This window comes from Medicago sativa, chromosome 3 (genome assembly GCF_051527215.1).
Source record: "Medicago sativa cultivar Bolivia chromosome 3, Bolivia_mono, whole genome shotgun sequence".
In the NCBI taxonomy this organism is placed as follows: Eukaryota; Viridiplantae; Streptophyta; class Magnoliopsida; order Fabales; family Fabaceae; genus Medicago; species Medicago sativa.
In genome coordinates this window covers 16,475,564-16,547,652 of record NC_140751.1, presented here as the reverse complement: position 1 = coordinate 16,547,652, position 72,089 = coordinate 16,475,564, and the positions used below count along the sequence as shown (strand labels likewise).

General features: G+C 34.9%; 1 protein-coding gene, 2 long non-coding RNA genes and 1 pseudogene across 3 annotated transcripts; 3 read left to right on the top strand and 1 right to left on the bottom strand.

Annotated features, from left to right (window-relative positions):
- Positions 1–32,161: 32,161 nt before the first annotated feature.
- Positions 32,162–33,124, top strand: LOC146936145 (uncharacterized; annotated as a pseudogene).
- Positions 33,125–33,711: 587 nt separating this feature from the next.
- On the top strand, positions 33,712–34,883 carry LOC146936144 (uncharacterized). The gene is made up of 2 exons (XR_015033133.1): positions 33,712–33,953; positions 34,478–34,883. It is a non-coding gene; the product is annotated as an uncharacterized LOC146936144 (long non-coding RNA).
- An 8,607-nt stretch (positions 34,884–43,490) lies between these two features.
- Positions 43,491–45,047, top strand: LOC146936143 (F-box/kelch-repeat protein At3g23880-like). The gene has a single exon (XM_085751138.1). The coding sequence runs from the start codon at positions 43,595–43,597 to the stop codon at positions 44,879–44,881; it is 1,287 nt and encodes a 428-aa protein (XP_085607264.1). The 5' UTR covers positions 43,491–43,594; the 3' UTR covers positions 44,882–45,047.
- Positions 45,048–50,295: 5,248 nt separating this feature from the next.
- Positions 50,296–67,707, bottom strand: LOC146936142 (uncharacterized). Its single transcript, XR_015030467.1, has 5 exons — positions 67,114–67,707; positions 66,865–66,950; positions 52,323–56,541; positions 52,074–52,159; positions 50,296–50,616 (listed from the first exon to the last, which is right to left on the bottom strand). It is a non-coding gene; the product is annotated as an uncharacterized LOC146936142 (long non-coding RNA).
- Positions 67,708–72,089: the final 4,382 nt, after the last annotated feature.

Sequence of the window (72,089 nt, the reverse complement as noted above, 5' to 3'; positions counted from 1 at the left end):
AGTGCCTAAACGCGACAACTCGCGCCGACAACATCACCCCCAAAATGCCTCAGCTATGTGGGATTGATCGCATAATCCAAAACACGAGGCAACCCCCGGAATGAATTGTCGATTATATCCCTCCTAAATCCTAAGTTCACTCAGCCCGGGTGCAGGACTTTTGATATTCTCACCCCACACGTTTGCAAGAAATTAAACATTTATTCACATAGGAAAGCAAGTAAAAGAAGCAAGTAAAAATACAAGCGCAAACGTGGAAATAAAAACTAGGCGTAACTCTCGAATCTCCCCAGTGAAGTCGCCAGCTGTTTTATCTTGGTTTTCGGGTGTCAAACATTGATTATGTTTGAACCTTTTAAACCGGTGATATCTTATTTTTTCTTGGGAAGGGAAAAAGTAAGCAAAACCCTTGAGAATCGAGGTCCGGGAGTTGTTTTCGCTACGGGAAGGTGTTAGGCACCCATAACGACTATAGTAACCTATAGGAACCGTCTTTAATTTCTACGCGCGCGCTTTTATTTTTAAATGCTATTTGAAAATGTTATTTACACCTAAAATTTGCTAAGTGAAGAATTGGAGGGAGAAGAAAGTGTTTGAATTTTTATTTTAGTTGAATTGAAGGAATTTTGTTCCTTGCCTACGTACCCGTTTAAGGGATCAAATCCACCGTAGTTCTCTCTCAAAAAATGTTTTTGTTTTTGTTGGTTGATTTTAAGTTTGAAAATGGATTTTGAAGAATAGAAAGAGGCCTCAAGGGCATGAGATTAGGAAATAGTGAGGTTGAATTAGTGAATTGCAAAATATGGTCAAAGTTTGATTATTTTCATTGAAATTTGATTAAGAAAATGGAAAAGAAAAATACAATGGGATATTGGATCCCAAGGTTTATTCGGAAAAGGTTTGAGTGAAGTTGTTCACATTTGTTTGGAAAATTGGTTTTTTCTAAGTATAAACCCTAGGCATACATCTAAACATACAATCCTAAACATACATCTAAACATGCATATTCTAGCTATATAGTGATGTGTGTGCATGTGTCAGTGCTTGTGTCGGTGTACATCATTAGAGTCCATTGTCCTTTACATCATACCCTAAATACATTCTATGGCCTCTTTGCCAAGAAATTAAAATTGCATGAAGGTAAAATATTACAAAACCTCTAAGTATTTACATTTTAAACTTGGCATGAAATTGTAACTTAAAATGCAAGAAATTAGATGAAGAAGAAGATGAAGTGGGAATGCTTATGATGAATATGAAACATGAAATGGAAAGGTTAGTAGCATAGAGCAATATCAAAGGAAATAAAGCAAGAGAAGTACTAGGACATAAAGGATAGAAAATAAAGGCAAAAGAGTGCAAATATAGCTAAAATTTATTCATAAAATGCAAGAACCAAGTGACCTATAATTCTCACATTCCAATTACATTTTAAAAGGTTTATAATAAAGTCTTGGAATGGAAATTAAGGCTACATGATTTTCTTGGCATTTTAAAACAAACTTTGAACATACTTGCATTATTTAACTATTCAACTAACTTGCAAGCTAAGTAACTAATCAAAATTCATACTCATGCACTAATATCAAACACAAACAGTATCTAAATCCTATGGAATCAAAAGGTATAGGTCACCAACATTCATCAAGCAATTTGGATTGAAATCAAATGAATTTTCATTTATTTTTTAGCATAAAATGTCACAAAGCATTAGGAAAATTAACCACACCATGCTCACCAATTTTTTTATATAAAATCAACACTAGAAGGTCACATAATTGTCAAAAAACACTCATGAATTTCTTTGGAATTTTTTAAAGAGTTTTGATCACAAGAACATGTAAAATTTTCACAAGATTTAACAAATGTAATAAACTATTGAAAAAAAAATGCTACATATTTTTTTATCCAAATTCAACACATAATAACATCACAAGAAGATCAAGAAACTAGTCAAAACACATGAAAAAATACTTGGAATTTTTAGCAAATTTTTTGAGCATAAAGGTGTGCAAATAGCAAGAAACAGTGGCAAGAATAGCAAAAATAACAAGGAAACACGCAGGAAACTAAGCCCAAACCCAAGCCCAAGGGATGAACGGATCCTGGATCCTCAGGGAGTTCAGGGACCGTTGGATTGATCCAGATGGATCAACCCTAGATCCAACGGTCAGGGGAGCGAACCAGCTGAACCAGACCGGTTCAAAGGCTTATATAAAGGCCAGGTGACCGGTCTAATTCATTTCACACTTCTCATTCTCTCTCTTCACTCGTTCTTCTCTCTTCTCTCTCTAAAACCCTAACCTAGCCGGAAACTGGGGAGGACGGCGGAGAACGGCGGAGGAAGATGAAGATTCATCGGAATCTTCATCTTCTCCGACGACCTGATGCTACTTTTTCAAACTTTTTACACAGAAACGTTCGTCTTCCTCCCCTGTTTACGGATCCACGGTTATTTTTATGAAATTATGATGAAAACGAAGTAGATCGGACTTTGAACTTACGGTTTCTAGGGTTTTCAAACTTTTTCTAATCTTCTTGAAACTAAACCCCTATCTAACCTATTTTCTTCGCTGATGATGATTATAAACTTGGATTCATGAAATAAACGGTGAATCTTGAAGAATTTACATTTTAGGGTTTCGGTTTCAATTCTTTCTTGAATCTTTTCGAAGTTTTTGCTTCGATTCACCGTTTATTTATGCTTACAAGCCTTCGATGATGATTTGACATGAAAAACGAGAAGGTTTTGAGGTTTTACCTGGAGATTCGAATGAGAAGACGAAGAAAATCTTCGTGAATCTTCTTTGAGTTTCTGGTAGGTGATTTGTTGCTACGAACTGAAAAATGTACCGGTAAATTTCCTCTTCTTCTTCTCTGATTCGAATCCTTCTTCAATTCCTCTTCTTCTCCACTGTGATCGTATAAGTTCTTCGAACTTGTGCTTGAATTGCAGTGGTTTGAGTTCAGTGATGATGATTCAGCTTCGAATCTCTGAGAACTCTCACCAATTCATCGGAATTGTGTTGAATTTTGGCTTTGAGAACTTAGGGTTTGTGATTGTTCTTCTGTGTTCTTGATTGATCCTGATTTTGGATCGTAACTGAATAGAGAGAGAATGTGAAATCTGTTTGTGATGTGGCACTGAACTTTGCTGAGTTGTTTCGTTTTCTTTGGGACTGTGATGATTGGGCCTTTATATAGGTGACATGTGTTCATGATAGCCAATGTGTGCTTGCCACCTGTCTGGACTTGTAACTAATTCGGCCTCTGCTGAATTTAGGACTTGAGGGCTTTTCTGCAATTGTTGAAAATTCATGGACCAATCTGCAAATAACTAAAAAAGGACTAAAAATAAACTGGACAAAAGGACTTCATTGCAATTGACCTAAAATGGAAGTTTGACTTAGAAGGACTAAAACCTAAATTCTTAAAAGAAATAAAAAGGTGAAAAGGGACTAAAGTGCAATTTTGAAAGTTTAAAGGACTGAAATGCAATTTTTAGGAATTTAGGACTAAAAAATAAAATAAAATGAATTAAAATTGGTAATTGGAAAATAACGTAAAGTGAAACGATTAAAATTGACAAAACGGACTAAAACGAACCAATGGCCTAAATGAGGTACTTTAAAGTAACCTCTCTTTGCCGAAATTTCGTGTGAAATGACCAAAATGCCCCTGGGGCTAAAACGACTGAAAATGACTCAGATGCAAACTTAAAATGGATTTTTAACAGAGAAATGAAACAAAGGCTTATACAAGCAAAATTAAAAGACTCAGAGACAATTTTTAGGATTTAAACAGTGACTTGACACTTGAGATGACCAAAATGCCCCTAGGGGCAAAACTGACTCAAAATGGCTTCAAATGCAATTTTAAAAATGGATTTTGACATAGAATGATACAGAGACTTATTCACACTACTTGAAAGGACTTCAAACAAAATTTTGAAAGACTGAGAGACACTTGACATAGGAAATGACTAAAATGCCCCTGCATGTGAATTTTGCAAATAAAATTGAAATAAAATGCAGAGAAAGATGCAACTGATCAGAGATAGTTCAAATAGCTTGTAATGCAAGAAAAGAAGAATTGGACTAGTATTTTTAGGTCCAAAATTAGGGTATAACAAGGTGGCGACCTACCAAAAGGAAGGGTGGCACTCATTCTGAAGGACCTCTGAGGATCCTTAGCAGTCAAGCTAGTGACGATAAAGAAGCGCTGAGTGGGAGGCAACCCACTAGATTTACTTTGTTTTCAATTTATTTTCTTTATTTTCTTTTTAATGTCAAAGTCCATTGAACTTATTTCCCTATTGTAATTGCTCCTGCACTTGTTTATTATTAATGAATTTGTTTTGTTTCATGTGACCTATTCCAGTTTAGTAACAGTTGTTTGATGAAACGGTATTCCAAAAGTTCTAAAGGAGGGGTGACTTGATTCAAAGGCGAAGTGTACGGCGTTGCTAGGTAGTCACATACTCCCAGAAATCTCAGCCATAAGGTTCATTGCCAAATTTGTTTTTCAATTTACTTATATTTAGATTAGTTTTCCATGCAACTACATTTCTAGAACTTGCATTGTTTCTCTATTATTGATTGGTCTTTATCAATTACACACTGAGGCAAAAGTGCTTGGTCCTGTGAGCCTTTTTGAAGCCTACCCTGTTTTAATTTGTTGAATTTATCCTTTCTTAACCAATTGTGAGCCGGTAGGATTAGAACTTTTTGTTCGGTGACAAACTACATTACAAGCCTAGAGACTTTTAGGACTTGTCCCTTAATGTATTTTCTGAGTTAAGGCATTGTAGAATGTTGCTAAAGATTAAGTTTGGGGTTGCTATTGGAATTTGCAACCAACTAAGTTTGGGGTGGGGGTACTAGAGAATAAGAGAACAAAAATGAAAGAAATAGGAAATTGTCATGCAAAATACACACAAAAATGGTGCATCAAAAAAAAAATTGAATGATGAAAAAGGGACAAAACATTGAAAATCCGAGTAACTTCAAACTCGATTGTCCCTAAATGTTAAAAATGTTCTCTAGTACCTTTGCATTGATTGTATTTCCACAAGGTGAATGAATGAAGGATTGAATTTTGTGCTTTAACTTCCGTAGGAATGCCTAACTCAAATTTTGTGTAGCCTACTTATCCAAATATATCCCACCTTTCACCTAAGCCCCGTTATAACCCTAAAGACCTCAAAAGTGTGTAATGATATTGACTTTGATTGATGTTTAGAAACTTTTCAAGCGTATGGTAATATGTAGACCTGCATGTCGACTGGTAGAACCCTATTTCAATTTGAATGCGTGGAGTTGTGAACAGGTGGATGCAAACAAGTCAAACTAGCTCATCTTTAGCTAGAAGGAGAATGAACTTTTGGGTACTAGCGTTTTGTCAGGTAACTGTTAATTTACTGTCGTTTGTCACTGTTGCAAGCAAATTCCTTGAGGACAAGGAATGGTTTAAGTTTGGGGTTGTGATGACATCCTGTCATTACGTAATATTAGGGACTTATTGTGACATTTTGATAGAGTTCTCATGCAATTTATACTGTTCTGGAGTGCAAAAAGCTTAAATATTGAAGTCTGTTCGAAGGAAATCGCGCCACGCCAATTTCAAGCCGTGCTGCGATTTTTGAAGCAAAATTACACCCTCCCTGTTTGAGGGAAATCGCGGCACGCCATTATACAAGGCGCGGCGCGATTTTGATGGGTCAGGCCCATGACTTCTATAAATACTGCACTAATCCTGAAGAACAAGGGGTTACGATTTTGGAGAGCAAAGTGCGATTTCGAGACATCGGAGACGGCTAGAAGGGTGATTTCTTCATCCTTTTACCAATTCATGTATGTTTTATTTCAATCATTGATTATGCTATTTGTAAACTCGATTATGAGTAGCTAAATCTCTTAGAGATTAGGTCCGAGATGAATCTTTGTAACCCTAATTGACACATGTTGCTGTGAAACTCTATTTTGTTTATGAATTCAATTCTAGACTATTCAATTCAATTGTTCTTAATGCTTTTTATATCTTGATCACATATAACTTGATTTCGTGAGAATGAATGACCACTGACCATGGCTTTCAACTTAGACCTAATTGAATTGTTCTAATAAACAGGGTTAGTCTAGGAATAGATAATCGTTTGTTAGTGATAATAGGTTAACGTTCGGTAAAACCTTCAAGAATTAATAGACCACCTAAGGAATTAGGGGCTGTAGTTTAAGAAGAGGGTCCTAACTCAAGGGATTGATTAGGGCTATTTTGTTAATCATCGTAAACTAGAAGAGGGTTCATAACAAATAGGTGCAGTAGACCAATTAGGGGAACTTAGAGGATTCGACGGATCTGATCTCATCTCTCTCCATATTTTCTTAACAAATCTTTATTTTCTGTTTCTTGATTTAATTAAACTCAAACCAAATCTACTGCCTAGTGGCAAAACAAAATATATTTTACACATCCTATTTTTATAACGCAATTGAATTATTGAAGTTAAAAACAGTCCTCGTGGGATCGATATTTTTACTACTTCGATAGTATTTGGTGCACTTGCCAAACCTCTATCAGTTACGTTGTGGTATCAGAGCTTTGGATGACTTTTCTTTAGGTCTTTGAGTCGTTTGTCCTAAGTTGATCAATAGTTGGGTTTAGTGGGAGAAATTTGTTTGGAGTCTTGTTGTACTCTGAACTTTTTCCCTTTTGTGAAGCAAGTTTTGCTTCATGTAGTCGATCGTTTCTTAACTCAAACAAGTACTTGTACCATGTATGTGTTAAGGTATCACTAGGTTTTGAGTCTTGTAGGAGCTTAGTGGGTCAGAGAGGCAATTTCTACGAAATATAATTTGATTACCCCTACAGTCTATCGAGATTTATCTCGAAGTGGATTAGATATCATTTCATTAAGTCCGTTGAAGGGAACATGTTTTCTTACCAACAGTTGTCGTGTGTAAAGATGTCAAATACTCTAAGTTGAACAGGGTATGAGATCATCACTTTATGGGTCCTTAAAGAATATTATCTGTGTTAATTTAAGGACGGAGTTAAACACTATAGCGTTTGGATCTAGGATCTAATATGATCTATTAATTGGTGGAAATATTTTCCAAATGAAGCGAATGTTCTTTAGTTAAAGTGTAAAATTGCTTGATAAGCTCATAAATTGAAAGTTTAAGTGTTATGTCTTTGAGTTTTGGAGAATGATACGGTGAGAGGAATAACCCCAATAGATTTTATTAGTAGTACGAAGCATATTTTTATTGTTTATGAATAATTGAAGTATTTGTATCTCCAAGTTTCGAGGACAAAACTCTTTTTAGGGGTGTAGTATTGTAAGACCCATAATTTTAGAAAATAAATAAATGTTAATAATATAATATTATGCTACCTCGTTTATTTTAGTTTATGATCAAATAAAAATAAATAATACCTTCGACGATAAATTTTTATCGCTACTCGAATATTTTGTAGTTTTTGTCGCGATAGCGACTCATGATAAATTTTTCGGAAAATTTCTCGAGAATTTAATTTTCAGTCTCTTCCACAAACTGGAAATTTACCGCGCTTAATTTTTAAAAACAAACTCCGTTTTGTACGAAATTTTTTGTATAGACTAATAAAATTATTTATGATTGATTTATGCAATAAAAATATTTTTTTTCCATCGAAAATTTTCTCATAAGAAAACGTCGTTTAGAATACTTGGATAAAAAGTTATTTTATCGGTAAATATGATTTTGGACATTTTTATCGGTATCACGTATAACTGTCAACCGCGATCGATTGCGTTTAAAATTAAGTGACGTTTATAGAAATGAAAGTGGAAGAATAATCATGATTAGTTTTTAGAAGTAACTAAGTGTTTATGGTTAATGGAAATTGTTAGAACTTATAGTAATTAAGGAACCAATTGTAACTAGTGAAGTCTAATGATGATTTGCTTTGCTAAGAAAGAAAATATCTACCTCTAGTCTTATCCTCTTCTTCTCACACGGTTACACCACACACATGTACATACTCTAATATTTTTACTTATTTATATGCATGTATGTATGCAAATCAAGTTGCTCATTCACACTCATTCATTCACTTCATTTTCTCTTCTCTCTCACGTCTTTCTTCTCTCTTCTCTCTTCCTTCTCTCTTATTTCTTCTCTCTTCATTCTTTCTCTCTTATTTCTTCTCTCTTCTTTATTTTCTTTCACGTGTCTCTCTCTTCTTTCTTCATTCTTCCATTTTCTTTTTTACTTCTTCTTCTCTCATCTTCCTTCTTTCTTTTCTTCTCTCTTCTACAAATTTTCTCAAGCCACTTGAGATAGGTAATCACTCATGAAACCTCTACCCTTTCCTTCATGATGATTTCTATTCTCACAAGGTGTGTAAAGAATCATAAACATAAACTAGTCGAACCCTTTAAATACTTGGAATATGGCAACTAAATTATAGACTTAAGCTTCTCTAACATATAAGGATCTATCCCCAGAATTTCATGAAGAACTAATGATCCTGACTATGCAAACTAGGCCATGCTCGATTATTCATGAATCACATACGCAAGAAAAGGTGAAAAATCCATTTCTCTTGTTTTGCTGTGATTCATGCCGTGTGATTTGGAACTCAAATTTGAATAATCATGAATATAGTTGTGTCTAGAGATTTCTAAAACAAAGCTTTGATAATTTTGATTTAAAAGAGTAATCATATTGAAAACTCATAAACCTTGTAGTATTTGTTCATAAACACAACACTTCTCACCTCTTCTTTCATTAAATGTTTGTGATTTATGGAATTGACTATGAACTTTGGTTTATTTTGACAACTTACGTTCCTGAACTTTTATTTATTGTCTTCAATTTCTCATCTAATCAAACCCTAATAAAATGATAAAAGGAATTACTCTTTTGTTAAAGAATAAAGATCACTAGGTTCTTTTCACTATCATTTTAAGAGAGCAAAAAATCTGCCTTAGTTGTCCTTTTGCCATTGCTATACGACACTGTTTCTTTATTTCTTGAAAAGATGTTAAGAGATGGATTGGTAAATTGAGAGGAAAAGACTTGCCTGAATCCTTTGCTTGTTCCTACAAGAGATTGAATCACATACTTCAACTATGTGTATACTATCCAAAATCAATTAATAAAGAATAGGACAATCCAAAACATTAGAAGCAACTATCAAAAGAAGAAACTCAAATTTAGCAAGAAACTGATTCAAAAAAGAATATATTAAATCATATGTCATCAGAAATCTACTCGGAGTCATTGGTTTTTAGCTCAGACGATGATTCTTTTAAAGTTCAAGAAGAGAAACTTTTAGGGACAAGAAAAAATGGATGTTTCAATGAAAAAAATCATGAGAAGTTTGAAACTTTCTCATTTCCTTCTTTGTACTCCTCCTGATTCAATTGTACTAGCCTTTTGAAAAAGCAATCTTCTATAGCTGCTACCTTTACATTGAATTTAGGCCACAAATAACGCAAAAACTAATTTCCATTATTGCAAGTTTAACGCTTTCATTTTCCTGCTATGACTACAGGAGGAAAACTAATATGCGCTTACTCAAGAATAATATGAGGCCACAAATAAATTATTTTTTTCAATTTGAAGATGGAAATCAATCCCATCATATATTCATATTACATTATCTGGTATTGTTTATGGTTTGATTCTTCATCTTCTTATGATCTTATCATTGTGTGCGCGTGTTCCTCATTGAATATCAAATTGGCAGAATCAAAAATATGATGGGCAGAACTTTAGCTTTGGCATTGATATGGATAAAGTGTTTTAGTACAAAAAAAATCTTAATATGCATGGAACTTGTTCTCTGTCATTAACCTTATGTCTAAATTAAGCAAAAACATTGCATGAAGTATTAATTTTGTTTTTGTGCTATCTACTTTGATTCCATTCATCATGGATTTATATCTAGTCTTTGTTTCTGATGAGCTTTGTCTTCTTTGCTGTTGTGCCTAGAGATAGTAAAATTCATAGTTTGATCCATTGGAGGAAACAGTGTCAAATTTGAAATCTACCATGACATGGACACTATATTGGGCTGCAATTCATGTTGTAATAAGAACTTGAGTGTCTTATAATTGAAATTTACATACCATTTTGAAAACGGAGAGTGAAATGCATATGTATTGCTACTTGAAATTGTGTACTTAATATAGAACTGAAGAAAGAGTATGAGCATTGTGAAAATCGATTTAGGAGAGTTTGAGTAGTTGAGCCAAGGTAGGTACTAAGACTAAACAAATAGTGCATTAGATGCTCAAGTAATGGTTGAGACTTTTCTGCATAAATTTTACTATCCTAGTTGATATGCAATGCTGGAACGTTAATGTTGGTTGCGAGATTTTTGTGCCAATGATTAATAGCAATTCACCCATGTATTTAAGAAATTTCCCATAGTAAAAAGAATTTTTGTTATTAAATTGCAGTCCTAATAAGACCTCCCTCAATAAAATTAAGTCCTATCAAGATAAATAGGAAAGAAACTCCACATAGGAAAGAGGTCAGGTAGTTGTGCTTAATTTTTGATATCATCGTTGAAACTAGACTCCTAAGAATTTCCAATGTTTAAAACACAATGTGAACAACAGATACTATTAAGAATGTTTACTTAACAGAACTGTTGGATACAAAAATGATTACAGCTGCTGAGTTCTAGTAGGAAATGAAGTGCTTATAATATTCAATTGGATCCCTTTTTAGAAATCAACCATGCTATTTAGGATGAATATGGAGAGTTTCTGTGGGATCTCATTGTATTATCAGGGGTATGTTCTCTTGCAGTCTCTGCTCTATTTAGAAAGCTAATATCCCTATTATACAATATATCCAATAATAATGGTAGAGTTGGCTCTTAGTGACTTGGCCTTGGGTGAGCCATAGGTGGAAAATCCAAAATCAACAATATCCTCTAAATTGGTACATGATTGCCGTTACTGGTGCATTTTTTTTTGTACTAGTTTTGAGAGTTGGGACCATTCATCAATCTCAAATACTTAAGCCCTTGGGAGTTTCAATCACTCTCGAATAACATTTCCATGGTATTTTTTAGTTTCTTTAAATTCATCCCCCGTCTCTCCATGTTTTAAATACGGTTATTTTTCTTTATATGACTCTATTAGTTGCTAGTAGCCAAGATTTGAAAACTCGACCTTCATCACAAGTCAGTTAATCATTCAGGTCCTTCATGTGTCCCGGTTCAACCACGTGAATTAATTACACCTTTAGCTACCGTCAATTTTAATTTTTATTGTGAAATTTGTCTCAATTTAACCACTACAAGTCAGTTATTTATTCTGGTATTTTATATTCCTGAATGTGTATGCACACTTGGTAGTAATGTGCAGATGGGCTATGAACGATAGAAATATTGGATTGTGGCTGTTACTAGTTAGGTTCCAACAGATATATGTGACTGTTGCTGCCTCCGGGGCGAGTATGTTTCTCCCCTTTCCTTGTATTTTTTGTATCAGTTTCTTGTTCTGGTGTTGGCTGTCTGGATGGAAAGTTTAGTCCATTGCAAATATACTGCAGCAAGTGGGAAAATGGTAGCTAATATGTTTGTATATTCGATTTGACCCCGTTTAGAAATATCATGTGTTTTACACCTTCTGTCTAGATAGTTTATAAATCTATTTGTCCTGAGTTTGATTAAAATTTTCTTGATTTGAATTACTTATAATTCACCCTGTTTATTTGATTATAGATGTTTTTTTTAGGAATGTCAAGTCATCACAATTCTTTTTTTTTTTTTGAAGAAGCTAAAATGAAATTTATTTAAAACACAAAGAATCTTAGCAAGCACAAGGAATGCTAAGCTAGAAGACTTAAATAGCAACATACAAAGGAAAAGTGTCCGTATATATGCGGAACACTCAAACAAGCACCCATGTATCAAATATAAACTTTTAGAAGCAAACCAAAAACACCCTCCAAACCGTTAAAAAACCTCTCCAAATTAACCAGCAAACCTACCAAAAACCCATGTAACCGCACCTTTAACAAACCACACCAGCTAACATCTGTGTATTTGAAAACCTCATCAACAACGAAACTCGTAGAAGAAAACCCACAAAAAGCATAACCACCACTAGCCACCACATGCACCACCACCAAAAGTACCATTAACCACCAAAAAACCATCAGCATCAGATACCACGAAAACCAATAGACCCCACTGACCCTCTCATCAGCCACCACCACACACCCCTATCCGCCACACAACCACCACGAAAACAACAACGAAAACAGCTAAGACGTTTTCGATGCTCTCTATCACCACTTCATCACCACCACCACATAAATCCACCACCACACCGCAGATCCACCACCACAAGTCAGACTCTTCTCTCCACCGATCCACCAAAACAGCATCGTCGACACCACTGCAAAACCACCACGTCATCACTACCTTCACCTTCTATCATCGCCAAAACCATGCCCTACTCCACCACAACACACCAACAGAAAATAAAACACGCAGCAGGTCAAAACGAAAAAAGTCGCCGCCATTTCGAAGAGGAACAAAAACAACCAAAACACACAAGACCATTGGAGAACAACAAACTTAACGCCGGCGCCGACAAATCCGACGTTTAGAGGTGGTGCGGAGGACCGGTGTCACTCGTCGCACCACCACCTTGAACGGCTACATCTTGCAAATTGAGGGTTTGGATTGGGGTGAAAGAAGGTGTAAGCGGTGGCTGTTTGTTAGAGAGATGCGAGAGCTAGGTTTTTTATTTGATGTTTTCTAACTCATGGAATCAAGAGAGGGTGTGTATTTAAACAGGTCACAAAGATTCATCTTATAGAAATTAAATTGTCACTCTATTGAATGAAGTTAGTGTTTTGATTTTAGTGTTTTTAGAGTGTTTCAAAATTCTCTTGTTCTACAAGTCCCAAGTAGGAAAGTTACGAGGGTTTTTGAGTCTTTATATAGGAGTTTTATGAAGTTGTTGACATATATGAGGGGATGGAGACTTTGTAGCTTTGCCATTGTTGAGAGAACTTACAAAGTATATATCATTCTCTCTTGGATTTTTTTTTTTTTTGTCAAGTAGCCTCGTTGGTGAATAATGTGGGAGATACTGTTAAAGCATAACGGACGTTACATTTAGATTATTCACATGGAAAAGAAACAAAAGAAAGTTAAACTTATGCCAAAAATGTTGTGCAATAGTGGGATCATTGGTGTATAGGAACCGATGCTAATATCCCATAGATGGACCATCCATGGGTGGCGAATGGAGAGTGCATTTCGGCCATCAACATCAGTAATACGCAATTCCGCGGGGTTCATCTTAGTGAGTGGATTGAGAGGCCAAAGAATGACCACTATTCTGTTTGAAGTGCATATCGGGTGTGTACGTATATTATCAAAGCAACTCTCACTTACGGAGAAGATTGGGACAATGAAACTCTTTGAAAACACAAGGTCCCGCACAAGGTGAAAATTCTAATGTGGAGGGTGTGTCGAGGTTGCTTTCCTACTCAGACGCGCCTTGTTAGTAGAGGGGTCGTGTGCCCAACTGATTGTGTCGGATCTATACCTTGCGCAATGTTTATTGATGTATTTTGAGAAATGGTTGAATCTGGAAGGAAAGGGTTGGTAATTAAGAATCATCATGAACTCTTTAAAAGGTCTATTAGTGTTCGATCTCAAACCATTTTGTTGGGGATTTTTTTTCTTCTTTAGGATATTAGAGGGAGAAAATAAGATTAGCTTCGCGGATGAAATTTAGAATATAGATTTAGGGTCTGATTTACAAGAATGTTGATGATAATTGAGTGTTGTTGTTGATGATGATGAATGAAGTCTTTTTTTACTAATTTTTCTCTTTTTTTCTGGATTTATTTGAAGAAAATGATGAAGGTTAATGATGATATTAACAAAGATGTTGTTTTTATCAATTAAGCCTTTTTTTAACATTGTGTTCAATGATTTATTTGAAGGTTGCTTGGATGGTTATGTAAGTGTGCATCAAACACATGATAAGATAAATATTTATCCTTCCACTATCGTATATTATCCTTATCCAACTCATTATCATATCATTTTTCTATTATATCATGTGTATAAAACCGATACAAAATATTTATAACCACTACCAATTTTCCTAGCAGGTTTCTCCTATTCTTTTTTTAATATGATTTTAATGGATTTATAACCACTACCAATTTTCTCAAATTAATATCTTACACTTTATGTTTATGATAATGATGAATATACCAATTTTTTTTTATTATTTTTTTTACCAAAAAAATAATAAGTCATTTTATTTCCTAAAATATCACCCTCTCTTTCGTCAATTTGGTCTGTAAATTATTAAAGTCAACTAAAAGGTCCTTAAACTATACTCACATCCATTGATTTGGTCAGGCCCGGCCCTGAGGGGGTTCAAACAGCTCAACAGAGCTGGGCCTCCCTCAGCCATGGGCCTCAATTTTTTTTTAACATCCACTAGTACTACTGCCCTCCATTTTTTTTTATTACCCCCAGCCATTTTCTGTCCTCTTGTTTTAGCCTTTTAGGCCTATTAGAATTAGGTCATCTTGTTTTTGGTGTTAGGTGGGGGTTCCTCATGTATACGGTAGTCATTTTCACCTTTGGATATACCGCATATATACGACACATTATATTTATCTTTTAAAAAATATAAATAGAACATTGCTGTTTTAAAAAAAAATACGTTTTGATTTTATCATTGGCCTCTTTTCATTCCCAGAGCTGAGCCTCCGAATTCTTAGGGACGACCCTGGATTTGATCCCCAATTTACTTGTTTATGGACAAAATTGATGGACGAGGGTATAGTTTAGGGACATTTAATTGATTTTAATATTATGGAGACCAAATTGGTGAGATAATGATAATTTATTGATTGAATTAATTCTTTATTCTTTAAAAAGAGTGCTATATATATGAACTATTTTGAACACTTCCTATAACACTATTTTTCTTTTTTAAGTTGAATCATACATCTCACATAAGATGGTCAAATACTTATAGATTTTATCCAGCAAAACAATAATTGTAAAAAAGATTGTTGTGTTTACATTAGATATAGTGTGTAGACCTGACCACCACTGTTAGGAACTCAAACCCACCCTATTCTCGAATCTTCACTTAACTATGGAATTCACATAGCCATCGTCTTCTTTTGCTCTTCTTTTTTCCTTTTCTCCGCAACCGTTGTTGTTGTTCTACTGCATTGAATCAAACCATTTCTCTTTCCTCGTACTATTTTAAAAATATACATTGAGACGAATCTAACATCATATAAGCTATCATTTTTCTTTATATATTAATAGAAAATATGGTCAAAATATATTGCGTAAATTTTCAAACTAGATCATTCATTTTTAGATGGAGGGATATGTGTTGAAAAGAGAGTGTTCCGCCTAGGAATGCAACAATGGTAAATCTCTTGTGGGAGGGTTCATTTATCCATTATGATCCTAATTGAGGGATTAGTCTTTGCAATTGTACACAAATGATACCCGATTCACACATAAAAAGAAAGGAAAAAAGTGTCCTAATACCTTTTATTTTGTCAAATAGCCTAGTGGTTAGAATTCACTTTTTAAAGTGAATAAGTGAATTCACATTTTTTTTCAAGTAGCCCATCTAATTTAAATCCATTATCCAATTGCAACAGAAATTTATCCCAAAATAATTAGCATTTTTAATACAAAAATAATTGATTTTCATATATATTTAATTTTCTTTCGTTTGTTTTAGTGATTTCGTCGTCTAGCACGACCTTGTTTATTTTGGTGTTTTTTAATTCCCTTCTTAGTGAGGTGTTTATTTAATTTGATTGAGGTTGAAAGATTAACTTTGATCGAGTGCAAATTTAATCAACGACTTTTGCATTGTCAACGTTGCAGCTCCGGAAACATGAGTATTGTTGTGGCTTGAATATAGTCTTATTTGCAGACATATGTATTTTGTGGTTTTATGTTATTAACATGGTCTTTTTAAATATGAGAAATATTTTATAAAGAAAGTTAGAGTCATATATTCTTCTTATTGTAAAGAAATCATCTCAAAATCATATATCCTCCTTATATTTATGTATAGATAAATAGTTTTATATATCAATTTTTTTTCTTTAACCATCAAATAACTAGACAAATTGTTCAAACTTTCTTGAATCTCACACTTTTTCTTGCTTTATAAAACAAAAAGATAACTTAGCCCATACTGGCAGTCTGAATTGTGCTTGAATAATAGATTTAGCTGCAACCACATGACTGGCGAGTCTAATTTGTTTTCTTCATATATTGCATCTGCAAGTAACCAAAAAATATAAGTAGTAGATGGCTCTTTTTCATCCAATGAAGGTAAAGGTTCAGTTGTGTGAAGATAACACTGTTATCTTCAATGTTAACTCTTAAAGATCCCCTACATGTTCCAAACTTTTCCTTTAGACTAGTATATGTCAGTAAATTATACCTGGGATAAAAATTGTCAAACTAACTTATTTCGTTCTCACTGTATCTTTCAATGTTTGAACTCGCGAAAGATGATTGGCTGTGCTAAGGAAGTTGGAGAACTCTACAACTTTGACATTGGAGCTTCAAAAGCAATAAGTTCTTGCTTTTAACCTTCTTTTGTTCCAAAGAAGTTCTTGTTTCTACGTTTTAGGTTTTACTTCTCAATTTTGCATTTTGGGGATGAAAAACGGAAATTATGCTAAGCTGTATAAAAAAGGTGAAGAGTTGTTGGGCAAAAATCAGATAAATATTTGGGCCAATCTTTGTATTTTTTGCTAAATAAAATCCCTATAAAATAAAATAAAAAGTCATGAAATATAAACCACCCTTATAAAAAAATATATTGAGCCCTCTACGAGTACGGGCCAAGGCTCTTGCACCGCAAGCTTGTGTATCAGGACGGGCCTATGTGTAGGTTGTGTGGTTGGCCTTTATGAATGGAATTTTGCTCTCCATCCAGCAACTTTTACTCGCACCCTGCAGCCATGCCGAAAATGCCCATACGCTAGTTAACTTGCGCAAGTGTAAGTTACTGCGCAAGTTAACTCACGTGGCGCAAGTTAAGTGGCGCAACGATACTTTTTCAAATTATTTTTATTAACTTATTCAAAATTATTTTGTTTATATTAACTTCATTCAAATTATGTTTTTTTCTTAACTTTATTCAAAATGATTTTATTAACTTTATTTTGAAATTATTTTGTTTTCATTAATCTAAATTATTTTCTTAATTTTATTCTAAATTATTAATTCGATATTATTCTTTAAATTAATACAAATATAAATAAAGGTAAATACAATACAAATATAAATAAAGTTAAATACAACAAATATAAAACAAAGGAACAAAATTGAGGCATAAATAATCTCTCATTTTATTAATAATTCATAAATTACATTACAATAATTCATATGGTAAAAAGTAATCTACTTATTCACTAAATCTACTTATTTTCTCCTTGGGGTAAAAAGTAATCAATCTTCGTGGGGTAAAATAGTGAGCAGCCTTCTTGGGGAAAATACATCATCAACCCTTTTGGGCTAAATTTAAAACTGTTTTTTTTTACCACACGAAGTTCTTTCTACCCACGGTAAAAAGTTTCTGCGGTTAAAAAAACAGGTTTAAAATTATCTCAAGGGTCGATCATTTCCCCAAGTAGGCTACTCACTACTTTACCCCAACGAAAATTGATCACATTTTACCCCAAAGAGAATATTGAAAAGGAAAAAAAGAAAGAAGAGAAATAGAGGGAGAGAGTGATGAGGGGGAGAAAGTAGTATGGTGTGAGGAATTAGGGAAGTATGGAGGGGTATTTATAGGTGGGAATGGTAGTATAGGTGGTAAATACCATTAATGTGGTCAAAAAACGTGTAAAATTTGGTAGAAAACGTGTGGATTGAATGTTGAAACATTGACCACAGACCAAAAAAACGTTTGTTCTTCAGTTCTGACCACCGGCCAACGTGCGTGAGTTAACTCGCGCATAGGCCAGTGGTGCGTGACTTAAACCACACATTGCTTACAACTTGCGTGACTTAAGTCGCGCATGGCTTACAACGTGCGTTAGTTAAGTCACGCTGCGTGATTTAACTAACACAAGGGTATATTTGGAAGCAGTGCAGGGTGCGAGTAAAAGTTGCTGGGTGGAGAGCAAAATTCTTATGAATGGAGATGTAGAACTGCTCTTTACCCAAAAGTTTTTGCTCATTCCCAAGTGAAAAGACCAAAATACCCATGCGTGAGTTAACTCACGCTAGTATTAAAATTGCATGAGTAAAAACACACTAAAACCCAGCGCGAGTTAACTCGCGTTGGTTTTGTTTCATCTATATTCCAGCGTTTTCACACATTGTGTGGCTAGGAAAATGTGTGATGGCTATTGATTCCAGTAAAAAGTAGTGGTGGGACATCAGCATGGCATGTCATTGATTGATAAGAGGGTAGCTCAAATAGAGCTTTACACAGTACAATTAATGCGTCATGTACATCTGCCATTGATTAATCATTATCCTCTTCACATGGTCCACATTATTTATGTATAAGTCCAAAAGGTCAAACATCAGTTTTAACATAGTACAATCAATAACCATCACACATTTTTCTAGCCACACTATGTGTGAAAAAGTTGAAATATGGATGAAACAAAACCAGCGTGAGTTAACTCACGATGAGTTTTAGTGTGTGTTTTTTCTGCGTGACTTAACTCACGCTGAGTTTTAGTGTGTGTGTTTTCTGCGTGACTTAAGTCACGCAGCGTGAATTAACTCACGCAAATTTAACATTAGCGGGAGTTAACTTATGCTGCGTGAGTTAACTCGCGTAGGAGTATTTTGGTCTTTTCAATTGGGAATGAGCAAATTTTTTTTTGGTAAACAGCAGTTCTCGTGTAGATGAATGTTAGGAATACTCTCTCGAACATGAAATCTTTGATTGTTTGAAAATGTGCACCTCAAATATGGGCCACACAAAGATTAGTGAGATCCGGGTAAATTTTATTTAATAAGAGAACAAGTGTTAGAGAACGTGTTGTGAAAAAAATAGCATGAATTATTATAGGGTAGTGCTAATGAGTTTCCTAAGAACACTCCTTAAGAATTTCAAATAAGAAATTATTTATTAAAAATGTCACTAATTAACTAGAGCACTACTGTGGTTAGTCACCGTTGTCAACTAACGAGAATTCCCTAAAGACACTCTTGAAGAATTCCAATACGAGAGCACTATTGTAGTTAATCACTGTTTCCAACTTTGGATTTGGTGGAAAGAGAATTCCCTATAGACTTGTGAATTTTGATTTCATTGACAAAATTCAGTTACAATTTTGTTACAACACTATATAGAAGTTGTTTGATTACCTGCTATAGCAGGTTACGCTATGGATAATAAGATTGATCAGTTACATATACAGTTGTCATAACTAACGTCTTTCTAGTGTTAAGGCACTGTTAGTCGGGGTCGGCCTAACGGCTAGGCTGGCAAAGAAATGGCTTTAGGCCCTCCAAAAAATAATTCTATATTTTTTTTTTTTTGGGTTTGAAGAACTTAAAATTGATTATATTAATAGACAAACCTGGTATTCCCAACACAAGGAGTGCTAAGAAACCAGGAAAGAAGGTAGCAAATTACAAAAAAAAAAAGGGAATGAAAACGAGGACAAAGAAACCGCATTACAAAGTGATTCCAAAACAAGGGGTTAAACCACCATAAATGATAGTTAAAAGCAAAATTAACGCGATTCGTTTTCAGCCACCAATTATTTTGTCAAGAAGAGGACTCCTTACACTCGCTTTCAGCCACCAATTATTTTGTCAAGAAGAGGACTCCTTACACGTTACAAAAGTAAGATTGAATCATTTATTGACGCCAAATTATTTTTATCATTTAAAAAGTGTTTGTTTACAAATACGATAAAAAAGTTAAAACTCAAACAAATTTATTTATTTTTATACTAAACAAATTTTAAAATAATATATTCTTAAAATTACTTTATAATAAATTTTTCAAGATATTTTTTTTATTATTTTGTAAAAAAATGTAATATCCCGCTTATCAGTAACGAAATATTACCCATCAGACGCGTCAGAGGACAAATGTTCATGGAAATGTCTATTAATAGCATAAGTCAGGTATGAGCTAGATATAAGAAATTAAGTGTTACAGAACGCCAAGTACGACGGAAGATGTTTTTATGAGATATCAGTCAAGCAGGGGTTTATGTATCAGTGTCAGGTTAAGAGCGACCAAGACGAAGGGCATTTAAGTAAACTCGCACAAGGGAGTATATAAGGGATTTTGGGGGTAGAAACCTCATAATTTCTTCTTCTTTCTCTCTCTAGGTTTTGAGAGAAAGAGTTCTCTCCTCCTTCTCTCTAGCCACGCCTTCCCCTCTCCATCATAATCATCCAAACTTCTTCCAAATCATGATCAAGCATGGATTAAGGCAGCTTAGCAAGCAAGAAACACATAAAGAAAAGGATTAAAGCATGGTTTGGTTTGAAAGCTAAGGATCAAGAATTGGATCAAAACCTAAGGTTTGGGCTTGAAGCTTGAATAGATGCAAGAAACATGATTAGGTGAGTTCCATAGATAGTTTACCTTCCCTTGGTTGTGTAAATTCATGTTAGAAAGTAGTGATTTATATTTATGGGAGGTTTAGAACCTTAATGTACTTTTGATAAATTCTTGTTGATTACTTGTTAGTTTGCCATGAAAGATGTTTATAAATGTATATATATGTTGCTGGATGTTTTGGTGCATTGCAGGAACCATTAGGATGAGTTTTGGGTCAAAAACTGGAAATTTTGTACCTCAGACCCGAAGAACCACGCTATTAGCGAAATCTACGCTAATAGCGAAATTCTTCAGGATGAGTCACGCCCCAGCTGAGCTATTAGCGCAGCTCTCTAGACTTGGCCAACTTGCTTTGGCCTGTTGGCCCAGTTCAGGATCCGTGGTGCGTTCCGATGCTTTTCCTTCTTCGTTTTACAACTTTATAACCCCAAAACAACATCTAGGCAATGCACATAACATCAAATGATTCTTGAAATGAAAATCATGGAAAGCTTAATAAGAATGGAAAGAGTGATTCATGAGAGTTTAAACCGATAATACTCGGGTAGTGATGAATTAAGGAAGAGCATGAACGTAGAGGCTTGACATAGCTTGTCAAGAACTAGAATAGTTAGTAAAGAAGTAGAATTCTATGCATTAGTGATATGATCGAAAAGTCGAGTAATATAGAGTATTATCTTCGCATAGGAGCTAAGTGTCATGCGAGTATGGCAAGACGTGAATCGATTATATATCTATTCACGAAGTAAGTTATACAAGCATATAGTTTACCTCTACTTGGATCGTATAGGAATCCGAGGTAAAAGGGATAGCATGTATATATATTTAATACTCATGCATTTATAGACTCAGACTTTATTAAAGCTGTGAAGCGATTAGATATCTATTCACATAGAAAGCTTTAACAAGATGTAGGTGTCGTGTCTCTTGTGATCCACACTAGGTTGGACATAAGGGGTTTCCACTAGGTGAAACGGGGTTAGCCGTAAGGAACCCGCACGCCACTGAGGGAGTGTCGTTGGTTATACCTTAGATAGGTTTCCATTGGTTAGATAGGGATTGCGCTCGGGGTTACTCCACTCGGGGCTTTCCATAAAATAAACTCAGATAGTATTGGTTGTTACACGCTAACTTAATGAACCTGACTATGCATATTTATTAGACATGTTTATGTTATGTCATAGAGCCTTGACGTAGATCATCAAGAAATAGTAGAGCCTTGGCGTAGATCGTCAAGAATTAGTACGATAGCAAGATAAGATACGTTGTTAGAAACATCGTATTATGCATTAGAGCAAATAGAGAAAGATATGCCGAAGACGATCATAGGTTTCCCCTAATCGTCCGGTTTAGAATCGTGTCATAATTATGTTAGACCTAGGCCTCGATACGTAGAGTGTATCTTGGCATTGCGGTATTAGTTCCCCTTGACCGCCATGACACGTATAGGAAGTGAAGCCTATAACAAGTGAGATAAGCCTATGACGGGTCTAGCATGCACTACCGTCTAGGAAACATGACCACACACGTATAATCAACCGCCAGGTTGTATCGTAGACACATGGTGACCGTAGGTTTTCCCCAGAGGTTACCTATAGCCTAGGATTTAGGGGAACTCACTGAGACATTATGTCTCATCCCAATCCTTATTTGTTTCAGATAAACATGTTGGATTAGCAAGCTAGTAGTCGGATGATATTTCAGCAAGCGTTCGTTCGTACCAGCTGCAACATGATATGGATGTTCAAGGATACATTTGTCATAATTTAGAAAAGTTAAGTTGTATAATTAATGTACGAACGCACTTGGTTGTATAATATATTCATTCAAAGTTTATTTGTTGTAAATTTTTAATGTATCTAGTACTAAACTAATACACGTGCTAGACTTTCTAGATACGTCTAGTATGGGTGTTACATTTGGTATCAGAGCAGGTCGATTCAGACCGTGCCTTGGGTCATTAAATTACAACTAAGGTAGCTGGACCATTGGGTTCCGGGTCGATATTCTATTTGTTGGTGTTAGTTGAGCCTGATCAACTCAGTTTAACATTCGACGATTAGAACGGATGCCTGAGAGCTGAATAGGACCCACGAGGGACGAAGTATATGATGAAGATGCACTGGAAAGTGTGAACTCAGAAGTAAGAACTCGGAATGAGTATTAGTAAGAAGTTGATCGTGCCAATACTTGGTCGGTGAATTAAGCAAGTAGAAGTATGAATCCTCCGGGAATGTAAGGCAATGTCAAGAAGGGACATTCAGACAGCGTTGGGTAAGTTGTTAATGATACTTCACATACCCTTAAGTGAAGAATATGGAAATATCTTAGCAGGACCTGAAGCTTCAGTAAGGGTCGTAGTTGGAACGGAATTGTATTCCGGAAAGTAAGCGTAAGGCTACAAGATAGAGAGCAGTCGACGTATGTTGACGGAATTAGTAGACTCTCAGGATTAGCGTTATGTCATTGAAGTTATGGACTTGAATGTTCAAAGTGAACAAGGTTATAGTGTTCGGAAAGCTACGTTAAGCGGCGATGCAAAGAAGCAAGCTACTCGTAGTAGAAGAGTTAAAGATTCAGTGAAATTTTATGTTATCAAGAATAAGGCATTAATTTCCGACGTGCCGAGAATTGTATCGAAATAGCTTGATGTGTGCCATGCATATGTTATAGAATATTTTACGATGCTAGAAAAGAATGATGTGCATTAGGTTACTTGAGAAATAAGCATTTTCGTGCAAAGAATGTTTTTCTGGAAAATTAAGCTGAAGAAACTCGCCGATAGCGAACCTGGGGCAAAGTTTTGGTTTCCGAAGACTGTCAGTTTACCTCTAGGATTTGCAGTGACTTGGGGAGTTGTTTCCACAAACTTTTATACGACAAAAAACTTTATAATAACAAGTGACGAATGCATATCATATCTTAAAGTTTTCAAAAGGGAAAAAGGCATGGGCAACCATCAACGAAAATCGATTCGGTTTAACGTGACTTTGGAAGTTAATGTGTCAAGAGATAAGAATGAGTTTAGACCAAGAGTTTAGAGGCACCAGTATCTAGAATGGAAGTCACAGATGTGAAGGCATGAAGTAAGAAGTTAAAGCGGTGAAGAGTTTTAGGAAATCACAAGGTTCTTGGATTTTGCGGAGTTATGAGTACCCCTCGAATCTATGTTTTGCTTGATTGATTTTGAAATTCTAGCGCACTTGTTTTAAAGTTCTGTTAGATGTTTTAAACATTTGCAATGTTCCGATCAATGTTTCAACATCGCGCGATAAACAGAAATAAAACAAGAAAAATAAAGTACAGAAAATAAAGAACACAAGAAGTTTGTTGACCCAGTTCAGCATAACACGCTTACATCTGGGGGATACCAAGCCATGAAGGAAATCCACTAGTGTAGTCCTTATTCAATAGCTCTCAGCAAACTCCTCGTTTACACTATATGACCTAGGACCTACCCGTCTAGACTTCAACCTAGGAACTCCTAGATCTGAGATCCCATCTCACTATCCTAATGGTCAGTCACTGCCCCAGTGACCTATCAGACCTCAACCACAATAAAATAGAAGTTACCTTCCAACACAAACAACCAAACCTTGTTTCACAACTTCGGTTTGATGGACAAGAGTATCAATACTCACAAAACTAGTCCTAAACAAGTATCTAAACTCGACACTAGCAAGAACATAGTATAGATCCTAATCCTGCATCACAAACGATACAAGAGTAGAATACATGAAGACTCAAACCCTAAAAATCTAAACTTTTTAGCTTGACGGCTTGAAATGAGCAATTAGGTCTTGAAGTCTTCCTTTTATACTGAAGCAGCTTGGGCTAAATAATACGTTGGGCTTCAGTAAAGTTGCAGATCGGTTCAGCAAACCTGCAAAATAGAATCATATACAAATCTGGAAAGTCCTAATATGTCGGAACCTATATTAAAACATTCCAAATCGTAACAAATATTTCGTAAAATAAAATGTCTATTTTAGTAATATTTCACAGCTGATTCTAATAAGATATGCGCGTTACTTGGTCAGTAAGTAAAAGGAAATACGATTTCCTTAATGGATAAACTACGCGCGTACAGTTAAGGCAGAACCCAGACATACTGAACCATGCCAGGATGTTGGAACATTGTATCCAACATCACACAGAGCTGCCTAACTACATGCTGGAACATTGGTTCCAACTTACAGACCAAGGATATTTGTTTTAGCAATAATGCAGCCAATACAAATACCCAACAATCTCCCCCTTTGGCTAATTTTTGGCTAAAACAAATTAAGTTCAATTCTTATGAAACTGAGGGATACAAAACAATACCATTCCTCCAAGAGCATGAGCAACACACCAATGAAGAAACAGCTAGCACACAGAATCCAAAGAGACACCATAGATACACTTCCTCAAGTCATCACGAACACATATTCAAGAAGAAGAAGTAGCAGATAGTATCACTCTAGAAAAAGAAAAAGTGTGCATACATAGAATACCTCACAGATCTTCAATCACAGCTTGAGCTGGCAGAGGTATTACACTGGATCAGAGCCATGCAGCATCGGATCAGATCAATAGCATGGTCTCAAGAGCTGAGGAATAAATTCCTAAGCTACAACTAGGGAACCTAAGTTCTTGTACAAGTAAAGAAGAGAGAACCAAAATTCTCTCAAGAGCAGTGGAAAGCAAAACTCCACCTAAGTTCTTGTACAAGTAAAGAAGAGAGAACCAAAATTCTCTCAAGAGCAGTGGAAAGCAAAACTCCAATGCTACAGTCAAGGAAGATAACTTCCAACACAAAAGTGGAGAGATGCAAGCTCTCTCTCTAGAGCAATGGAAAACAAGTTCCAATGCTACAGAAATAGGATGTTCCAACATCCTTTAGCACATCAGACAGGAGTACCTGCCACACATAGAGGCAAGGGAAAAAATGAATTTCCCATACCTATAGAGTACTGTCACTCACCAACCATAGAAGCACAGAAACCTAAATTCCTACACTTACATGTGACAGACTAGGATGCCTTCAGATAACTATCACCAACAGCATAAAGAAGTAAGGAAACACAAATTCCCAAACTTACAAGTGATAGACGCAGATGTTTAAACCTCTGACTCAACATCCTTCACCCATCTTGGACTAGGCACAAGCACACATAGAAGTATTACTCCCCCTGAATATAAGATCTTATGAGTGACTACTTACATGAATATTCCAATACTCCCCCTGAATACATGCATATAGAAAATTTGAACCTTTAAAAGCTCCTAATGCATAGACAGAAAAGATTCAGGATCTGGGCATAAGTCATTCTAGGAATATTCACAAACAAGCAAGCTTATCAGCAGATACATGCTAGCAGACCTATCAAAGGTCACACACAGACTGAGACTTCAGAAGTCATCTAGACAAGTTCCATAATATAAGCCAGAGGTAGGAAACCTGTACACTAAGAATTCTAAGACAAACAAATTCTCAGAATTACACCAAGATGTTGCAGCTTAAGTGCCAACATCTGCACAGAGTCTCACAGACATGTTCCAACCTTGGATTGAGCAGTTGCAGGGAACATGTATAGCATCTGAGAAAAATAGAATCTCAGAAGCACAGAGATCACTACTACAAAAATGAGCTTATATAGCGCTTTTTTTTTTGCATTAGATAGCGCTTTTGAAGCGCTACTGTAAATGGCGCTGGTAAAAGTAATATAGCGCTTTTTTTATGTCTAAAGCGCTAGCTAAAGCATGGTTTATATAGCACTTTATGTCAAAAAGCGCTAGCAAAGGGTTTCCTTAGATAGCACTTTAAAAAAAAGCGCCATCTAAGACAGGTTTAAAGACAACGTTTTTGTTTTAAAAGCGCTATGTAACATTATGTTTAGATAACACTTTATAAAGGAAAAAAAGCGCCAGGAGAAGCATTTATTTATTTATTTTTGTCAATTTTTTTTCCTTTGCAGATAGCGTTTTTTATCAATTTAAAGTAAAATATATATAAAGTCAGAAATTTAAAGGGAAATATATATAATTTTGGCACATTATAATTGGGACTATTATTTATCAAATAAAACTTAACCATATCATAAAAAATGTATGTATATAAAGCATAAAAGTCAGAAATGTATAGCCTATAAATGGTAACATAGACATCTCTAGGAGTTACAACTAATTAGTTAACATAAACATCAAAATCTTCTATGGTATCATGCAGTCTTCATCTATCTTCTTGATCTTCTCAACATTTTTTATCCAAAACAAGCGGGCAAATCATCATTCATTTCCAAATTTCGTTCACTCTCCTCCACTTGAATCCTTCACCTGAATCTATACCAGAAAACACCATTAAGCAATAATACTATATTATATTAAAGATAAATTCAAAGTACTACTGATCATGAGTACAAATTAAAGCAAGATCATAAATTAAAATACATCTTTAAAACAAACATTATCAAATAGCACATCATCATATAACACATCTTTAAATCACACAACTTCAAATAACACATCTTTATATAACACATCTTTAAATCACACATCTTCAAATAGAACATCTTTATATAACACATCTTTAAATCACACATCAATTACATCATTAAATAATTCATAATTTAAAATTTATTATTTCAAAGACATTTAAATAATATTAATAAAAAATGATTTCATTAGTAACTAAACTTCTTTCCTATATATTCTTTGAATGAGCTTAACAGTACCGTCACAGTTAGACATGATTGCTATATATTAATTTATATAATAAGGTCAAACTAAACTAGGAGAAACTAAGGTCCATCTTATTCAAAATCTCATAGAGTTCTTAGCCAACCCAATTTTCTTAAATTAACTCTAAATTTAAAATTCTCTTACTTTTATATTTTAATAACTTATTGGATCATTACCTATAAAAATAAGGAAGAATAAATGAATTATGGTAAGGCCTCCAACTCTATAGATGCATCGTACAATAGAGATATACCTAATTAACTAAATAAATTTGAACCAATTTTGGTTATAATTTGGATCAAAAGTTGCGGTGCACATGTATAAACAACTGAATAGCATGACAGAAAGAAAACGATTGAATTTATTATGTAAAACTTTATTTGATTTGTTTTTTTTTTTAAATTTGGAAACCACAACACATAGTCATAAAGACACATATATCAATTTAATCATGATCGATGCTGGACAAAACATATACGCATAAGACAAACAATAGGCAGGTTATAATCAACACCATGTAACGATATTGAACGACAAACATAAAGGAAATCAAATAATTTACCGCGCACTCTAACTAAGATGCATACACTTAACACGAACAAAATTTAAGCACAAATAGCATATTATCCCAAATAAATTAAACATATAATTATAGCGATAAATTAGAATACAAATTAAATATAAATTCATTAAAAATCATGAAAAGTAACGGAAAACAAAACCCTTCACTACCCATATGATTATACAACCCTTATGATGAATAGAGACTCCCCCCTTACCTCTAGTTTGCAAAAGTGATGAATTCCTACGGTGAAATCTCTTTCTAGGTTCTTTTCGTTATTCCTCTTTGCCTCTTCTCTCCATAACCCTAATTTTTCTTTTGCCGCTTTGTTTCTCTCTTCCTCGGTAAATCTTCTTCTCTAATTCTCTTCTCTATTTATAAACTCTAATTGAGTTTGTTACGAATCTTTTTAAATTACTATATGTCCTCTAAGTTTGTTACTAATCTTTTCAAATTACTATCACCTCTCGAATTTGTTACTATTATTTCTGTAATTACACCGTCTTGCTATTCACACTCCCCTCTACTTAACTCATTAAAGCACTACTCATCTCATTAACTACACCTTTTTTCTACCCAATTTTACTAATCCCCCGTTCGCACTCTAATTTCTTATTCTTTCTAAAAAACTCTATTTTCTTTCTAAATATTGACTACTACACTTCCATTCAATTATTAAGAGTGTATGGGGTATTTTAATTTTTTTTTGCAAGGATATGATTTATTTATGGAAAAGTAGGATTTAGTGGGATCTGGAAATTTTGATTTGTTTTTTTAGATTTGTTTTTTTAGTTTGGATTTGTTTTTTGGAAAAAGTTTCGATTTGTTTTTTTGGAAAAGTATGGATAGTTTGTTATATATTTGATTTGTTTTTTGAGTTTGGATTTGTTTTTTGGAAAAAGTTTGAATTTGTTTTTTTGAAAAAGTTTGGATTTAGTTTGTTATATATAATATATATATATATGATAAAAATATTAAAGAAAGGGGTGCTTTTTTTTTATTAAAAAAAAAGGTGTGTTTTGTTACTGCAATCCATTTTTCATAAAAATTCAAAAAAATATAAATAATTGAAATGCTATGCAGGGGATCGAACAGGGGACCTGTTAGTTAATGTACATTAAATCACTTTATAAAATGGCGCTTTTTTTAACTTATAAGCGCTATCTTTCTCAAGCATACAGTAGCGCTTTTTTTAACTTATAAGCGCTATTTAAGCTTGATTTATATATAGTGCTTTTCATAAAAAGCGCCATATACGATTAATCATGTTTTTTATTTAAATATCTATTATTTTTTTTAACCTATACTGACGCTTTAAATACAAAGCGCTATATATACTTAAAAGGATAGATAGTGCTTTTTCAAAAAAGCGCTAGCTAAGACCTCCGTGTTTTAATTTATAGCGCTTTAGTGTTAAAAGCGCTATTTATGAGGCGCTATATTTTCCCAATTTTGTAGTAGTGGATGTTCTAGCACAAGTGCTAACATCTACACCAGTCTTCATAGACATGTTCCAACATATCAGAGTATGTCAGCAAGGAACATGTACAACCGAAAATGACTGAGAACAGATTCTCCGATTATCAAGAAGACCTATCAAACCATTAAGATGTTGCAACATGAGAGCCAACATCTACACACAAGCCTGAAATAGTTGCAATAAATGCAACATCACTAACATGAATAGCAGATAAGCAATTAGACATACAAATATACAGGCATATCATAGATACATGCAGAACACATATACAGAAGGGAGTATAAGCAAAGAAACATCAATTTTTCTCCCCCTTTTTAACCACAAAATATGCCAAATAGTCAGCAGACATCAAGGGTATCCACAACAGTGCATACCATACCAACAGTGCAGGAAATCTTCCAAAGAGCAGAAACAAAAATTAGACAGATAAGATGTTTCAACATCATCTGGCACACCATTAGGCAAGCATCAAAACAATACTTCTGCTAACATACAAACATCTACTCCCTCCGGTCACATTTATAAGCAAAAAAGCACTTTTTAGATTCATTCAATTCTTAATGTATTTGGTCAATATATGGGTCAAATACATTATGTATTCAATGAACCTAAAAAGTGTTTTTTTGCTTATAAATGTGACCGGAGGGAGTACTTTCAATGGAATAACAGACAAACTAATCATGCAACTTCACAGCCATTAAAAGAAAACTTCATAGGCAAGTCAAAAAGGATGTTTCAACATCAGAGACAACATTAGAAACATACCACCATTCTGCCGAAAACAAAATCAAAGTAGCTATCTACTACCCCTTTTTAGCCATAAATTCTGACAAACTAAGGAGAAAACTCCACACACTTGGGTCATTACCAACAGACACATTATTACCATCCTCATGATCAGAAACCTTCTTATTTTGGAATTTTTCATTATCAGAGGCTGACTCAGTCATAAACTTTATTTTATCAGGTTGAACCAGGGATGTTGTAACATCGGATGCAACATCCGGTGCAATAGCAGTTTTAAAAGCAGACATATAAACACCTTTATCAACATCAGCAACATTCAAACTAGACTGAACAAGGTTGCCAGACTTAGTTAAAACAGATGGAACACTAATCGACACAGAGGGAGTCACAGAAGAACTTACATTTGTAGTTTTGGGTCTCCATTCTTTCCTAGCTTGAGCAATCTTACCATTGACCTTTGGTTGAACATGAGACTAAGGATATCCATACAACTTATAACAGTACGGCCTTATGTGACCATATCTACCACAATGGTGACATATCCATGGTGATTTTTTTTTGTTTCTTGGTTGGGGTTCAGATGTCGGACAGGATGTTGTGGCATTTGATCCAACATTACAAACTCAGTCTTCTTTTTAGGAGGAACAAACTTCTTTGTGGGAATTTTGATTTCTTTGTTCACAAATCCATAGTCAAAGCCTATTCCTTTCATATTTCCAGATGACTTCCCAACTTGAAGTATTTCATCTAACACATTAGAACCATTGTTCAACATCCGAACAAATTTGGTCATGTTTTCTAATTTGGATTTTAACAAGATGTTTTCCTCTTGTAGACCAGTGATAATAGACATAAGTTTCTCTTTTTCAAGACAAAAATCATTGCTAGTTTTCTTCTGTTTCTCTAGTTTGGAAGATAGAAGAGTTACCTCATTTTGAAGGTTAGAGTTAGCAGGCAATAGTTTGTTCTTTTCAGCCTGCTGTTGAGCTGTGATTCTCTTATGCTCTTTTTCTGACTTAATCACCTCTGCACTTCTGGTACATAGTTCTTTGTAGGATGCAACAAGTTCTTCATAAGTTAATTCCTCATCAATTGATTCTTCATCAGAGTTATATCTTCCTGTTAAAGCTGTCACATGCACTACAAAAAAACGCGTTAATTCTGGCGGTTTTTTACTGGCGGTCCCTCTTAACCGCCACTATATCCGGCGTATTACGGCAGTTTTTATGACCGCCGCTTTTTACAGTACATTACGGCGGTGTCGACTGCCGGTATCAACAAAATATTATGGCATAATTTACCTTGTATATTATGGCATTTTAGACTGCCGGTATTAACGTTTTTAATTTTTTCAGCCCCACGACATTTGGCGCACTAACTTCCCTCTCCTTTTTTTCCTAAAATTTTAGAAAATCCCTCCATCTTTTCTTAACACATAATATAATATTTTATTTTATAATAACAAAACTTCAGTCTTTTTCCAAATCTTCTCCCATCGAAATTGTTACTCCTATAACCTCATCTCATCTTACTCTCACCGGCGAATCCTTCACCGCATCTCCGGCCACCGCTTTCCCTTCTGTCACTCTCCGTCTCACTTCCTTCTCAGGTTCTCTCTCTCACTCGATCTATTCAAATTTCAATTTTGCAATTCCTCCCAAATTTTTGTTGGTTTATTTACGGTTTTATGATTCTAATTTGTTAAATTTTCGATCAATGCTCCCACCAATTTTTTGTTTACGTTTTGTCTTGATTTTTATTCATGGGTCTGTCAATTTGTGTCATTTGTGATTCATGGATTCATAATAATGTAAATTGAATTGAAACTAATGTTTATTATTGATATATTTTCAATTCAAAACCCAATCTGGAACCTCAAACCCATTGATTCCTCAATCTTTGACTCAAACCCATTTTTTCGTTTTTTATTTTTTTGTTTTTGTTTTGTTTAAATAACCCTCATCTTTGTTTTGTTTCGTTTTTGCTGGTAGAAAAACTGAGGTTTGTGAAAAGAAACAAGCGGATCTACTGTTATTTGAGGAGGTTTGCTGCTAAATCAGGAGGATTTATTCTACAGTTGCGACCCATCACTAGGTAAGGATATGAGTTATTTAAATTTCTTGTTTTGTTTGAGTTTTGTTTCTTAAAAACCAAATTAGGAATAATGAATTTTTTTAATATCTTGTTCAGTCAGTTTTTCACCTCTGATTTTTATAGCGTGACGTTGCTTCGTTTTTGGAACCCAGCCACGAGGAAAATGTCTCCAAATTTAGGGTATTGCATTCAGAATGACCTATGGTTCCATCCTAATTTGACGTTTGGTTATGTTAATTCAACCGACACTTACAAGGTGGCGTATTTAGTTCCAGTTAAAACAAATGTATATGTCTTCAGTTTGGGTGATAATATTTGAAGAACTATTCAAGATTCTCCGGTGGATCATGATTACTGGATCGATGTTGTGAATCTGCATGATTGTATTAGTTGATTGGCAATTCGCAATGATTCCGCTCGTTATGATTTCAAGAATATTACTCTTGACCAATTTGTGATTGTATCTCTTTATTTGGGCACCGAGACACATTCTCAACTTTCGCCTCCTATAGGTTTCAGAGAAGTGCCGATTTTTGTACCATATATAAGTTTGTTAAAGGACAGTCTTTGTTTTCACATGATTACAAACAAACTCATTTGGTAGTATGGCAAATGAAGGAATTTGGAGTTGAAAATTCTTGGATTCAGCTTTTCAACATTAGCTATCACAATCTTCAAATATATGATCACTTTAATGATTTGGACTTTCGTTTGTTACCGTTATGCCTTTCGGAGAAGAGTGATACACTTTTATTGATAAGTACTCTTGAAAGTGAGGCAATTCTTTATAATTGGAGATATAATAGAGTTGAAAGAATCCACAAACCTTGGTTCAATGGCATGGATTATGTTGAAAGTTTGGTTTCTCTTGAAAGTAAGTTTCTCTACAACAATTTATTTATTTAAATTTGATTTAATTGTTTTATAATTAACTCATGATGAATTTGATTTGATTGTATTGTTGAATGATTATGACTGGCTGTTATAAGCAGGTTGACAATCCAGAGTCTATTGAATCTGTTTTGCAGAATATTATTTATAAGTAATTAAAAGATGAATTTTTTTGGGTAATGCTTATAGAAAAAATTCATTATATCTAGAATAATCTTTATTAGGTTGGTCTTTGACAACATTTTAATGAACAAGTGATACATATCAATATATGAGAAATTCAAACTTGTATTATTTTCCTTTTCTTCTAAATATTGTTGCAGAAAGTATGCTCGAATGATCCTATCAATAATTGAAGTATAAGGATATTTTTGCAAATTAATATATATTGGATATTATTGCTCTGATTGTGTTTAGACCTAGTACATACACGTTGATTAGGGAAACAAGATAATGATATTGCTAGATATGATTATGATATTTAGTTTGTAAATCTGTAAAATATTGATTGCCTATAAAGAGACATGGCCATTACAAATGGAGGTGTTTGTTTACTATGCCTTGACGAAGTGGATGTGTTTGACTAACACATGCAATTTGGTTCCCCCTTTTATTTTTCAGGTACAATAGAGCAAATGGAAGCTTTGGAGTCGAGTGCCAATCAGAGAGTTGCGACATAGACTCAATTAGCTATACTTAGCCTGACTTGTATAACCAAGTGAAGGTGTTCAATATCATGGCGAATTGGGGGTGGAGGAAACTTTTATAACCAAGTAGAGATGTTTAATATGGCGCTCTTGGAAAAGTAGAGGTGAAGGTGTTTGATAACGAAGTTTAGGTTCTGTCATGTTGGAGTTGTACTGGTATAGCCAAACTTTTCTTGTTACTTAGCATATTTGTATGGTTCTGTTTTGTTGTTTTGGTCTTGCTCTCTAGCTCTTAAGTTTGTAATGATTTGAGTACTCCTTGTACTCTCTTTTTCTTAAGTTTGATAATTTTTACTATGTGAATGAAATTCTGGAAAATATGTAGTACAAATAGAGTGTTGCTCAAGTGTGGTTGGACCAATAATTATATGTTTATATGTATATGCATGTCAGTGGTGACTAATGCCTTTGTCACCATTGTGTTAGTTGGTTGGTTTGAATGTTCAAGTGTGGTTGGAGTGCTTGTTTGCTTCATTTAAATTTAAATTATGTCTAAAGTTTTCTTCTGCCTTTGTGTAAAGACTTTATGTAGTTTAAAATCCTAAATTTGTTCATTTATGTCCTTTGTTATGCCTTGCTGTTCTAGAGTTTTAATTCGCGAGTACATTATTATTTAGTATATTTATTCTAGAGTGTTAATTCATCTCTTGTTCAATGCCATGTTTTTTATTTGGAATCAGCACTCTCAGAAACCAACTTTGAGACTAACAGAGCACACTGTTATTGTTAAGGCATTGCTGGTCCCCTCACCAGAGCATCCTTCTTGTGTCTGGAGAAGGAAGTGCTGATAAATAGGTGTAAACTTGGTTCAAGTTGCTGTTATAATGCTTCTTTTTTTTTTTATCAAGTTGTTGTTTTATGAATTAGCATTGTGACCTATTTGATCTATATGTATGTGTACATGTATCAGAGAAGTGGAAGGATATCACTACATTAGGGAAATAAGGAGAGGTCCATACATATAATTGAAGAGTTGAGTTTACTTTTTCAACATTCATGATGTTCTTGGACTATTTTACACATTGTAATATTACAATTTATGTAGAAAATAAGTTATATTTGTACTAAATAGTGCCATTTAGGTGATTTGTTCCGATCTTTTTTTTTGTTAAAACAGAGGCCATGGCGGCGGTTAAAAGTGCCATTATGTGCATATTTTTTTCTTAAAAAAAGTGACCAATATGGCGTTTAAAACTGCCACTATGTACTTTTTTTTTTGCTAAACTAATGTCTATTGTGGCGGCTGAAACCGCCGTTTTAATCAAAGAATTAGCCGCCGATATGAACATTGCGTATTATGGCAGTTACCATGGCGGTCCCTTATAAACTGCCGTTTTAAACTTTGTGGCAGACAAAATTTCGGCAGTTATGAAAACGCCAGAAAAGTGCATAGCGGCGGCTAAAACCGTACATACAAATTTTAGCCGCCGGAATAAACGCGTTTTTTTGTAGTGATGATTGGAATTTTCATCAATTTTATCCCGTCTATGAGACTCACTGTTTCTGCTGATGTTGGACGAGATGTTCTGAACATTTGGTTTCAAATTTTTGTCCATCATCTCCAAGACTTTGTTGATTTCTCTACCAAGACGCCTAATTGCATCTAAAATATTTTTATCAGTCTCCATTTCATATTGAACTTCTTCCTCACCAGTGTCGGAAACAAATGCTATGTTTTTCTTTTTCTTCTTTTCAGACCTATCACTGATAGCTAATTCATAGGCTTGAAGTGATCCTATTAGCTCATCAACCTTCATACTGGAGAGGTCTTGTGTTTCTTCAATCGCAGTCACCTTCATATCAAATCTCTTTGGTAGAGATCTGAGAATCTTTCTGACGAGCTTTTCATCAGACATTTTTTCTCCAAGTGAGTCAAAGGAGTTAGCCATGTCAAGGACATTCATGTAAAAGACATGTATGTTCTCATCCTCCATCATTTTTAGATTTTCAAACTTGGTAGTCAGAAGTTGAAGCCTTAACATTTTCATTTTAGATGTACCTTCGTGTGTAGTTTTGAGAATTTCCCAAGCATCCTTAGCCACAATGCATTGCTTGATCATGGAATAAAGCGTTCAAAGCCTTCGAGTTTTCAAGAGCTAATTCATCTTCATTCTTGGACCACTCTTCTTCTGGTTTTAGATCAGCTGTCTTGTTTCCATCATTGTCAAGCACAACAGGATGTTCCCAGCCCTTCAGAACTGCTTTCCATGTCTTGATATATATGGATTTGAGGAAAGCACTCATGCCTGATTTCCAATCATCATAGTTGGAGCCATCCAACAAAGGTGGTCTATTCACAAATCCTCCTTCCTTGTCCATAATGCTAGAAAGTATCTTCTCTGGATCTCACCATAAAACAGGCAGGGTGCCTGCTCTGATGCCAATTGAAATTCTAGCGCACTTGTTTTAAAGTTCTGTTAGATGTTTTAAACGTTTGCAATGTTCCGATCAATGTTTCAACATCGCGCGATAAACAGAAATAAAACAAGAAAAATAAAGAACAGAAAATAAAGAACACATGAAGTTTGTTGACCCAGTTCAGCACAACACGCTTACATCTGGGGGGTACCAAGCCAGGAAGGAAATCCATTAGTGTAGTCCTTATTCAATAGCTCTCAGCAAACTCCTCGTTTACACTATATGACCTAGGACCTACCCGTCTAGACTTCAACCTAGGAACTCCTAGATCTGAGATCCCATCTCACTATCCTAATGGTCAGTTACTGCCCCAGTGACCTATCTGACCTCAACCACAATAAAATAGAAGTTACCTTCCAACACAAACAACCAAACCTTGTTTCACAACTTCGGTTTGATGGACAAGAGTATCAATACTCACAAAACCAGTCCTAAACAAGTATCTAAACTCGACACTAGCAAGAACACAGTATAGATTCTAATCCTGCATCACAAACGATACAAGAGTAGAATACATGAAGACTCAAACCCTAAAAATCTAAACTTTTTAGCTTGACGGCTTGAAATGAGCAATTAGGTCTTGAAGTCTTCCTTTTATATTGAAGCAGCTTGGGCTAAATAATATGTTAGGCTTCAGTAAAGTTGCAGATCGGTTCAGCAAACCTGCAAAACAGAATCAGATACAAATCTGGAAAGTCCTAATATGTCGGAACCTATATTAAAACATTCCAAATCGTAACAAATATTTCCTAAAATAAAATGTCTATTTTAGTAATATTACACAGCTGATTCTAATAAGATATGCGCGTCTTTCAAAAAAAAAATAAGATATGCGCATTACTTGGTCAGTAAGTGAAAGGAAATACGATTTCCTTAATGGATAAACTACGCACGTACAGATAAGGCAGAACCCAGGCATACTGAACCATGCCAGGATGTTGGAACAATGTATCCAACATCACACAGAGCTGCCTAACTACATGTTGGAACATTGGTTCCAACTTACAGACCAAGGATATTTGTTTTAGCAATAATGCAGCCAATACAAATACCCAACAGATTTGCTACGGCTCGTTAGGATGTTGAATCGCAAAGTTTATCAGAGTTTAGAAAGATATACAAATATGGGTGATTGAAGTTGACGTTTTTGGAAGTTCAAATAAAATTTTGTAGGTACCGGTTTGTTACGGCTCGGATAGTTGGGCTAAACTTACTAGAACTAAGATTTGATGGCACATATGTGTTGTCAACTCGTCCTGTGAATTTAGAGTAACAACTGGGGCCTAGGTTCAGTATATATATATATATATATATATATATATATATATATATATATATATATATATAGTGGAAAGTTATCAACGTCAATGACCCGTGTGTTAATTTATGAAGTTTACTTTTTAAGAAAAACTAACGAGAAAGCATAAGAATGTTTAAGCAAAACCTAGTATGCGAGAATGCGAAGATACAATGTTAGATGCATTAGGAAGTATGTCCGAGTGCAAGATGAGTCTACCATGGGATGTTGTAAGAGCGTTTCATGGAATAATAGGTATGTAATAGCAAAGATGTGCTCCTTGAGTTAAGTTGCTCGGGAATAAGAGTAAGTATGACATTGATATGTCCAGAGCTAAGTTTCCTTGAGATTCAATCTTACCAGCAAAGATTAGAGCGAGGTGGCAGAGTAGAATGCAACATAGAAGTATCGAGCAGAGTTCAAGCAGATATTAATGTAATGATAGAAGAAGAATGAAGTTCACTCGTCTCAACGGATCAGAGTATTGGTTAAAGCCAACCGGTGGGAATCAGAGTAGCGCAACGGAAGTTAATCAGTTAAGTTGTGAACAGTAACCATGGAACATGGAATTTTGTAATAAGAATCTTCATGAAGAATGTTCGAGATAGTAATACCATTTCAGTGAGAAGTATTATGAGGCAAACGAGGAGTTCTCGTTATGTTAAGTAAGTATAGATGCTTATACAGTCGGAGAGAATTAAGGTAAAAGCATAAAGGATGTAGACTCTTCACTTCAAAAGACAAGAAAGATTAGAGTTACCACAGATGAAGTAATCGGGTTGCCCAATTGGTGATGTCAAATACGTAGATGAGCTGTGGATTAGTCAGGAAGAGTATGTGTTATGTTAATGGAATATGGTACATGAGATATATACGATGAAGTACATACCCTCATATGCCATACTTGTTAAGTGATAACAGTACTTGCTAGAATGGTGTCACACCATGATTTTATGACTTTTAAAGTAAGATTGGTATTAAGGAACTTGGGAACGATGTTTTAAAATATATGAAATTTCACATTGTTAAAACTAATGAGACGCGTCGTAAGCGAGCAGGCTCACTTAAACGTACATACTTTACGACCAACTTGTTAGAGACAAGTTTGGGGCGAGATGTAAAACCTTTTCAGGATATAGAGACTCGTCCTATGGTTCTGTGGTACCATTCCAGATTTGGTTTCAAAATGATATTTTCTTTTAGTCAAGAAATTGTCTGTTCCAAGAACCTATGTACCAAACTTTAGAGATTTCTAGAAGCAAAATACTAGAACGAGTATCGTTATTAACTAACAAGAAGCGGTATTTGAGAAGTATGCAAATATTATGGAAATAAGGTTTATGTAAAAACGGTTGTGTCCATGTGATATCAATAGCATACGGGATGCATGGAATTTAGTTAAGAATGTTCAAGTGCAAGTGCAAATGGACTCAGTAGAAAGTTTCAAGAGCATGTGAACCGCTAGGCAGGATAATAGATTGTCAGATGAATCAGTGTAGTTAATTTCACTTCTCCATGCCAAGCTAGACAAGTTACCCATGAATTGCAGTACAGGGAGATTATGAAGAGATAGAAAGGTTTCTTAAGACTATGATTAGAGATGAGTAGAATTATCAAGATAAGTAGTATCAGTAAGAAGCATAAATCGCACTGTGCGGTAAGAAAGAGTATGTATGCATGATAAGATGTATACATGGAAGTTGTATAGATGCAAGTAAGCACTGCAGGGCAAACCTGGATTTCAGTTAAACCAGGCAAATCCTAAGTGTTATAGTTAAAGAAGGTTACTTATATGAATGGTTAATACAAAGTGGGTAATTTATGGAACCGAGACAACTAAATTCACATATAGCAGAGGTGTGGTTGTAAACGTGATGTTCTAAGATAGTTCTGTGATTCTGAAAAGATATTAAGAATGAAGAGACTATATTCGTTTATGCGGAGTAAGAAAGAGGATGAGTTACATGTTTGATGAGGAAATTATGCTTTGAACTCTCTGAAGTGAGTAAGAACAGACTTTGCTTAACTGAAAACCAAAGAAGACAAGTTTAGTAACAGAGATTGGTAGATGGTTTCTAAATTTCGAGGACGAAATTTCTTTAAGGGGGGTAGAGTGTAATATCCCGCTTATCAGTAACGGAATATTACCCATCAGACGCGTCAGAGGACAAATGTTCATGGAAATGTCTATTAATAGCATAAGTCAGGTATGAGCTAGATATCAGAGATTAAGTGTTACAGAACGCCAAGTACGACGGAAGATGTTTTTATGAGATATCAGTCAAGCAGGGGTTTATGTATCATTGTCAGGTTAAGAGCGGCCAAGATGAAGGGCATTTAAGTAAACTCGCACAAGGGAGTATATAAAGGATTTTGGGGGTAGAAACCTCATAATTTCTTCTTCTTTCTCTCTCTAGGTTTTGAGAGAAAGAGTTCTCTCCTCCTTCTCTCTAGCCATGCCTTCCCCTCTCCATCATAATCATCCAAACTTCTTCCAAATCATGATCAAGCATGGATTAAGGCAGCTTAGCAAGCAAGAAACACATAAAGAAAAGGATTAAAGCATGGTTTGGTTTGAAAGCTAAGGATCAAGAATTGGATCAAAACCTAGGGTTTGGGCTTGAAGCTTGAATAGATGCAAAAAACATGATTAGGTGAGTTCCATAGATAGTTTACCTTCCCTTGGTTGTTTAAATTCATGTTAGAAAGTAATGATTTATATTTATGGGAGGTTTAGAACCTTAATGTACTTTTGATAAATTCTTGTTAATTACTTGTTAGTTTGCCATGAAAGATGTTTATAAATGTATATATATGTTGCTGGATGTTTTGGTGCATTGCAGGAACCATTAGGATGAGTTTTGGGTCAAAAAATGGAAATTTTGTACCTCAGACCCGAAGAACCACGTTATTAGAGAAATCTACTCTAATAGCGAAATTCTCCAGGATGAGCCACGCCCCAGCTGAGCTATTAGCGCAGCTCTCTGGACTTGGCCAACTTGCTTTGGCCTGTTGGCCCAGTTCAGGGTCCGTGGTGCGTTCCGATGCTTTTCCTTCATCGTTTTACAACTTTATAACCCCAAAACAACATCTAGGCAATGCACATAACATCAAATGATTCTTTAAATGAAAATCATGGCAAACTTAATAAGAATGGAAATAGTGATTCAAGAGAGTTTAAACCGATAATACTCGGGTAGTGATGAATTATGGAAGAGCATGAACGTAGAGCCTTGACATAGCTTGTCAAGAACTAGAATAGTTAGTATAGAAGTAGAATGCTATTCATTAGTGATATGATTGAAAAGTCACGGAGTAATATAGAGTATTATCTTCGCATAGGAGCTAAGTGTCATGCGAGTATGGCAAGACGTGAGTCGATTAGATATCTATTCACGAAGTAAGTTATACAAGCATATAGTTTACCTCTAGTTGGATCGTATAGGAATCCGAGGTAAAAGGGATAACATGTATATATATTTAATACTCATGCATTTATAGACTCAGACTTTATTAAAGCTGTGAAGCGATTAGATATCTATTCAAATAGAAAGCTTTAACAAGATGTAGGTGTCGTGTCTCTTGTGATCCACACTAGGTTGGACATAAGGAGTTTCCACTAGGTGAAACGGGGTTAGCCGTAAGGAACCCGCACGCCACTGAGGGAGTGTCGTTGGTTATACCTTAGATAGGTTTCCATCGGTTAGATAGGGATTGCGCTCGGGGTTACTCCACTCGGGGCTTTTCGTAAAATAAACTCAGATAGTATTGGTTGTTACACGCTAACTTAATGAACCTGACTATGCATATTTATTAGACATGTTTATGTTATGTCATAGAGCCTTGACGTAGATCGTCAAGAAATAGTAGAGCCTTGGCGTATGATAGACGTTTGGCAAGTGCACCAAATACTATCGAAGTAGTAAAAATATCGATCCCACGAGGACTGTTTTTAACTTCAATAATTCAATTTCGTTATATAATTAGGATGTGTAAAGTTTATTTTTAGTTTGCCACTAGGCAGAAGATTTGGTTTGATTTTATGAAATCAAATAAAAGAGAAGATTTGATTAAGAAAATATGAGAGAAAGATGAGATCAGATCCGTCGAATCCTCTAAGTTCCCCTAATTGGTCTACTGCACCTATTTGTTATGAATCCTTTTCTAATTTACGATGATTAACAAAATAGCCCTAATCAATCCCTTGAGTTAGGAACCTCTTCTTAAACTACAGCCCCTAATTCCTTAGGTGGTCTAATAATTCTTGAAGGTTTTACCGAACGTTAACCTGTTATCACTAACAAACGATTATCTATTCCTAGACTAACCCTGTTTATTAGAACAATTCAATTAGGTCTGAGTTGAAAGCCATGGTCAGTGGTCATTCATTCTCACGAAATCAAGTTATATGTGATCAAGATATAAAAAGCATAAAGAACGATTGAATTGAATAAACTAGAATTGAATTCATAAACAAAATAGAGTTTCACAGCAACATGTGTCAATTAGGGTTACAAAGATTCATCTCGGATCTAATCTCTAAGAGATTTAGCTACTCATAATCGAGTTTACAAATAGCATAATCAATGAAATAATTAAAACATACATGAATTGGTAAAAGGTTGAAGAAATCGCCCTTCTAGCCGTCTCCGATGTCTCAAAATCGCACTTTGCTCTCCAAAATCGTAACCCTTGTTCTCACCAAAGAGTGCAGTATTTATAGGCAAATAACAAACTGCCAGCACAAAATCGCGCCGCGCCACTTTTTAGCCGCGCCACGATTTTGCCTTTACAGAACATAGTGAATTTTTCAACCAAAATCGTAGCAAGGCTGTAAATTGGATCAGCGCGATTCTTCTTGGCAGCACACCAGTTTTTCATCATTTTGCACTCCAAAACAGCTTAAATTGCATCAGAACTCTATCAAAATGTCACAATAAGTCCCTAATATTACGTAATGACAGGATGTCATCAGCGTAGATCGTAGAGAATTAGTATGATAGCAAGATAAGATACGTTGTTAGAAACATCGTATTATGCATTAGAGCAAATAGAGAAAGATATGCCGAAGACGATCATAGGTGTCCCCTAATCGTCCGGTTTAGAATCGTGTCATAATTATGTTAGACCTAGGCCTCGATATGTAGAGTGTATCTTGGCATTGCGGTATTAGTTCCCCTTGACCGCCATGACACGTATAGGAAGTGAAGCCTATAACAAGTGAGATAAGCCTATGACGGGTCTAGCATGCACTACCGTCTTGGAAACATGACCACACATGTATAATCAACCGCCAGGTTGTATCGTAGACACATGGTGACCGTAGGTTTTCCCCAGAGGTTACCTATAGCCTAGGATTTAGGGGAACTCGCTGAGACATTATGTCTTATCCCAATCCTTATTTGTTTAAGATAAACAGGTTGGATTAGCAAGCTAGTAGTCAGATGATATTTCAGTAAGCGTTCGTTCGTACCAGCTGCAGCATGATATGGATGTTCAAGGATACATTTGTCATAATTTAGAAAAGTTAAGTTGTATAATTAATGTACGAACGCACTTGGTTGTATAATATATTCATTCGAAGTTTATTTGTTGTAAATTTTTAATGTATCCAGTACTAAACTAATACACGTGCTAGACTTTCTAGATACGTCTAGTATGGGTGTTACAAAAAACATAAGGAAATAATATTTTTTAGAGCAAGAAAATTATAAGGATAAATTTTGTATTGTATATATTATGCTTTTTACTGGAATAAAATATATATAAATTTATGCTTTTTGTACTTTTCTTTTCTTATTATACTTTTTGTTTTACTTAGTATTTAAGTTTTTTTAACTAAACTTAATCTATAAGTTTTTGTTTGACAAAACTTAGTATATAAGTAAGTGTTTTACTTAGTATATAAGATTTTTTTTTCTTACAATACTTTTTAAGTACTATATATACATGTGTTCATTTGCACAAAAAATAAGACAACAAAAAACGAGTGTTCTTAGGGAAAAATAATTTTTTTTTTTTTTGGATGGGGAAAAACAAGTATTTTGTTGTCTAAAGAACAGTGTGTTCATTTTGCAAGAATATGGAAGATACTCACAACCCAATCATCGAGGGCTGTGATCAAAGCCTAACATCACCACCACCTTCACTTTTGTCCGACGATGAAATTTCTTTCTTCAACAACATGCTATCCTTTGTACCACTAACATCACCACCACCATCACTTTCATCTGAGGATTCGCTTTGCACCCAGCCATTACCCACTCTTCCACCGGACGTTGTCGAAGAAATCCTGTGTAGACTACCCGTGAAGCTCCTCCTTCAACTTCGATGTGTCTGTAAGTCATGGAATTCTCTAATATCTCATCCTAAATTTATAAAGAAGCACCTTCATCTGTCAACCACGCACCACATCCACTTCTTAAGCTACTCTGTTCCGTTATGCAAGATCATTCTCACTTCTTACCCACTCAACTCCCTTTTCACCAAAGACGGAACCACAAATGTCACCCAGCTCGAGTGTCCTCCATACAATTGTGACGGACATTATTTGAATCGCATTGTTGGCTCTTGTAATGGCATTCTTTGTCTTACCCAATATTTTGATGGTTTATGTGTTTTGTGTAACCCGTCCCTTGGAAAATTCAAGGAATTGCCCTCTTTTCAAAAGCCACAAGTGACATGCTTTGTAAACACAATTTATGGCTTTGGCTATGATGATGTTAACAATAATTACAAGGTTGTTGCTGTTTCGTATTACAATGCATCAGATAGTATTGTTAATTTTGTTAACAAAACTGAAGTGAAGGTTTATACTTTGGGTACCAATTTTTGGAAGAACATTCAGGAGTTCCCCTTTGGTGGTGTCCCTGTTGAGTGTTCGGGAAATTTTGTGAGTAGAACAATTAACTGGTTGGCATCTAAACATCAGTTTAGGGAAAGTCCATGCTTTATTGTTTCTCTTGATTTGGAAAATGAGACTTATCAAGAGGTTCCGAAGCCGGATTATGGAGAGGTAGATGATAATTTCTTGACCTTGGGTGTCTTAAGGGATTGCTTGTGTATGATTTCTGGTCATGATGTTTGGCTTATGAATGAATATGGAATTAAAGACTCTTGGACTAAATTGTATACTGTTTCTTACATGCGAGATCCTAGTAAGTCATATAACTTGTACAAGGCAATGTATATTTTTGAGGATGATCAAGTATTGCTTGAATCTGTAGGAGATTGGAATTACAAGTTGATTGTTTACGATTCAAGGATTATTACTTTCAAGTTTACTAAGTTTCAAAACAAGAGTGTTTATGATTCAAGGTATCGTGGCCCAGAAGTCTCTGCGGAGAGTTTAATATTGCCTTGGTCTTAATGCTAGGATTTAGATGCGGTGCTATGTCACTTGAGCACGAGATTCAATTACAACCTATATGTTGGTTTCTCTTATGCTATTTATTTTGTACTTGTTCTAATTATTGGTTACATCATTGTTCATTGTTAACTAATGGCCAATGAAATCTGCAGAATTTTGATTTTCATTTTATTTGTTTGTTAGATGGTTTGTGTTTTGATTTTCTAAGACTGGAATTAGGATTTAGATGTTTTACGAAGTCCATAGTATGTATGACGTTGAAATGCTTAAGCTGCACGGGTTTCTGAATATTTACTCCAAATCATTCCCAATGCATAAGAATTACGAAGTTATAGAAGTTTCAAAAGAATCACTCAGAGTTAATGTAAGCCTGCTATCTTTTTTTTCCCATTTTAATTGTCGCCAATTACGAAGTTATAAAAGTTACGAAGCCTAAAAGCACTGATTGTGCGGTTCCACCGATTGTGTTATGTGAGAGGAATTGGAACTTTACCTCACCCAAGCGTTGCGGAACGAATGACGAGAATGCTTTAGCTGGAATTTGTTTGTCCAACAACGTGGGTTTCTCTATCTCCATGCTTATTTCTGAAATTGGATTTGCATCTCCATGATTATTTCTGAAATTGGATTTGCATCGATGGTGTCTACACCTTGTGATTTCTCTGAAACTGGTGGTGGTTGCAAGAGACATGAAGAATGGTCAACGATGTCTTTCAATGTAGCCTCTGAACATAAGAGATCTGATACAATCAATGAATTCGAACCCGAGTTAACGACTAAATCAGAATCAATTTCTGAATCGGGATCCAAAACCTGAGAACTTGAATCTAATTGCTGCGATAATTTCTGAATTGTTGGTGGCACTGACATTGAGATTTAACTCTCAATTGTCGAAGATACAGATGAACAGGGTGCCTCCTAACTGTCCTAGAAATCACCGTAACATTCTAAGTGTTGTTAAGATTTCAATTGCTAAGGAGACAACATTCTAAGGAAAGAGTACATGTTCACTGACATATCCAAATCTACAAGCTCAGTGAGATTTCCAAGCTCTTCAATGAGCAAACCAATACAAATCCAATTTTAAGTCAACTCTCTTGAAACCGAATTTGAAGCTGTAGAATTTTGTAGGCGACTTTTCGACCAAAAATGAATGCAGAAAAGAAAACATTGTTCACTAAATATTCAAAATATTTCAGCAGACTTAGAATTTTTTAACCTGTTTTTGAAAAATAACTACCATGACGCACAAATGACATGGGCAACGATGCCGGATCCATTTCCACTCTCACAAATGACGTTTCGTAGACAGGGCAACGACGCCGGTTCTTCAAAGTCAGTCGTAATCCTATCATGGCCGCTGTTGCCTCCCACTCTTCCGTTCGATCTGATGCCATATATTCTTTGTAGGCTTCCATTTAAGCTCTATTTGACTACCTCTATTAACATTGATCTGTTGCTTTGAGTTTCTTATATATTATGTTAGTGTTTACAAAAGATATTGGAATGCATGGCCCAAAATTTTTGTTACCAAAAGATATACAAGATCGTCCCCAGCAATCGAAATCTTTAGATTAGCTCTGAGGTTGATAGGAATGTATCATAATATGTTAGATGACTGATAAATCAAATCTAACTCAAAATGTGAAAAGGCAGCAAGCGAAGATACAAAAAGGCTTAGCAAAATGCATCTGGGGTGTGCTTGCTAGCGCTACAAACAGCAAACCAAGCTCAAACCCGATACAAACAAAGGCGAGCACCCACAAAACAACAGAAAAACACCAAAGCAACTGATAACAGCAAGAACCGATACGCGGGTAGAAGAAAAACAGCAGAAACCGCAGCCGTTTCTGGGGATGGATTATTGCAACGCAAACAAGACAACAGAGGTCCATTTTCTCTTTTATTACGCGTACAACATTCCATTTTATCCCATTGTTTCCTTCCCTCTAACCACATTGATCTAGGGGATGCTGAGTTGGAAAGGGATGTAAAAAAATCACATGTAGATTGAGTTAGTTATACAAAGAATAATTGGAAAGAGAGAGAGGTATGCTAGAGTTCAGTTTGAAAAAAATGAAGAATCATTAAGAAGCACAAAATGAGTTTTTTAATGAAAACTATTTTCAACAAGTAAACTTTGATAAAAGAGACATGAATAAGGTTTCTTAGAGAAGGAAAAAATAAGTTGATAGAGATACGCGTGAAGATAAAAAATTGCAAAGAGGGTCATATATATATATATATATATATATATATATATATATATATATATATATATATATATATATATATATATATATATATATATATGAGAAAAAGACTGGACCCTCTTCCTATCACAGCTTAAAATTTTTGAATAATCTTTACTTTGACAAGAAAGATATAATCTTTTTGCCTCTCAATGACCCTTTTCTTTGTACAATTCTAATTATTCATTCTTACAATTCCAAAAAATAGCAGTAAGGTAAACGCACATGACATCATATTATAAATCAGTTTTTTCGTATTATTTAGTTCTGGTGTAATCCACACTAACTACAGACCATGATAATTTATCTGTTTGTTTGTGCAAATTGTATTTGAATTTCCGTAGGTGATAGGATATAACGAGATTTGTCTAGGAAAGCTTCTATTAATGATAAGGACAGCTTCTTTTCATGCACACTCTAATGTCTCTTATTATATTTAGTTTTCGTCCCAAAACGATATTTCCCAATTCTCTGAATTTGCTATTATTGAGCAGCTTGTCTCTAAAGTACTTTGCCTTTTGTCGTAATGATCATGGTTGTGCCGAGCCCATTTCCGCATTTAAAATGTTGAATAATTTGATCAAAAGGCAAAGTACAATAAGGGATAATTTGAATAATTTAACATGTTGCTAATTTTAATAAGGCAATATAAGGCAATAAGGGAGATATGGCTATGGAATAACAATGTAGCATTCGAAATGAAGAATTGGTAGTTACAAATATGTCACAATGTTGCTGGTGATTGCTGTCTTAAGACTCTTCCAAATTTTTCGAGTCCAGCTGCTACTACACAATTCAATCACTTTCTTACCATTCATTCTCTTGTCGTGATGGTTCACATATTTTAATTTTATATGTTAGCTAAAGTTTTTTTTTTTTGGTGGTGGCCGGGATTTTAACCTCAAACCTTGCATATATTATGCATTGTCTCTGCCAACTGAGTTAAGGGAGGACGTTAGCCGAAGTTCTTGTTATAATAATATGACAAAGATATGAATATTTAAATTTTGCAGAGGTATATTTGCAAAAAGGGAATTTTTTTTTTTTTAAGAAACATAAAATTAGAAGTAATATATTGCGTCAATTTTTTGAATATATTAAAGAATGTCATGTGTCTAACAAAGACACTAACACATATGATTAATTTCAATTATACCATATTCTTAAAGTACTATATATACCGTAGTTGATGAGTCCATGTCAATGTTAAGGTTTTCTTTGTGGTTGTGTCTACACATATGATTAAGTTCAATTATATCATATTTTAAATACGTTTTTCATTAATTTTTTTATTGTACTGTCTAATTAATATACTACTTTAACTTTTGCAAAGTAATATCTTCCATCTTACGTTTACCTATGATAATAGTGAATACATCAATATTTATCAAAATTTATTCAATGAAGAATAAAAAGTCAATGTAGTCCTTAAAATATCACTCCCTCGTAGATTTGACCCTTAAATTATTTGACCCTCGAAAGTTATATTCCAATTCATCAATATTGTGCATCAAATTGGTGAGATACTGATAGTGATATTTTAAAGATTGAACTTATTGTTTTCTATATCTATCTATATACTAATAAGAAAATTAATGTCCCATGAATTTACCATTTTGCCCCTCATTTTTTATTTTTAATTTACCATTTTACCCCTAACTAATTTTTTTAATTATTTTATAACTTTTATATTTTTAATAACTTTTAACTATTTTCCAGTTTTTATGTTTTTAACTATTTTTTAATTTTTTTTCCCAAATTCAGTTGTTTCTACATTGTCGTTGTGGGATATTAAAGTATCGTTTGACCCAGCTTTTTTCCAACTTCTCTACATTTTTAAGGAGAAGTTAGGCCAAACACAGTATCAATTAAGTACTTACTAAAAAAAGTAATTTTATTGAACGCATAAAATTAAATGGAATGAGCTTTTGCCAAAAGCTATTGAATGTTACTTTAAAAAACTATTTCTCGACAACTTATTTCACGAGCACCTCTTTTCAACTCACGCTGGGAACCTTTTCTTTTATTTTTTAATATTATATTTCAATATGTTTTTCCTTCCATTTAACTTTATTTTTTTTAACCGCTCCATTTACATTTTTAAAGAGATTCCATTTAATTTTATTATCTTTTTTTCAAAGAAATTTTATTATCTTTTTATCACTTATATATTTAATTTTAATATCGTTTAATCATCACAACCTCATAAATATTTTTATTCACGCTGTCATTTAATGATCCCAAATATTTTTATTTTCTTTCTTCAACCTCTAACGTTTAGAGTAATATTTTATGTCCGTCTGTCTGTTTTCCTGTTACGCTAATGCATATAATTTTTTTAGTGTTGCTGGGTTGAGTGCTACCTCACCAATTTTTTTTTTTAACTATCAATTAAGTACTTAGGATACATATATGAGTTGGTTTGTACAAAGCTGAGCTTTCAGAGCATATCTGCTTGGCCTAAGGGAGTGAGCATCTTCTGATGCAACGTCAGGAAGATGTTTATGTTAATGTATTTCCCAAAGGCTATTTAACCTTGGAGGCATTTGGTGATTAATTTTCTGGAGAATTCTTGCTGTATGGTTTATCCTTTAATTGCTTAATTTCTGCTCTAGAATGGTTATTCCTACACTCTGCTTATTCTCATGTTTATGTTTTGTTTTTGTTTTGATTTTATTGGCCGATGGTAAGATTTGTTTCTTTTTGATTAAATTTAGGTATACTTTTTGTTATTATTGTGTTTTATTTCCATGGAATTTAAATTTCTAATTCAATTTACAATAGAAACTATTTGTTCTATGAAATATTTATAATGTTTGTGCAATGTTCCTTAATTTACTCATTTTTTTTGGAACAATTTTTTTACAAGATACGTTAAACAAATTTAAAATTTAAAATTAAAAAATTAATGGTAAAATTAAAATATAAATTTAAACAAATTTAAATTCAATTGAAGGGCTAAGAAATTAATGGTAAAATTAAAAATTCAATTTATAAAACATTCTCATTCAGGTACATGAGATTAAGACTATTAAAAATTTAATTTTTTTCATTGTTTATATTTTAAAATTATAATTATACACGAGAAAAGTCATCACTGATACAAATTACATAATAGTTATTATGCATAAGACTGTAACGCCCTCATAAAAGAGTCTAGAATTTTAGAAAGCGTTAAAATTTAATACCGGGTACATTAAATTTCAATATAGAAATTTACCTGTGATGACTGATAATGTGCATATGTCTTTAGGACTCCTGACTGATTATCTGATAACTTTACATATTATCTAGATGATATATGTACTAACTGACGAGCACATAATATTATACATAATCTGATACATAATTCCCATAAACTGATATGGACTAAAATACATCACAACAAGTCCCGAGACATACTTCCACATATACACGTCATCAATGAAGCACCATAATCAACCTGTAGCCTTTCTTAATCTTTCTTCTGGGATGATTGTGTACCTGAAAAATAATAAATGGAATGGGATGAGACATAATGTCTCAGTGAGCTCCACCTATCCTAGGCTGCAAGAAATCCTTGGGAATACCTATGATTGCCCTCTGTCTAAATTCAACCTCTCTGAGGTTATACATCTTTAACCTGTAACTCTGATATCGTAACATAACTGAATATTTAATCTTAATATCTAACAAATGTGTTAGTAAAGTTAGCGTTGAACAAACAATTATCTGAGTTGATTTTACGAATAAACCCAGGTGGAGTAACCCCGGAATTTATTCCTCTGATAACCGGTATATATAAAAATTTTCCAACTGGCGGGAAACCCAACTGACGGGGATACCGGACTCCTCTGATTATTGTGGGGTCATCCTCACGGATAGTGCCTGTTCCAACTGGCGGGAACCTTTCGTATCCAACTGGCGGGATAGCGAAAGCCACAATTTAATAAATCAATTAATGTCATATCTGTTAGTGAGAATTAAACTCTCGTCTCTAACTGAAAATGTGTCAATAACTATTCTCTTCTCAAAAATGGTATTTTACCCGGCTTAGTGACTTACCCATAACTCTTATTCATGGCCAATTTACTCTAAACATTCTTTTACATAAATAATAATGCTATATGGTAATACGTAATTAGAGGTCATAATAATACATTTCGGCTACACGTTCGGTAATAATGAGAATTTATATTCTTAGCCAAAACCAAACCATTATATTACCTTAAAAGTGTAAATTACATTAGCTAAGATTTGAAACAAAGTAATAAAACCAACAATTCTCACTTTCCAAAATTATAGCCGAAATGTGCATATTTATTCATACTTGTGCAAAACTTGTCATAAATTATTTTTCCTCTAACTCATACACTACCATAAGCATAATTATCAATATAAAACCATTTTAGAGTACACTAGCAAGGGTAAATATCTTAAGTCATAATGTCTATGTTATGTCCTAACATACTAGATCATAATCTATAATTTCTAAAGGCATAATTTATTCTAAACATTCTTTTATATTAATACTCATAGCAATATGGTAGTATTTGGTTGGAGGTTCTTATAATACTTTTCGGCTACATATCCGGAAAAATGAAAGTTCAATCCGTAACCGCCATTAGTCGTGTATTCATTTAAAAGTTTTTCATTCCCATTAGCCAAAGATAGAAAAATACCAAATATTTAACAAATTTCTAATTTCCGGAATCTAGCCGAAATCTTACACATATTTCAAAAATGTAATGAATCCTTGCCTAATAATTTTCCTCCAACTTCTATACTAACATAAGCATGGCAATTAACATAAAAGCAAATTCTAGAATATATTAACAAGGGGTATTTAGCCTAAACATAATAGCACTAACTATGTCCTAATGCTCAAAATCATAATTTATCAATCTAATAGCATAATTGAACTACCCAAAAGGGAAGGTTTACTAACTAAAGGAACTCACACTCTTGTGGAGGTTCCTCTTGAACACTTGTGGCACAACCTCCAAATCCAAGCCACTAGTTAAGTTACTCCTCCTTCCAATAGCTCCTACAACATTCAAACATGTCAATAACATCATTCCCATAACATTTTAAACACTCCAAAAGCATGAATTGGAACATTTACACCAAGAGAATTTTTTCCCCAAAAATGAGGGTTAAAGGGGCGGCCTTCATGGCTAGTTGGAAGGAAATGCATTTTTGTTGCTTACCTTGCTCTTAAAACATCATGGGTACCTCTTTTAGCATGATTTCTAGCAATTTCCCATGAATTTGGAGACAAAATGGAAGATTGGAAATAGATGATTAAGGGGCGGTTTGCACTATTAATGGGGAGGGAAGAATTTTTTGAAGCTTGTTTGATGCAAACAACACCTCTAGAAACCCTTAGGCATGGCTTAATTGATGATTATTGGAGATTTGGAAGTTTTGAAGATGTTGGTGAAGTGATGAGGAAAGGGCCGATGGCCTTTAGGAAGAGAAGAAAGAAAATATCATGATATTTTTAGAAAGAGAATGAAATAGAATTGTGTAGAAGTTGGAATGAAATAATGTTTATAAAATGAATTTTGGTTGGCAAATACCAATTTTGTCCCTGCTTAAAATTTTCATAGACAATTTGACAAAATAACTGACACAGATAAATGTCAAATGACAGTGTTATTAAGCGGGATATTACACTCTACCCCCCTTAAGAAAATTTCGTCCTCGAAATTTAGAGTTTATCTGGAAATAGATACGGATTCTGATCTTGCATCTCAGATTCTAAATCTATGGTTTCCAATTCCACTGGCTGAAAAGGATCGAGAATGAATTTTTCATAACTGAGAAACTTGAAATACTTCATGTAATTCTGACATTAATGCTAACTGATATGTCTTCCAATCACCTGGGTCGAAAGGTTTGATAATAACCTCCTTAAGTGTAAGTTGTGGAATACATTATACATTTTGAACGTAGTGTAAAGCAAAGCTAACCAATGCATAAAATATTCTTCGGGTAAATTTCTAGTTCCACATACTCCTTATAAATATGTCTTAGGTTACTATTTCTTGTTGACCTTCACTAAGTTCTGGAAATATCTCATACACTTATTGGAGTAACACTTTTATTGACTTCGTCGATTCTTATCTTTCCATAAACAGATCCAACCTTTGAGGGGGTTCTTCATGATACGACTAATTCCAATAAAAAAATTTATTTCTGAGCTATACCCCATATAATGAGGTCTCATAATAATAACCACACCATTCTCCGTATAAGATCGTTTCTATTCGGAATATTATCTGACATTAAATTTACCTCAATGAATGTAAGAACTGATTCAATTTCCTTCATTATGCAACACATAAATATGAGGTGTTATTGCTGATATCTGCTATGTTTTCTGTGGAATGAGTCCAAACATGGTACTACCTCAAATAGCTGATGGAAGTACTAACTGACGAGTACAATCCATAAGTCATATTTAAATACAAAACGTACTAACTGGCGAGTACATTAAATGTAATTCTTATATGAGTAATAGTGCACTAACTGACGAGTACACAATACACGAGGTAGTACGACTGATAACTAAATACATGACATATATCTGTAGTCATTCGACTATACTTCATCTGCACTAAACTTTCAACATTCTTAAATTAATCAAATTACACTGTCAAAATAAATAAGATCCGTAATCATAAATTTTCTCATGAACTTACTCTTCCAAAAATATACTTTTCTTCCTTGAACATTATTATTCTGTCCGTTACTATAAGGAACGTATTATCTCAGTCTTTCTGATAATTCCATACTCGTTACCTGAATTGGTATAATTCCATATTGTATATCACATAAAATTTTTTTAACTTGTATGATATCAATCTTTTCTTTACCTTCAAAAATACGGAGTTTAAAACTCCCAAACTTCAGAACAGAATTGTGTTTAAGCATCCGCATTTCTTGTTCTGAGTAGTATCCTTGCACTTAAATACCTTTTACTATACCTGATATTCCATAAGTATTTCAAACCAAAATAAAATCATCTTGATACAATATCCATATTTGTTACCTCATACATGACTCTTTCCCAGCTAAACTGATACTTTTAATTCATTCTTTGAAATCACCAAGTCAACTGACTAAGTTACATACTAGAGGTGATTCCAATGTTTCTTAGATTTAACAAGGTAGGAATACTTTCGTCCTACTCTCATTAATTGAACTGTTAATATCTCTGAATTATGTGGTTTGAAAATTATTAGCTTGTCTCTTAAAATTTTCCATGAATATCTCTTTTCAAAGTATAAAATTATTGCACATCCTATCACTTCTTTACTGATTAATTTTCCGCTGCGCCACTCTGATTTGTTATCTTACATCGATTTAGGCATACCAATTCAATCATAATGTAAAATTTCCCAATCTCATTACTACATGTTTATTCAATTCTTCTAGCCATCCTTCGAAGCTTACATGTCCTAAACAGAGAAGCTAACTTTACATTTCTTGCTACTTCGAGTACTAACTTATATTACTAGCAAACTATTTCCAGGTATTAAATCTTTCATTAGACATATACTGTACACTTGTTCTCGCAAGGTGTTCCTTGAATGATTCCCACATTCACATTGTTTATAGTAAAACATACTCGACAATTCGCAGCTTATTTCCATTCTTTTTCATTCGTGTCGTGCTGATAATTACACTTACGAGCTCCCTTGAGATAACTTCAATTCTCAAAATCCATTCTCATCGACCAAGTCATTCTTTTAGTTTTTAGAACAATTACGTGAGAAAAATCATCAAAAGAAAATATGTGATTCCTTAATACTTTACTTCATTCTTAACACTTTCGCACTAACAACAACCCTCCATATAACGGAACCTCAAAATAACTTCTCAAATTCAAAAATCTTGGTTAATCCTTATCACATCAACTTATTATATTCATACGTTAACACATTCTTGTCCCCTTGATAGAGCTTGACATCATTCCTCCATTAGTTCACTGAATTTTAACAATTTATTATTTAATCTTTAGTTTCCATTCCAATCGAAAAATTGCATTTTATTTCTTACCGCTACTGGAACCTCTTTCTACTTACTGCTAAGCTTGTGTTACTTAGTCCATGACAACTTAATAACTCATGATAGATGCAGGGATCTGATACAATTTCCTTAGTGGTCAACTCTCGTTAGCTTAGTTTCTCTGCAATTTCTTGTCAATAAAAAAATACATCATACTTTGTTCCATACAAGATTTTTCCACTACCAATCATTCATTCTTCTTGACTGTCACGCCACATAACACATTCACTTCCTGATTCATAAATCTGGCACTAAAGATTCGGGAGGTTTGACTAATCCGGCATAGTTTATCTGACTTACGTCATCCATTCATTGCTCACATTAAGGGGATTTCCTTGTCTGCTCCCAAAATAATTTACTTATTCATTAATTAGTTCACTTCAACAATTCAAGCATCAAAATCCGGCTCGTTTCGGCATTCAAGTCCTTAACTTCTTACATACTCTACATCCACCGAGAGCTTTTGGATTCTATGGTTCATCTGAAAATTCTCCTCATATCAAATTCCTCTTCTGATCCCGTAGTCTTAATTACGCCTTTAGAAATATTTCTTCTATACCTTACTTATGCTTCTTATACTGCGGCTCCTGTCAAGCTTGCAATCATCCCTTAATTATCCTGAATCTCTTACTTCTCCGGTATCCACATAAAAGTGTCGTTCAACAATATTAGAGTACACCATCTTAATCTTAGCATTTCCCTTACGTCCTCGAAAATTTTCTGCTTCACAGTTTATTGGCCACCATTTGGCGTCGAATACTCCCTTATCAAAATTCGTTACAAAACCTGACACACTGACTTCTCTTCTTCGTACGCTTCATTCCTCCAAGGTCCAATTCAGCTCTCAGACATTTGTCCTAACTATCATATACTAGTCTGAGTTGATCAGGCTCAACTAGACATGACATTTAGAATAAATATCCGGAACCCAATGGTCCCACTACTTTTTTTTGAATTCTAATGACCCAAGGCACGATCTGAATCGACCAGCTCTGATACCAAATTGTAACGCCCTCATAAAAGAGTCTAGAATTTTAGAAAGCGTTAAAATTTAATACCGGGTACATTAAATTTCAATATAGAAATTTACCTGTGATGACTGATAATGTGCATATGTCTTTAGGACTCCTGACTGATTATCTGATAACTTTACATATTATCTAGATGATATATGTACTAATTGACTAGCACATAATATTATACATAATCTGATACATAATTCCCATAAACTGATATGGACTAAAATACATCACAACAAGTCCCGAGACATACTTCCACATATACACGTCATCAATGAAGCACCATAATCAACCTGTAGCCTTTCTTAATCTTTCTTCTGGGATGATTGTGTACCTGAAAAATAATAAATGGAATGGGATGAGACATAATGTCTCAGTGAGCTCCACCTATCCTAGGATGCAAGAAATCCTTGGGAATACCTATGATTGCCCTCTGTCTAAATTCAACCTCTCTGAGGTTATACATCTTTAACCTGTAACTCTGATATCGTAACATAACTGAATATTTAATCTTAATATCTAACAAATGTGTTAGTAAAGTTAGCGTTGAACAAACAATTATCTGAGTTGATTTTACGAATAAACCAAGGTGGAGTAACCCCGGAATTTATTCCTCTGATAACCGGTATATATAAAAATTTTCCAACTGGCGGGAAACCCAACTGACGGGGATACCGGACTCCTCTGATTATTGTGGGGTCATCCTCACGGATAGTGCCCGTTCCAACTGGCGGGAACCTTTCGTATCCAACTGGCGGGATAGCGAAAGCCACAATTTAATAAATCAATTAATGTCATATCTGTTAGTGAGAATTAAACTCTCGTCTCTAACTGAAAATGTGTCAATAACTATTCTCTTCTCAAAAATGGTATTTTACACGGCTTAGTGACTTACCCATAACTCTTATTCATTGTAACATCCCGCGTATTAGGAATTAACGTAATGTCTGAAAACGATGCAAATGCGCACGTTTAAGCAGAAGGGTATAATAGTCATTTGATCTTAAGGACTATTTAAAGGAAATTGGTCCAAAAATCTTCATTCTTCATTCAAGTTTCTCTCTCTAGGTTACAAACTTTTTCATGTCCTCTTTTCCCTCTCTAGAACCGAACCAAACCTTCAAATCTATTGTTAGAGTTGTTCAAGATTTATGAAGTATGTGATCAAGTGAACTTGGGTGTGTAGGAGCAAGCAACTTTAACCTATTATCTTTCTCAATCAAGTGTAGTGTTTTCTAGGGTTTTGGTGGTTAGAGACTTGTAAGCAACTTCAACACTTCAAGTGAGTTCTTAGATAGATTTCTATCCTATTGGGGTGTATGTATAAGTTAGCCATGCTTGATTTGAGTTTAGATGTTATATGTAGGTTCTTTTTATGATTAGTACAAGTAATATGATTGTTTAAAGTGTTTTGTATGTGATGCCTTGCAATTCCCTCATCTGTTATAATTGCTGGATGGTTAGGAAGGTTAACAGGTTCAAGCAAGTGATTCAAGGTTTCGAAATCTGCAGAAACCACTGATGAGCTACGCTTATAGCTTGATCCACGCCATTAGCGCAAATCTGAAGAATTTGGCAGAGAAGTACGCTAATAGCGTGGCTGGGGCGTGGCAAATTCCCAGTTTCGCTATTAGCGTGGCTTACTGGAATCAAGTCCTTTCCTGCAATTTCGAAACCCTCTTTTCTTTCTTCTACTTTTGCCACTTGATTTGTTCTTAATGGAGTAATTATCAAACATTTGTACTTACACTCAAACCTCTTTAACAATCAAAGAATCACTTCCTTGCTTGAACAAGAAACATGGAATCCTAAACATTAATAACTTTTGTTTAAGAGATAAAGGGAAGATACAAGGGACATGCATACTTTAAACAATGGGGTAAAACCCTAGGATAGAATATATATATATATATATATATATATCCTTTATGGAACCCTTAATTTCAATAGTTATCAAGAACTCTAGGTGAAGCATTACTAGAGATATGAATAAGAGTGTATCAAGCATTTTATGTACACTTATGTATGATACGTTGCGAAGAATAAATTTTACGCTTATGAACAAGCGTGTATATGTATGAATATGAACATGATAATGCAAGATGTAGGTGCTCGTGTCCCTTGACATCCACGATAGGGGGATACAAGGGGTTCTCGACCTAAGGGGAACGATTCAAGCCGTAAGGGACCCGCACGACACCGAGGGAGTCCGATGTACGTACATCGGTCATGTATGGGATAGTTCTCGGGGTTACTCCACCCGGGGCTCTCCGTAAAACGAACCAAGATAATGTTGTTTGATTCACGCAAACATAATGACTAAACGAATATGACTATGCATGTGATGATTATGTTAGATCATGAAATGAATGATTTACCGAAGATGAACTTAGGTTTCCCTATTCGTCCGGTATAGGTTGTGTCATGAATTAGTGTAGACTTCGGTGCGTTCAACGTACCTTAGCAAAGCGGTATTAGGATTCCTTCACCGCCATGGCACGTATGATATAGTAAGCCTATAACATGTTATGAAGATTCTAAGACGGATTCTAGTGTGCACATCCGTCTAGACATAAATGACCACACACACGTATAATCAACCGGCAGGTTGTATTTTAGACACGTGATAACCGTCGGTTTTTCCCAAAGGTTATCACTAGCCTAGGGCTAGGAAGAACTCACTGAGGCATTATGTCTCATCCCACTCCTTTTTGTTCAGGTTCGCAGGTTACGCAAAGTAAAGGTAAAGAAAAGGTCGTGGAATGATCGTGTTCTCTCGGAGATATCATGGTGTCGATTAAGGATGCATATGTTATATTATGAGTTGTGACTTATATATTATGTTGTTTTGTACTATGTTGTGACAACACTTGGTGTAATAATGTAACATAAGAACCTTGGATCATGGTTGTATTTAGACTTAAGACATTGATGTTGTATCAATCTTGTATAATTAATGTATCCAGTATCAATATTAGCACTCATTTGAATATTCTAGATATTTTCAAATATGGGTGTTACAATTGGTATCAGAGCAGGTCGATTCAGATCGTGCCTTGGGTCATTAATGATACAATACAAGTAGTTGTTCTTTTTGAGCTTAGGATATTGGTCCTCATTGTTATATTTGGTTAAAACTGATCACTTTGACTCAAATATGACAGTTAGAGCGACAATGTCTGGAGCGCGAAGGGCAAGAGGCCGGCCAAGAGTTAATCGGAATGAGGAGGAAAATGTTAACCCTGATGCTCAGATGTGGGCGCAGTTAATGCAGCAAAACCAACAGATGATGAATATGATGCAGCAACAGATGCAGCAGCAAATGCAGCAGAATGCTCAGGCTCAGCAGCAATGGGCTGCAACTATGCAGCAAGGTCCAGGTGTTTTCCATCAGCCCCCACCACCACCTCCCATTGTGGGAAATCCAATCTTTCGAGAATTTAACCGAAACCATCCTCCAGAGTTCGATGGTAGTGGTGAACCACCTGAAGCAAAAAGGTGGATCAAGCAGATGGAAAAGATTTTTCAGATGGTTAACTGTACCGAGGAAGATAAGGTGGTCTTTGCAACGAATCAATTCCGAGGTGTAGCGCTTGATTGGTGGGAAACTGCTCGGCGTAGGATGGAGACTAATGGGTTAGCTTTGAACTGGGAGAATTTCAAACAAGTAATGAAAGATAAGTATCTTCCTTTGTCATACAAGGTAAGGAAGGAACAAGAATTTCTCCACTTGAAGCAAGGTCATATGTCGGTGACAGATTTTACGAAGAAGTTTGAGGAATTATCTTATTACTCTACTCACAATGAGTATGCGGGTAATGAGATGTGGAAGGTCAATCAATATAAGCATGCTTTGAGGGGAGAACTCTATGCTGTAGTGAATGGGAAAAGGGTAGAGGATTATGATGAGTTGGTGCATAACAGCTTGGAGGCCGAAAGAGGTTTTGATAAGGCAGCTAGAGAAGGTTCTGGGGCAGGTGGAAGAAGCAGAGGTAACTTTGTTGACAAGTATCATGAGAAGTTGAAACCTAAGGGTTCTCCAACTAGAGGAAAGTACACAGGTCCACCTAGAACTTATCCAATTTGCAGGAAGTGTGGTAAAGCTCATCAAGGAGAATGCAGGAGAGAGTCTGGCAATTGTTTTGCATGTGGTCAGTCAGGGCTCTATGTGGCGGATTGTCCAAACAGAGGAAATAAGGGCAAGGGTATAAGCACTACAATGAGTAAAGGAAGAGTGTATTCTCTTGATGGTAAGAAGGCGCTGGCAAATGAAGACTTGATTGGTGGTACGTGTTTTCTTGGCCAGAATCCTGTTAATGTTTTATTTGATTGTGGTGCATCATGTTCCTTCATTTCATTTCAATGTGTTGAGGCTCTTCAGTTGTCTGTTTCTTTGTTAAATCCCCCTATGAAAGTAACCACAGCCACTGACGGGAGTATTGTTGCGAATTATGTTTGTGAAAATTGTCCCATCACAGTATCTAGCAAGACGTACTATATAGATTTAGTATGTCTTTCGATGAAGCAACTTGATGTTAGTTTGGGTATGGACTGGTTGTCAGCTAATCATGTATATATAGGATGTGCCGAGAAGAGTATTTACATGCCAACTAGTGATACGGTGGAAGGAGTAGCCTTGTCAGAATTGATTAAGCACACATATCAGATGGCTCAGTTTATTTGTGCTCAGGATAGGGGATTTTATGTTATGCTCACCGTGACTTTAGAGTCAGACTTAAGTCCAAGTGACATTCCTATTGTAAGTGAGTACTTGGATGTTTTTCCAGCTGACATCACTAACTTGCCACCGGAAAGAGAAATTGAGTTTTCGATTGATTTGATTCCGGGAGCCGAACCAGTGTCAGTAGCACCTTACAGAATGTCTCCCCTAGAACTCAAAGAATTGAAGACTCAGTTGGAGGAGCTTATTCAGAATCATTTCATCAGGCCTAGTGTGTCTCCATGGGGTGCACCAGTTTTGTTAGTCAAGAAGAAAGATGGCAGTATGCGGCTGTGTATTGATTATCGTCAGCTGAATAAGGTGACGATTAAGAACAAGTATCCCTTTCCAAGAATTGATGATCTTCTTGATCAACTTAAAGGAGCATCAGTGTTCTCAAAAATTGATCTTAGGTCGGGTTATCATCAGATTCGTATTAAATCCTCAGATGTGTCTAAAACGGCTTTCAGGACGCGTTATGGACACTATGAATTCCTGGTTATGCCTTTTGGAGTATCCAACGCACCAGCAGTCTTCATGGACTATATGAACCGGATTTTCCAACCTTATTTAGATCAATTTGTCATTATTTTCATTGATGACATATTTGGTTTATTCTAAGAATCCGCAAGAGCATGCACAACATTTGAGGATAGTGTTGGATATTCTTTGGGAAAAACAGTTATATGAAAAATTTAGCAAGTGTGAATTTTGGTTGTCAGAGGTTAAGTTCCTTGGTCATGTAATTTCTCAAGGGGGCGTGGCCGTTGATCAATCTAAAGTTGAAGCTGTTCAAAATTGGACAAGGCCGAAGAATGTTTCAGAAGTTCGAAGCTTTTTGGGCTTAGCCGGATATTACCGACGGTTCATCATGAAGTTTTCTCAGATTGCTCTACCTTTAACTCGACTCATGAGGAAAGAGGTGCCATTTGTGTGGGATGAAGAATGTGAGAAGAGTTTTAGAACTCTGAAGAGGAAGTTAACTCAAGCTCCAGTCTTAGCCATACCCGATCCGGAGAAAAAGTATGTTGTGTTTTGTGATGCATCTTCTAAGGGACTTGGTGGTGTACTTATGCAAGAAGATAATGTGATAGCTTATGCATCTAGGCAACTCAAAACGCATGAAGAAAACTATCCTACTCATGACTTAGAATTGGCAGCCATAATTTTTGTTTTGAAGATATTGAGGCACCATTTGTATGGAGCACATTTTGAGTTATTTAGTGATCACAAGAGCTTAAAGTACTTGTTTGATCAAAGGGATTTGAACATGAGGCAACGATGTTGGATGGAGTATCTAAAAGATTTTGACTTTGATTTGAAATATCATCCGGGAAAGGCCAATGTCGTAGCGGACGCTTGGAGTCGTAAAGCCATAGCTCAAGCTGAAGTGTTGATGCACACTTGTAACATGTATGAAATGGTCCGAGACCTTAATCTTGGAGTCACTGAAGTTGGCGATGGTATTTGGTTGCACAGATTGGAAGTTTCATGTGATTTACGGTCAAGAATCATTCAGGCTCAGGTTGTTGATTCAGAACTTCAGAAAAGTAGTGTTCACCCAGAATTCTCTATGGCTTCAGATGGAGCAATGTTGTTTGAAGGAAGGTTATGTGTTCTGAATGACCAAGAGCTTAAGAGATTGATTTTGGAGGAAGCACACAAGAGTAGTTTTTCAATTCACCCTGGTGCTACCAAGATGTATCAAGATTTAAGGAAGGATTACTGGTGGCCTGGTATGAAAACGGATATTGCTGAATTTGTAGCACGGTGTATAGTATGTCAACAAGTCAAGATAGAACATCAGAGACCAGCTGGTATGTTACAATCATTAGAAATTCCTCAGTGGAAATGGGAGCACATTACCATGGATTTTGTAGGAGGTTTACCCCGTACTCAGAGAGGTCATGATTCAATTTGGGTAATTATGGATAGACTAACCAAGTCAGCTCATTTCTTACCAGTTAAATCTACTTACAAAGCATCGCAGTATGCTGAATTGTTTATTTCAGAGATTGTCAAGCTACATGGAGTTCCAGCAAGCATCGTGTCAGACAGGGATCCTATCTTCACTTCACACCTTTGGAAGGCGTTTCAAAGGGCCTTAGGGACTCGATTGAAGTTGAGCACGTCACATCATCCGCAGACAGATGGACAGTCAGAAAGGACTATCCAAACTTTAGAAGACATGTTACGTGCTTGTGTTTTGGAAGATGGAGGGAGTTGGAACCATCACTTACCTTTGATAGAATTTTCCTACAACAATAGTTATCACTCAAGTATTGGAATGGCACCATGTGAGGCATTGTATGGTAGGAAATGTAGAACCCCTTTGTGCTGGGCCAAGGTTGGAGATAAAAGTATCATTGGGCCAGAGATCATACAAGAAACGACTTTGAAGATTAAGTCAATACAAGAGAAGATGAAGATAGCTCAAAGTCGTCAGAAAAGTTATGCGGATAATAGACGAAGACCTTTAGAGTTTGAAGAAGGTGATCATGTGTTCCTGAAAGTTACGCCTAAGCTGGGCTTGAGAGGTGTTTTCAGAACCAAGAAGATGTGTCCTAGGTATATAGGACCGTTTTTGATACTTAAACGTATCGGACCAGTAGCTTACCAGTTAGCTTTACCTCCAGCTATGTCGGGGTTGCATGATGTATTTCATATATCTCAATTGAAGAAGTTTATTCCGGATCCTTTTCAACCAATTGAACTAGACTCTATTGAGCTAAGGTCAGACTTGACGTTCCAGCCGGAACCAGAAAGTATAGTTGATCGTGATGTCAAGTCTCTCAGGAACAAGGAGATTCCTATAGTGAAAGTGGTTTGGAAGGGGTCACCAGACGGGGAAGCTACTTGGGAACTTGAGTCAGAAATGTTGAATCAGTATCCGCATTTGTTTTCAGGTATTCTCTAAATTTCGAGGACGAAATTTTTTTTAAGGGGGGTAGAGTGTAACATCCCGCGTATTAGGAATTAACGTAATGTCTGAAAACGATGCAAATGCGCACGTTTAAGCAGAAGGGTATAATAGTCATTTGAGCTTAAGGACTATTTAAAGGAAATTGGTCCAAAAATCTTCATTCTTCATTCAAGTTTCTCTCTCTAGGTTACAAACTTTTTCATGTTCTCTTTTCCCTCTCTAGAACCGAACCAAACCTTCAAATCTATTGTTCAAGTTGTTCAAGATTTATGAAGTATGTGATCAAGTGAACTTGGGTGTGTAGGAGCAAGCAACTTCAACCTATTATCTTTCTCAATCAAGTGTAGTGTTTTCTAGGGTTTTGGTGGTTAGAGACTTGTAAGCAACTTCAACACTTCAAGTGAGTTCTTAGATAGATTTCTATCCTATTGGGGTGTATGTATAAGTTAGCCATGCTTGATTTGAGTTTAGATGTTATATGTAGGTTCTTTTTATGATTAGTACAAGTAATATGATTGTTTAAAGTGTTTTGTATGTGATGCCTTGCAATTCCCTTATCTGTTATAATTGCTGGATGGTTAGGAAGGTTAACAGGTTCAAGCAAGTGATTCAAGGTTTCGAAATCTGCAGAAACCACTGATGAGCTACGCTAATAGCTTGATCCACGCCATTAGCGCAAATCTGCATAATTTGGCAGAGAAGTACGCTAATAGCGTGGCTGGGGCGTGGCAAATTCCCAGTTTCGCTATTAGCGTGGCTTACTGGAATCAAGTCCTTTCCTGCAATTTCGAAACCCTCTTTTCTTTCTTCTACTTTTGCCACTTGATTTGTTCTTAATGGAGTAATTATCAAACATTTGTACTTACACTCAAACCTCTTTAACAATCAAAGAATCACTTCCTTGCTTGAACAAGAAACATGGAATCCTAAACATTAATAACTTTTGTTTAAGAGATAAAGGGAAGATACAAGGGACATGCATACTTTAAACAATGGGGTAAAACCCTAGGATAGAATATATATATATATATCCTTTATGGAACCCTTAATTTCAATAGTTATCAAGAACTCTAGGTGAAGCATTACTAGAGATATGAATAAGAGTGTATCAAGCATTTTATGTACACTTATGTATGATACGTTGCGAAGAATAAATTTTACGCTTATGAACAAGCGTGTATATGTATGCATATGAACATGATAATGCAAGATGTAGGTGCTCGTGTCCCTTGACATCCACGATAGGGGGATACAAGGGGTTCTCGACCTAAGGGGAACGATTCAAGCCGTAAGGGACCCGCACGACACCGAGGGAGTCCGATGTACGTACATCGGTCATGTATGGGATAGTTCTCGGGGTTACTCCACCCGGGGCTCTCCGTAAAACGAACCAAGATAATGTTGTTTGATTCACGCTAACATAATGACTAAACGAATATGACTATGCATGTGATGATTATGTTAGATCATGAAATGAATGATTTACCGAAGACGAACTTAGGTTTCCCTATTCGTCTGGTATAGGTTGTGTCATGAATTAGTGTAGACTTCGGTGCGTTCAACGTACCTTAGCAAAGCGGTATTAGGATTCCTTCACCGCCATGGCACGTATGATATAGTAAGCCTATAACATGTTATGAAGATTCTAAGACGGATTCTAGTGTGCACATCCGTCTAGACATAAATGACCACACACACGTATAATCAACCGGCAGGTTGTATTTTAGACACGTGATAACCGTAGGTTTTTCCCCAAGGTTATCACTAGCCTAGAGCTAGGAAGAACTCACTGAGGCATTATGTCTCATCCCACTCCTTTTTGTTCAGGTTCGCAGGTTACGCAAAGTAAAGGTAAAGAAAAGGTCGTGGAATGATCGTGTTCTCTCGGAGATATCATGGTGTAGATTAAGGATGCATATGTTATATTATGAGTTGTGACTTATATATTATGTTGTCTTGTACTATGTTGTGACAACACTTGGTGTAATAATGTAACATAAGAACCTTGGATCATGGTTGTATTTAGACTTAAGACATTGATGTTGTATCAATCTTGTATAATTAATGTATCCAGTATCAATATTAGCACTCATTTGAATATTCTAGATATTTTCAAATATGGGTGTTACATTCATGGCCAATTTACTCTAAACATTCTTTTACATAAATAATAATGCTATATGGTAATACGTAATTAGAGGTCATAATAATACATTTCGGCTACACGTTCGGTAATAATGAGAATTTATATTCTTAGCCAAAACCAAACCATTATATTACCTTAAAAGTGTAAATTACATTAGCTAAGATTTGAAACAAAGTAATAAAACCAACAATTCTCACTTTCCAAAATTATAGCCGAAATGTGCATATTTATTCATACTTGTGCAAAACTTGTCATAAATTATTTTTCCTCTAACTCATACACTACCATAAGCATAATTATCAATATAAAACCATTTTAGAGTACACTAGCAACGGTAAATATCTTAAGTCATAATGTCTATGTTATGTCCTAACATACTAGATCATAATCTATAATTTCTAAAGGCATAATTTATTCTAAACATTCTTTTATATTAATACTCATAGCAATATGGTAGTATTTGGTTGGAGGTTCTTATAATACTTTTCGGCTACATATCCGGAAAAATGAAAGTTCAATTCGTAACCGCCATTAGTCGTGTATTCATTTAAAAGTTTTTCATTCCCATTAGCCAAAGATAGAAAAATACCAAATATTTAACAAATTTATAATTTCCGGAATCTAGCCGAAATCATACACATATTTCAAAAATGTAATGAATCCTTGCCTAATAATTTTCCTCCAACTTCTATACTAACATAAGCATGGCAATTAACATAAAAGCAAATTCTAGAATATATTAACAAGGGGTATTTAGCCTAAACATAATAGCACTAACTATGTCCTAATGCTCAAAATCATAATTTATCAATCTAATAGCATAATTGAACTACCCAAAAGGGAAGGTTTACTAACTAAAAGAACTCACACTCTTGTGGAGGTTCCTCTTGAACACTTGTGGCACAACCTCCAAATCCAAGCCACTAGTTAAGTTACTCCTCCTTCCAATAGCTCCTACAACATTCAAACATGTCAATAACATCATTCCCATAACATTTTAAACACTCCAAAAGCATGAATTGGAACATTTACACCAAGAGAAATTTTTCCCCAAAAATGAGGGTTAAAGGGGCGGCCTTCATGGCTAGTTGGAAGGAAATGCATTTTTGTTGCTTACCTTGCTCTTAAAACATCATGGGTACCTCTTTTAGCATGATTTCTAGCAATTTCCCATGAATTTGGAGACAAAATGGAAGATTGAAAATAGATGATTAAGGGGCGGTTTGCACTATTAATGGGGAGGGAAGAATTTTTTGAAGCTTGTTTGATGCAAACAACACCTCTAGAAACCCTTAGGCATGGCTTAATTGATGATTATTGGAGATTTGGAAGTTTTGAAGATGTTGGTGAAGTGATGAGGAAAGGGCCGATGGCCTTTAGGAAGAGAAGAAAGAAAATATCATGATATTTTTAGAAAGAGAAGGAAATAGAATTGTGTAGAAGTTGGAATGAAATAATGTTTATAAAATGAATTTTGGTTGGCAAATACCAATTTTGTCCCTGCTTAAAATTTTCATAGACAATTTGACAAAATAACTGACACGGATAAATGTCAAATGACAGTGTTATTAAGCGGGATATTACAAAGACAACTTGTCATTCATACAAATTTTAAATTAATTGTTATACAAAAGGCAAATTGTCATTGCTAAAAAGAATTTTTTTTCCAAGTCTTCATCTCCCTTATTATTGCTTAAACTCGCATATATGAGACAAGTTGTCGTTGATACAAACTTTAAAATTACTATTAAACATGGCCCAAGTAGCCACCAATACAAAATGTAATATAGTTATTAATTTAATATACATGGGATAAGTTGTCTCTAATACAAAGTTCAAAATAAATATTATATACGAGACAAGTTATTTATGAAAATATTTTAAAAATAATTATTAAAAAAAGACAAGTTGTTGATATAAATTTTAAAATAATAATTAATTTATTAAACACGGGACAAGTTGTCAATGATAATTTTTTTGAAATAATTATTATACATGGAGACAAGTTATTCTTGATAAAAAATTGAAAATATACTTTTAAACAGGGGCCAAGTTGTCGCTGATTCAAAATTTAAAATAATTATCATACACCAAAGAATTTTTCGTTACTAAAAATCCAAAAAAAAATTATTAAACACAGTACAAATTGTCGTTGATACAATGTTTAAAATAATATAATATTATACATGGGACAAGTTGTATCAGATAAAAATTTAAAAATAATTATAAAATATGGGATAAGTTGTCGCTGATATAAGTTTTAAAATAACAATTATGCACAGGAAGATTTGGCGTTAGAAAAAAGAGACAATAATTATTAAACACGGGATAAGTTATCGCTAATTAAAATTAAAAACATACATTATACACGGGAGGAGTTGTCACAATAATAAGTTAAAAATAAATATTAAACATGCGTCAAATAACCGTTGATACAAATTTTAAAATTTTGTTAAGGTTGTTAAAGACCGAGAAGGTGTGTTTGGTCCCGTTTGTTGGTATTTATTGTAGTTGTTTGATTCCGTAAAGGCATCTCATGGATTTGCTTCTATTATGATGCTCTCAGTGTTATATATATTCCAGCCTGGATGGCGGCTCAAGATCAGCCTCATGAAAACCTTATATTCCTTGACGAGGTTCTACCACGTGGAAACTCCCCAAAGATGGAATAGAAAACATCTTATGAATCTTTACCAAAGTACTGTCTCATCACTCACTTAATTGCTAGAACTGTTAGCACTACATTCTTTAGCATTAAACATCTATGAATCCTTATATGTCAAAACTTTAGGATTTTAGTTTAGCATCCAACTTCTATGTTTATGTATCTTTGTTTTTAAAGTGCTGCTAAATGAACAATTTGAAAGCAACTGCCATATTCTTATATGCCTGTAATATATATGTTTGAGATCAATTTGCTTTTAAGCATATTAAGGAATCTATGTTTGCCTGTAATAATCTATTTTTCTAGAACAAATTTTTTCGGAAAAAAGGTAATTTATCCCGTGCGAAGCACGGGTTTGTAACTAGTTCTTGCATAAAATATTATTCTATGTCTTTATTAATATACTCATGTTTAGTAAAACAGAAAAACAACCATGTAATTTAAGCTGAGTGGATAGGAAAAACCCACTCTATTGTAACTGATTGCTAACACCTCCTTAAATTAGAGAAAAGACAAAAACCTTATGAAATTATTGTTAAACGTTATTAAGATTACCCCATCGGTCAGTTTCCTTCATTAGTTAATACACGTGACCACTGATTGTTTATGTGATACTAACTAGCTTGGAATTAAACCCGTGCCAAGCACGGGCTAGAATTACGACTATTTTTTTTATATAAAATCTAATTAAATAGTAAATTCATTATTTTATACACAATATATAAATAGAACACATTGTTATCGTATTTTCGATTGTTTATATATACAAATATCAACGCGTATATAGTTATTTGGATTTTCGTATTGTTAAACATGAATGATTTAACGGATGCAACGTCGAAATATTAGTATTTAATGCCGGGATATTTTACATGGATGGGTAAAATTTATTACGGAGACATGAGTTTTTTTTTTTTTATGTTCTGCATATAACTGGGGGTGTTGGAGTCTCGAGGCCTACCGCTGCATATACAATTAATTGTCCCTACCCAACAAATCGTCTCTATCAGATGCCCTTATATATATATATAGTTTCTTTCAAATTCCATGATTTCTATAGTGGATACCCTTATATATACAAAGTTAATATCGTGCATACACTTGATTCATCTTAACATCCAACATGAATTTGTAATTATTCAATCGTGTAACAAATAAGTATAACAAACAACGACAAAGACACCAACTATCTATCACATTTTTTAACTAAGCATATTATAAAAACACAACAGAAAAGGCTTGAAAAAGGACTACAAAATTGTCATGTCCATGCACATAGACATAGGCGCTCCAAAGAACAAAGAAAAAAAAAAGACGGATATATAGCAGATTGTATAAAAAATGAAGCAGAGTATATAGTTGATAATATGGTCACTGAAAGAGTACGGCTTACATTAGAAAAAATGAGAATGATCAGAAGTATACTGACATTATAAATAAAATTAAACTGAGTATGAGAATATTGAAGTTGCTCTACCAGATAATAGAAAAACCGAAGTCTCAGTAGATAAACACCTTAATGTATCAGGCAAATTTTGGAGTCGAAGAGAAGGCATTGCACCTATTGCAATTGGTCAATGATATTTCAATGCCAAAGAAATTCCATTAACGTCAGTCTATGTACATCTGAATGATATCACCTCACCTAAAGCAGACAGCACCTGAAGGTACATGAGACCAAAAATATTGTCAAAAAGGATCAAAAATATTACTCCATATAACATATTAGTCCCTATAACAAATTGATCACTCGGCATGTTCTTTGCACAACAATAAATGTCATTGGATTTTATACAATGAAATAAGAAGTGTGATCTTAATTGTTAGTTCCAGAATTGTAGTTTATCTACATGTCCAATCCATTACTCTTTCTTTACGCAACTATTAGAATGGTTGCAAGTAGAAACAACCAATTCATATCCAAATAAAAAATATATATTACAACGTAATGAAGTTTAAAAGAGAAAAAAAAACTCATACCCCGCGCTATTGTTTAAGAATTTGGTGGTAAACCATCGCTTTGTACCTCACTATTCTCGTCTGATTTGCAAACCGAATCAGAACTGGTATATTCCTTTTTGTCTCATGGAACCAATGATAGAAGTGAAGGTGAGAAAAACACAAGAAGGGGGGGGGGGTTGAATTGTGTTTTGAAAAATTCTTCGTTTCTCCTAAAAACTGAACACGCTGATCAGAAGCTAAGTGGGACAGCTTCTGAAGTGATAATCAGAATCTAAATGCAGCGGAATAAAACAGAGAGAGAGAGAGAGAAGAAAAACGACACAAAGCAATTATACTGGTTCCTTCCACAATCCGGAAGTAGTCCAGTCCCCCTTGCACTTCCAAGGAGATTTCGCTAAGAGTAATATCTGATTACAATTGCTCAAGCACACAAGGAAGAGACTTCCTTTGCTCAAGCACACAAGCTAGAGACTTCCTTTGCTCAAGAACACAATCAAGAGACTACCTGCTCAAGCACAACTGCAAGAGACTTCCTAACTAAACAAAATTACACAGAAAATTGTTTAAGGTTGAACACTTGATATACAATCAGAGGTGCTCACAATACAAATCAGATACAGACTCAATGGACTTAAGAATTTATAAGAAATGACTTTGAGACACAGAAATTCTAAGTGAATGCAGAACAATTTCAGCAGAGGTTTGGCACTTGTAAAAATATTGAGAGTCTGTCGTTCAGCATTACCCAATCTCTAGGTCTTCACTCCTTTATATAGAGGTGTGAAAGAGACGTTGTGAAATTGCCAGCACACCAAAGAGTCGTTGTTGAAGCTTGATCTTTCACCTTTGAACTTTTGCCTGATTTGGTTGTTGTCCGATGAAGAACTAATTTGAAATCCATTCCTTATCCAAAGGAACATCTATGCAGGCGAAGCCATATTCTGAAGTTGTTTTCTTGTCTTGTAGCGTGGACACAAAACAGAGTAGTGGAGAACGTGGTTGTACAATTCGTACAAATGTCAACGCTTTCGTCCAAATTGCAAGCACATGCCTTCAAACACCTTTGAAATGACCGTTGCAAAATTCCACTAATCCTTTGTTGTGTTTTCGAATCCAATAGACAACTTTTGCAGTGATAATTCTTCAATTCTTGAATCGTTGCAAATCCAGTTGATATTCAGCTTCTAGTGAAATGGCTTCTGATGAGGCAGCTTCTGCAGCTTCTGATGATGCAGCTTCTGCAGCTTCTGATGATACGAATTCTGGACCTCTTGTCTTCAGGAGCACTATTCTTACTTCAGAAGCGACTTAACTTCAGGAGCGCTTTTTCTCTTCAGTAGCAAGTTACCTTCAGGAGCGTCCAAGCTTCAAATTTTGTTGTTTCCTTTGCTCTTTATTTGCTCATTCAGAACCAATGATGATGTAACTTTTTAATTATGGTCCTGTACACTTGAACAAATATTAGC

Coding starts and splice junctions, on each gene's coding strand:
- LOC146936143 (XM_085751138.1), top strand. CDS start 43,595: ATGGAAGATACTCACAACCCAATCATCGAGGGCTGTGATCAAAGCCTA.